The 70534-nt window shown below is 52.3% G+C and overlaps 2 protein-coding genes across 2 annotated transcripts in view; both read right to left on the bottom strand.

Moving 5' to 3' along the window:
- Window positions 1-25901: 25901 nt before the first annotated feature.
- Window positions 25902-53804, bottom strand: LOC145713838 (acetylserotonin O-methyltransferase-like). The gene is made up of 9 exons (XM_081792629.1): window positions 53736-53804; window positions 34355-34504; window positions 31735-31909; window positions 30916-31045; window positions 29052-29120; window positions 28051-28169; window positions 27277-27417; window positions 26720-26842; window positions 25902-26286 (listed from the first exon to the last, which is right to left on the bottom strand). The coding sequence occupies exons 1-9, from the start codon at window positions 53802-53804 to the stop codon at window positions 26054-26056; spliced, it is 1209 nt and encodes a 402-aa protein (XP_081648755.1). The 3' UTR covers window positions 25902-26053.
- A 10037-nt stretch (window positions 53805-63841) lies between these two features.
- The window catches only part of LOC145714358 (A-kinase anchor protein 17A-like), a 13123-nt gene continuing 6430 nt past the window's right edge, over window positions 63842-70534 (bottom strand). Inside the window, exons 4-5 of the mRNA XM_081793842.1 lie at window positions 67062-67302; window positions 63842-65138 (exon numbers count right to left, since the gene is read on the bottom strand). Of these exons, the coding sequence (XP_081649968.1) occupies window positions 64179-65138; window positions 67062-67302 (1201 nt within the window). The 3' untranslated portion in view covers window positions 63842-64178. The remainder of the gene's footprint in view (window positions 65139-67061; window positions 67303-70534) is intronic.

The following is a 70534-nucleotide window of genomic DNA, read 5'->3' on the forward strand; positions in this document are numbered from 1 at the left end:
AGGCGGGTTCTTTCTCCTCCTTCAACGTCAGACACCCTCGTGTGTTAAGTCTTGCCCTACACGGACTGACACAGAGCCGGTGGGTTCCTCAGGTGGTCGGCAGGAGGGGGCCCCAGGCCAGCAGACAAATCAGGAACCGTCAACAGAACAGGCAGGCGGCCATCTCCAGACATGCAGGGTCCCCTTTCTGCCCACCCTCCTCCTCCCGGCAAGACCTAAGGTGGGGACAGGGGCCCTCGTGATGGGGCCCATGTTGTAGGGAAGGACAACCCCTCTGTCACATTTCCTCGTGTGGCCATAGGCACCTCAGGGGTCCAGCTAAGGGAACATTTCATCTGCGAAAGACATTCAGAAGCACATCGGTAGATAAAACCAGAGACAAATGACATATGTCCCTCGAGCATCGGGGACATGCTTTCTTTCAACAAGTTGAGATTTATTAACCAAAGAGCCGACGGTAAATTCAGTGCATAAAAACAAAAGATGTGGGGACGCCTTGGTGGCTCAGTCGGTTAAGCCTCTGACTTTGGCTCACGTCGTGATCTCAGGGTTCATGGGTTCGAGCCCCACGTCGGGCTCTGTGCTGACAGCTCGGAACCTGGAACCTGCTTCGGATTCTGTGTCTCCCTCTCTCTCTGCCCCTCCCCTGCTTGCGCTCTGTCTCTCTCAAAAATAAATAAACATTGCTGGGTCGTAGGGTAGATCTATTTTTAATGATTTGAGGAACCTCCACACTGTTTTCCAGAGCGGCTGCACCAGGTTGCATGCCCACCAACAGTGCAAGAGGGTTCCTGTTCCTCCACATCCTCATCAGCATCTAGAGTCTCCTGATTTGCTCATTTTGGCCACTCTGACCAGCGTGAGGTGATATCTCAGTGTGGTTTTGCTTTGTATTTCCCTGGTGAGGACTGACATTGAGCATCTTTTCATAAAATCTGGCCATTTGTAGCAACGTGGCTGGAAGCAGAGGGTATTATGCTGAGTGAAATAAGTCAGGCAGAGAAAAACACATACCATATGTTTTCACTCTTATGTGGATCCTGAAAAACTTAACAGAAGACCATGGGGGAGGGGAAGGAAAAAAAAAGCTAGAGAGGGAAGGAGGCAAACCATAAGAGACTCTTCAAAACTGAGAACAAACTGAGGGTTGATGTGGGGTGGGAAGGAGAAGAGAGTGGGGGATGGGCAAGGAGGAGGGCACCTGTTGGGACGAGCACTGGGTGTTGTATGGAAACCAATTTGACAATAAATTTCATATTAAAAAAATAAATAAAAATAAATAAATAATCAATCAATCAATCAATAAACTCCTCCGATATCAATTAGCAAATGGTATTAGAACTGCTCCCGTCATCCCAGAAGGAATAATTCACTCAGGCGAGGGATCCTGTTTCAAACAAGTCATTAGTAGGTCCTTGGATTGTCTGAGAATCTCGTAAATGAAAAATGAGTCGTAGGACCGCACAGGGGAAAGGCTGTCATTTCTCGCCCGTGTCACACAGACCAGCGCCGTCCGTGCAGATAACGCGAGATGTATGAGCTCCTGTCACACAGAGAATGTCGGGAACACGCCCGTTAATGGTGCCGTCAGCTCCAAGTGGATTGCGGTGAGTTAGCGCATGAAGACCAACGCCCGCAAAATACTCCGAAATCTTGTGGTTCTTGTGTAAGAGAAAGAGGACGGAGATTTTCCCAACACTGAAAACAACCCTGGGACAGGTGTGTGACATTACGAAGAAGGCATTAGGACCCTCGAGGAAACACGCCCAAGCCTCAATAAAAAACAAGTGATCACCTGGGAGACAGGAAAGACGGCATCGCCTTCCTAGCACCTGTGTAGACGAGATACCTGTGTAGATCAGACGCCTGTATAGATGGGACACTTGTGTAGATGAGACACCTGGGTAGATAAGAAACCTGTATACATGAGACACGTAAGACACTCGAGTAGATCAGACACCCGTGTAGATGAGACCCCTGTAGAGATCAGACGCCTGTATAGATGGGACACTTGTGTAGACGAGACACCTGGGTAGATAAGAAACCTATATACATGAGACACATAAGACACTCGAGTAGATCAGACACCCGTGTAGATGAGACCCCTGTAGAGATCAGACGCCTGTATAGATGGGACACTTGTGTAGACGAGACACCTGGGTAGATAAGAAACCTGTATACATGAGACACGTAAGACATTCGAGTAGATCAGACGCCCGTGTAGATGAGACACTTGTGTAGATGAGACAAATACATGTTCACACGAAGACAAAATCAAAAAGCATAGATCATACAAATTCGCTTTCACGTCAAGGTCAGATCCAAGGGAAAATACAACAGCATCAGGCAGTTAATTAATAAACACGGCATCTTGCTGGATTCTGGGATGCAGGGCGTATTTGTCAGCTTTTGAAATTTGAACTTGGCCGTGCAACTATTCTAAAGAGAAGAAGACGACTTTCGTAAATGCGGATGCATAATTTCTGACTCTTTTTCTAAAAAGGTCCCCGAATGATAGAAGGACCTCACCCCTGAGACTGTTGAACGTGGCGTGAGTCCCGTGATGCCAGTCACAGTGAAAGGTAGGACATTGTTTTTCAACCTTTCCCGGTTCTTGGCTCTGCACCAAGAATCCCCTTTCCCAAGTGACTCAGGTAGAGTTCGGGGATCGCTCAACTGTTTAGGACGAGGTGGGACCCCCGCCCCCGACCGTCCAGATTCCCATTTTTGGGTCTCATGGACGATGAACTGTATCGTGTTAGCTCGATTCTATTTCTGTTACTTGCCACAAAGAACCAGACCATTAATCGCCACACTATAAACGCGACTGTGACGTGTTTCCCGTGACCTGCAAATAAATACTTTTTTCAGTCGATTCCCCTGACGCATCTTTGTGTGGGTCCGCGTTGAACTACAGGCTAGGGTCCTAGAAAAGGATGTGTGCATGTTGCGTTTCATCGACACAGCATGGGCTGGGTTTCTGCCGCTTAGTCCCTCTCACGGCACTGTCCCCAGAGCCCAACCCAGGTGCCGTCCCGAAACCTGTCACTGACTGTCCCCCGAGTCCACAACCCCATGAGCAGCTCGGGAGGGATACTGAGGCAGGACCAGTACCCTGGGAGCAGCGGGACCTGTGACCTTTGGCCCTGGGACCCCCTGGCACGTTGGCCGCTTGTTCTCAGGACAGCAAACAGAGCCGACCTCCCTGCCTTGGCTCCAAGGTCACGATTTCTCATCCGGCCTTTTCTCTCTCAGTGAGACTCCCCGGGGCCAGCGCAGACCCGCATTTCGATGGCACGGCTCCCCCGGGCTCCCCGCTGGCCACTCACTGTCCCCGGAGATGCCCCCTCCCCCAGCACACCTGTGACAACGTTCATCCCAGCTCAGCGCCCGCTTCTAGGGGGGACCCAGACGAACACACTGATTTCTGAAAACGCCCTGGGGCCGATCGGTGCCGTAAACACGAGGTGTGCCAGCGGAACCCGGCCCCAAACCACCACTGTGCGTCCTGGTCCCAGACGCGGCAGCCGCAGCTCCTCGTCCAGCTCACGCTGCTCCGGGAGCGTCAGGGTCTGCAGGGCGTTGCTGACGGGACCCCCACCGAGGACGTGAGGCCCACGGTGTGCTGGAGACTTCTGTATGTTTTCCAGGCTATTTCCACAAATAAGCTTCTGTGCTTTCAGGGCCGCAGAACTCTTCCTGCAGGTGTGGCCTCTGACAAATGGCGAAGGAGCTCTCCGTGCATCACCACCGACGGGTTACCACGGGTTCGCACGAAAGGAGACACAATGCCTCCAGCTGTGCCTTCTGTATCCGCACCCCCAGAAAGAGGACCTCTAACATCCGTGTTCTCCCGAGAAGAAGGGCCCCCAACCACCACCCTGAGACAGAGCCACTCGAGAGGACTCAGGGAAAAAACCAGATGAGCTGGTCCCACTGGCGGCAGATAAAAACAACAAAGGACCGAAGTTCATTCTCCGCCCCCCACACCCAACCCACTCCATGCACGGTGTCTGCCTTCTGAGATTCTATCTCCTCTCTTCGCACAATAGCATGGATCCCCAGGGCAGATACACACACACACACACACACACACACACACACGCACGCACACACACATGCACCTGGTTCTCGGGGTGGTACATTCTATATTCTTTTTTTAAGGTTTATTTCTAAAAGAGAGAGAGCATGAGCACAGGAGGGGCAGAGAGACGGGGAGAGAGAGAATCCCCAGCAGGCCCTGCCCTGTCAGCACGGAGCCTGACGCGGGGCTCAAACTCATGAACCAGATTGTTGTTTTTCTTTTTTAATTTTTTTTAAGTTTATTTACTTATTTTGAGAGAGACAGAGACAGCACACGTGGGGGAGGGGCAGAGAGAGAGGGGGAGGGAAACCCAAGCAGGCTCCCTTCTGTCAGCTGAGAGCCCGAAGCAGGGCTCAAACTCACCAAACGTGAGATCCTGACCTGAGCTGAAACCGAGAGTCGGACGCTCAACCGACTGGGCCCCCCCAGGTGCCCCCATTCTATATTCTCATGTACAATATGTTGATACAAGTTGGGGGATTGCCCCTCAAGAGACTGGTGCGGGAGAAGTCGCCCAGTATGGATGGAGTGGCTACACTTACACCTGTCACACGCTTGGACGTGTCGCTTCTTGCCCGGAAGTCGTAATTAAACCATGATCTAGGAGGAAACTGGAGATGTCCATATGTCGTGACCTGAAAATGTGGCCAAGCCCAAATGCTTCCTTCGCCGTGGTGAATTCACACGCGTCTGAAAGCCGGGTCCGTCCCTGACACGGGAAGGCAGCCCGTGTGCGGAAAGTAAGGGGGGCCGATTGCGCAGGGCCTGGCTCTCTGAGGCTTTCGGGAAGGGAGGCGAGGACGGGGCTCTGCCGGCATGACACGCAGCTTCCCCTGCCAGATGCGCTGAACCTCCCAATCTGACATTTGCAGGAGGCAAATAAACCCTCCCGAGCTGCGTGCGCTCCCCAGAGCAGCTCTGAAGGTCTGCGCTGCCTGCCCCGGAGCTGGTGGCTCAGGGCTCCCTCCCACACAACGCATTGCAAGGGCTGCAGAGACACAGCTAAGACGCTGACCCTTTAATGGGTGTTAAAGCCTTGGCCACACGCTGCCTTCATTGCCCCTGAAGACACGGGATCCGGATTCCCATGAAGCCCGGTTTAGGCTCTTCCTGTGGTCCCCGGGACGGCCCTGTGTTTCCTCTGGACGGACAGAGCCCCAGGTGGTGACAGCTCTCAGCCAGACAGACCAAAGGCAATTTGCAGCTGCGTTGTTAACTTCTTCAGGGGCGCACGGCGAGCGATGAGGCTCTCCAGGCCTGTTTGCGAGCTTGCGACGTCGGATCATAATGGCGTTACCGTTATGGGGAGGCTGTAAAATTAAACGAGGCGGTGCACCTAAATTAGACTCGGGAATGGCCCCTTGGGCACTGCAAGCGCTCGGTAAATGGCAACCACCGGGGTTACTGTTTTAGTTATTTATGAGGACCGGTGCTGCCTCCGGGTCCCCCTGCATCTGAGCTGAGCTCACCAGAAAGGCAACTGGCCCCTGACACTGATGCTTCACAGAACCGTGGGGGTGGACACCATCTGGGACTGTCCTTGCCTCACCCTGGTCTGTATGCCATGGCCTCCCTTTCCTCTGGTTCTAAAAACGTCAGTCCCTACCACCAGACCGGTCGCCATGGCGCCCGCCGACGCCTGCCCCCTGGTGGCCGTCGCTGGGAACTTCTCCCATTTGACCATCCTATCCACTCAGCCTTGCGTCAGAAAGTCTCCCCTACAGGGGCGCCTGGGTGGCTCAGTCGGTTACACCTCCGACTTGGGTTCAGCTCATGATCTCGTGGTCTGTGAGTTCGAGCCCTGTGTTGGACTCTTTGTTGAAGCTTGGAGCCTGGAGCCTGCTTTGGATCCTGTCTCCCTCTCTCTCTGCCCCTCCCCTGCTTGCTCTCTATCTCTCTCTCTCAAATATAAATAAATATTAAAAATTTAAGAAACAGAAAGTCTTGCCTACAAACAGGAGGCACAGAAGCATCTTAGAACGAACTGCTTAATCCACTCCCTCCAGAGGAGACGCATTTTAGCTCGTGGGGCAGGACCCTGGCTCCCTTTGTGGCATGTTTTCAAGCTGGAATCACTTGGGGGGGGGGGACCCTCAAGTCCTGGCGGTTTTTGGCTCTGATTTCCCTCCCTCTTTGCTAGACTTAAAGGTGGTCACCTGCCTGCCGCACACCCAGGAAACACATCTTTGAGAACCGTCTCACTGGGACGTGGGCTTCGTTGCGTCCTTTCTGCTTGTAGGCGCCCTGAGCAGAATGCTTGAGAAGCAGAGGGATGGGGAACTGTTGCATCGTTTGGTGAATTCCTCGCACGAATACCCTTGAGGCAAAGCAGCAAATGACTCAGCAAATGGAAGCATCCAAGGACCAACTGTACAAAGAACAATGAACCCTAAGGGTCCATCTCCTGGGCTAGTATTTCTGCACAAAGGGGACGTTTCCATCCTGTAAAGAGACCGCTCAGCAAGGCGTCACGGGGCAGTGGGAAAGTGGAACCTTCCCCCGTCAGGACAGCAATACTTGTAAACGATTAAAGAAGGAAAAAGCCGAAAAAGGGGAGGGATACTCCACTACCCGCTGAATCCTACCAGCAGAAATAAAAGGGGGGGGGGGTTCCTGGGGAGAATCCGGTAATACAAGAAAAATGCCACCCGAAAATAATGGGCTTTTGATCCACAACTTTCAAGGGCAGCTCTGTGCCAGCAGAGGACTATGAAAATTCAATCTCTAGCTTTTATGGGGTTTGGGGGAATAAAAACATTCCAGTCTCCATATGACACAAAATCATAGTCCCGTGGTAAAAACAACAACAAAAACCCCAGTAAAAGCTGAACTGAACAGATGTCAACAGTATAACGAAACACCCTTCCTCAAAATGCCAGGCCATTAAAAATTTTAATGCCCCATATTTTATTGTTCTTATACCAAAAATGTCAAGGGGATGTGAATTTTTAATTACAGCAGCCTCATAAAAATGCCTAGCACTATATATATATATATATATATATATATATATATCCCCAGTGGTGAAACGGATCCCAGAGCAGACACGTGCGGAAGAATGATGGCATTCGTTTAAAGGACAGCAGGTTCCCTGCAAATTAGCACAGCCCTTGTCTTCCTTGAAATAGAAATAGATAAGATTTGGGGTCCTGATTTCCACCTGCACCCCCAAAATCTCCAAGTGAGAAGGAGCACAGGGCTGTCAAAAGCTGTATTACTTCAACACATTGGCCATAATAAGGCACCACAGATGGGGCGGTGTAAGCAGACGTTTATTCCCTGCTGACCCTGGAGGATGGAAGTCTGAGATCCAGGCAGGGCTGAGGCCAGGAGGCTGAGATCCAGGCAGGGCTGAGGCTGGGGGTCTGAGATCCAGGAGGGGCTGAGGCTGGGGGTCTGAGATCCAGGCAGGGCTGTGGCTGGGAGTCTGAGATTCAAGCAGGGCTGAGGATGGGAGTCTGACAACCAGGCAGGGCTGAGGCTGGGAGTCTGAGATCCAGACAGGGCGGGGACTGGGAAGTCTGAGATCCAGGCAGGGCTGAGGCTGGGGGTCTGAGATCCAGGAGGGGCTGAGGCTGGGGGGTCTGAGATCCAGGCAGGGCTGTAGCTGGGAGTCTGAGATTCAGGCAGGGCTGAGGCTGGGAGTCTGACAACCAGGCAGGGCGGGGACTGGGAGTCTGAGATCCAGGCAGGTCTGAGCCTGGGGGTCTGAGATGCAGGCAGGGCCGAGGGTGGGAGTCTGAGATCCAGGCAGGGCTGAGGTTGGGGTCTGAGATCCTGGAGGCGCCAAGGCTGGGTGTCTCAGATCCAGGCAGGGCCGAGGCTGGGGTTCTGAGATCCATGCAGGACTGAGGCTGAGAGTTGAGATCCAGGCAGGGCAGAGGCTGGGACTCTGAGGTCCAGGCAGGGCCTAGGCTAAGGGTCTGAGGTCCAGGCAGGGCGGAAGCTGGGAGTCTGAGGTCCAGGAGGGGCTGCAGCTGGGGGTCTGAGATCCAGGTAGGACTCTGGTTGCGAGTCTGAGGTCCAGGAAGAACCAAGGCTGGGAGTCTCAGATCCAGACGGGGCTGGAGGCTAAGATCTGAGATCCAGGCAGGACCAGGGTTGGGAGTCTGAGTTCCAGACAGGGCCGAGGCTGGGAGTCTGAGATCCAGGCAGGGCCGAGTCTGGGAGGCTGAGGTCCAGGCAGGGCGGAGCCTGGGGGTCTGAGATCCAGGCAGGGCCGAGGCTGGGGGTCTGAGATCCAGGCAGGGCCGAGGCTGGGGGTCTGCGATCCAGGCATGGCTGAGGTTGGAGGTCTGAGATTCAGACAGGGCTGGAGGCTAAGAGTCTGAGATCCAGGCAGGGCCAAGGCTGGGGGTCTGAGGTCCAGGCAGGGCCGAGGCTGGGGGTCTGAGGTCCAGACAGGGCTGAGGCTGGGAGGTGAGTTCCAGGCAGGGCTGTGTCTGGAGGTCTGAAGTCCAGGCAGGGCTGAGGCTGGGGGTCTGAGGTTCAGACAGGGCTGAGGCTGGGGGTCTGAAATCCAGGCAGGGCTGAGGCTGGGGTCTGAGGTCCATGCAGGGCCGAGGCTGGGTTCAGGTCCATGCAGGGCTAAGGCTGGGGGTCTGAGGTCCAGGCAGGGCTGAGGTGGGGGTCTGAGGTCCAGGCAGTCCTGAAGTTGGGGTCTGAGATCCAGTCAGGGCCAAGGCCGGGAGGCTGGGATCCATACAGGGCTGAGGCTAGGGGTCTGAGATCCTGGAGGGGACAAGGCGGGGAGTCTCAGATCCAGGCAAGGCTGAGGCTGGGGGTTTGAGATCCATGCAGGGATACGACTGGGGGTGTGAGGTCCAGGAGGGGCCCAAGGATGGGAGTCTGCGATCCTCGCAGGGGTGAGACTAGGAGGCTGAGGTACAGGCAGGGCTGAGTCTGGGGGTCTGAGATCTAGGCAGGTTGGACGCTGGGAGTCTGAGGTCCAGGCAGGGCTGGAGGCTGGGAGTCAGAGATCTAGGCAGGGCCAAGGCTGGGAATCTGAGATCCAGGCAGGGTGTAGGCCAGGAGGCTGGGATCTAGGCAGGGTGGAGGCTGTGTGTCTGAGAGTCCAGGCAAGGCTGAGGCTGGGGGTCTGAGATTCAGGCAGGGCTGAGGTTGGGAGTCTGATATCCAGGAGGGGCTGAGGCTGGGGTTCTGAGATCCAGGCAGGGCCGAGGCTGGGAGTCTGAGATCCAGGCAGGGGTGAGGCTAGGAGTCTGAGGTCCAGACAGGGCTGAGGATGGGAGTCTGAGATCCAGGCAGGCTGAGGTGGGGAGGCTGAGATTCAGGCAGGGCTGAGGCTGGGGGTCTGAGATCCAGGCAGGGCTGAGGCTGGGAGTCTGCGGTCCATGCAGGGCATAGGCTGGGGGTCTGAATTCTAAGCAGGGCTGGGGCACGGAGTCTGAGGTCCAGGCAGGCCTGAGGCTCGGGGTCTGAGATCCAGGTGGGGCTGAAGCAGAGACTCTGAGATCCAGGCAGGTGTGAGGCTGGGGGTCTGAGGTCCAGGTGGGTCTGAGTCTGGGGGTCTGAGGCCAGGCAGACCTGAGGCTGGGGGTCTGAGATCCAGGCAAGGCTGAGGCTGAGAGGCTGAGATCCAGGCAGGACCGAGGCTGGGAGGCTGAGGTCCAGGCAGGGCTGAGGCCATGAGGCTTAGATATCACCCTGTGTGACTGTGTTATGTCTGTTCCTCGCGCGTTTCCAGCTCCGGCTGGCGGTGGTCAGTGCCCGTCCCCAGCCCGAGGTGTTTGGAGAGGTCCCGGGGTCCCCCTTGCGGCCGCCTCACCCCTGCCAGGTGACCTGTAGTTAAATAGGTTGCTGACATTCACAGGTGCCTTGCGTCTGATGCACAGACTCAGACCATGGTTCTGGGAAACTGTCCCCATTCCCGAGGGGTAGAGTCACTTCGGAGGACAGGGCAGGGAGGTCAGCCGCCGCGGGTGACCCCTGGGCTTCAGACGCTTTGATTCCTCCCGGTCCCCAGATCTCCGGATCCTGCAGCTGGGGCCCCTGTGCTGCCGCTCCCCTCTTTTCCAGCCCCATCGTCACTTTATGCACCTCCTTGGTCTGAAATAGGCTTCCAAATCCCAAACCCCATGCGAGGCACTCGGCCTCCCTTCACGTTGGGTCATTTACCCAAATGGGCCCCCACACGTCTTAGGAAACTCTGCCAGACCCCTGAGGCCTTTGGGGGGGGGGGGGCGGTGTGTGCTCGGGATCTCCTAAGAAGCAAAACAAACAGAAGGTTTGCAGGGAAAGAGAGGCACTGTGAAGAATCATCCCATGTGATTATGCAGACTGGAAGGCCCAATATTTGCAGGACAGGCTGGTGGAGGCCCGCGGAAAAGCACACGCTGCCATCTGAGTCCGGACCTTCTGCTGCCAGAATTCCCTCTTCATCCGGTGAGACCAGCCTTTTTCCCGTCTGCGACCTTCAACTGATTGGGTGAGGCCCACCCCCACCGATACCTCCTGCATATGCAATACATTGTATATATATAATATATACACATATATACACATATGTATTATATACACATATATGTGTATATATACTATGTATAATAATGCATAATGATATATAGTATATATAATATATAATATACATATAACTATATATAATATATGTAAATATATACAATGTATACATACAATCACATACTGTATATATATAGTATGTATATTGTACATATATATAATAGCACATAATGATATATATATTGTGTGTATATATAATAATAGATAATGATCTATAGTATATATAATATATAATATATACAAATATGTACAGTATATATACAATTATTGTGTATATACTACATATATAGTATATATAATAACATATATATTGTGTATATATATAATAATACATAATGATATATAGTATACATAATACATACTATGTACTAAATATATACAGTATATATACTATATATAATAACACATAATGATATATATTGTGTATATATATATGATAGTAGATAGTGGTACATATAATATATAATATATATACAATTGCATACTGTATATATATGTATATATACTATATGTAATAACAATGATATATATTGTGTGTATATGTATAATACATAATGATATATAGTATATATAATAGATAAATATATACAATGTATATACAATTACACAGTGTATATATGTATGTATACTATACATAATATAATAACATAATGATATATATTGTGTGTGTATATAATACGTGATGATATATAGTATATATAATAGATAAATATATACAATATATACATAATATATATACAGTAACAGTGTGTACATATATATTTATCTTGCACATATACCATATATAATAACACATCATGGTATATGTCGTGTGTATATATAATATGTGTATAACTATATCTTCACTGAACTCAGGGGGGCGACACAGTTCCCATACTGTGACGTAAAGATCCTTCCTTCACTGAGCTGGTTCTGAAACAGCCAGCTTTTAGCTGCCGGTTGACCTGGACAACCGTTAATTAGTGGTAACCTTCATCTACGCACAGCAAACCAAATACTGTGGCAGAAAATACTGTCCCAATGAGTCATTATCTCAAACAATAAAACTCCCGCCGCGTAAGCCGTGCCTGCAAAGAAACCGTCCATCACAGGGATGAAGGGACAGAACCTTCCATGCCCAGCACTTAGGATTCTAGAAACTGTATAGAGACCTGTTTGAAGGTGTTGTTTCTACACATGGTAAAGCATTCAGATTTGCTCTCTATCGTGTCTCAGCCGCCTTGGGGACGTGTGTTGTCCTGCTCTGTGAAATGTGAGGGCCCCGAACAGTGGAAAACGGAGACGGCAGACCTGGGTTCGAGGCGCATCTGTCCCTCAATCAACCTTTATCACACAGACCACCCTGGTCACAGGGGGACGGCCCCTGTGGGCAGCACGGGTGCGTGGGGTGCGGATGAAATGACCTGTGAGGTCACCGGGTCATGCACGGACACACGCAGGCTTCCAGACATATAAACGCCCACGGATATGCCTGCACCTGCTGGGCCACGGAGAGACACACAGACTCCCAGAAATATAAACACACACAGAAGCATGGCACGCACACACACACACACACAAAGATATAAACACATACGGCTGTGTCACAGGAACCCGTCTGTCTTGTTTCCTCGAACGCAGCACACCACTGAAGTCCTACCCTTGTACCTGTAAACAGGGCCTTATTTGGAAATAGGGTCTTTGTAGGATGTTGTTAAACCTAAGATGAGCCCATCCAGGAAAGACAGTTAGCTAACAGACACGTGAATCACTTACCAGCCCTATAAAGTAATTGCAGGGGAAAAACAAAAACAAAAATATTTCTTCTACCCTCTTATGTTCTGCACCCGAGTTGTGTGAATTAAAGTGAGAAAAAGATTACCCACAGAAAAGCTTCATACATCAGTTAATCAAGTGGTGATACATTCGTGGAGGAGTGATGAGACAAAGGAAAAGGGGTTTAGGGGCTTCTAGGAGCATTCAATTATGGAAAGATACGTATTTCACAGAGCAGGACAACACACGTCCGCACGTATATATTACATGATACTATATATTGTATGCTATCTGTTATATATCAAATTGTATCATAATTGTATTATATATGTGGTACAAAATATACCATATTATATATCATATTATGTTGTACAACACAGCGTATAATACAGAAATACCAGAATAGGATATAATGTGTATTTTGTATCTTTACTTTTATATAAATTGCATGCACGTTATATATGATGCCATGCGTTTTATGTATTATGCACCTTATAATTAGCATATCACAAACCATACAAAGCCAGGAGGGGAACCATAATATTATTTGAGGCCTCTGATGCATATTTTAACCACTCTTACGGAGTTTCAGCAAGCCGTGTGACAGGACCCAAAACCCGGGGGCGAGGGAACAGCTGCCAGGTCCCTACAGAGCTTTCTGGTGCCGTGCGTGACGCCTACAGGAAGACGGCCGTGTGTCTGAAGATTCCTGGGCGGGTCCAGGACAGCGGACGCCGGGTGTGACAGTCCAGGTGGCTGTGGATTCCGGGATCTGCGAGCAGACCCTGCAGGTTGGCGTTGGAAGCTGCACTCGCTTCTTCCTGTGCAGGGATCTGCTCCGGGACCCTCCCTTCCCCCTCCTCCTCCATCCTGCCCACGCCCTGACCGCGGCCTCCTTCCTTCCTCCTACCGAGCCCACACCCCCCAGGCCCGAGTTGCCCTTGTCTTCTCATCCAGGAACCAGCTCCACCGAGGACACCAAGGCTGATGCCCAGCCCTCCACACACACCCCTCTGCGTCCATCCCCCAACCGTATCCTCCAGCTGTATCAGTAGGATTCCCAGAGAAACAGAACCAGTGGGATACGTGGATGGGTAGAAGACAGATAGATAGATGACAGATGATAGACAGACACATAGAGACATAGAGACATAGATACGTAGATATGATAAATAGATAGATAGATAGATAGATAGAGATAGATTATGGACAATAGATATATAGATAGATGATAGATATGTAGATAGATAGATATGATGGATAGATAGACAGACATGATGGATGGATGGGTAGAAGGATGGATGGATAGATAGATAGATAGATAGATAGATAATAGGTATATAGATGCACAGATATGATGGATGAATGATAGATAAATCGGTAGGTAGATACAGGGATGGATAGATAGACAAAGGTATATAGATACAGATGATATAGATACACATATGTTCTCCATTCCTCCCCGGTTTTGTTCTATACAGATCTTCAACTGATTAGACAAGACCCACCCACATTGGCAAAGGCCATCTGCTTTACTCAGTGCACTGATTCAAATGCCGGCCTCATCCTACAAAACCCCCCCAAACACACCCAGAAACCGTACTCAACCAGGATATTCAGGCACCACCCCCCCCCCCCACATACATAAAATTAAGTTTCTGTGGAAAATTAACCATCGCAAGGAGTGAGCGACAGGAACAGCTACATGGGCGGGGAAGCACCGAGTGGACACTCCCGTTGTCTCCCCAGGTGCAGCCCCACAGGACAGCTTGTGGCCCTGGTGCCTCGGAGGTTGTCCCCCAGGAATCACCCGCCTCCACGGAGACGTCCACACGTGCCCGCACGCTCCTGTCTCCGTGGGATGCTGTCTGAAAACAGCTGACGCAGATACGCCACCACGGGAGCCCGGACCCACAGACGTCGCTGCCCTCCCTGTCCCGGCCACCTGTTCCCAATCCTCGTGTGGAAGAAATCGGAAGGACGGACGCCATCGCCTCTGAGCCCCTTGGAGAAGGCTGGACACGTCCCCGTGCAAAATTCAAAAGGAAACATTGTCATCTCAATTCCGGACACACAGCCTGTGAAAACCAACACCCGTGCGGTCAAACCTGTGACTTACCCGCTGCACAAAAATCCTGCGAAATCGCTATAAGGCAGCCACGCAGGGTCTCCTTTGGCGGGTGAGTTAGGAATATGTTGTTTAAAACATTTATTTATTTTTGAGAGACAGAGAGAGAGAGAGAGCAAGGGAGGGGCAGAGAGAGAGGGAGACACAGAGTCCAAAGCAGGCTCCGGGCTCCGAGCTGTGAGCGCAGAGCCTGATGCAGGGGTTGAAGTCATGAACCGTGAGATCATGTCCTGAGCCAAAGTCGGACGCTTAACCGACTGAGCCCCCCAGGCGCCCCCACAGGTGTTTCTAACCTGCATCAAAGACTCAGGGACATCGTATCCCAGGTTTCCCGTCCTACGCCCAAGAGACGTGTCTGCTGTTCTGTCTCTTACGAGGACCCCTGTCATTGGATTCAGGGCCACCCCGATCCAGGATGAGCTCACCCTAAGATCCTTCATGCACATCTGCAAAGACCTTTTTTCCAAATAAAGTCCTGTTCCCAGATTCTGCGGGTTAGGATGTGAACACGTCTTTCTTTGGTGGGGGGCCGGGGGGTGTGGGCGGGAGACACCCTTGTACCGAGTAAACCCGCGCGTATGGCCATGTTTTAACCACAGAAGCAGCCGGTGAATCACAGGGTCCTCACACTGTGTGCACAAGAGACGGGAACAGTTTGCCCCCGATGAGTCAGAACACAGACGGATCCCGGTGATGCAAACGCGTGGAAATATTCCTGGAATTCACACGCTCACGATTTCACCACACCTGGGTCTGTGCGCATTTCGGAAACCAGCACAGGTGCAGGAAGAGGCAGTGACCGCAGAATTAGAAGCCGGGGACCCCCCTCCTGCACCCCTCAGAGCCTCCCTGACCTGGGGCCCGTCGTCTCGACTATCTGTGGTCCCCACGCCCCCCTCTACGCAAAGTGGGAATCGGGTGGGGGGCTTGGATCCCGCACCCCGAGTCCCCAAACCACCCCCAAGTGTGAAATGCATGTTCCCACACGCCAGCCTTGGGCCAACCTGATCTCACTGTTCCCAAGTTCGAGCCCCGCGCGGGGCTCCCTCTCTCTCTGCCCCTCCCCCGCTCGTCCTCTGTTTCTCTCTCTGTCTTTCTCTGAGCTTTCTCTGTCTGTGCATTGCACGATTCATCGTTCGAAACTCTGCCAACCGGTTTCCTTTTTTAAAAACACTTTTTTTTAAGTTTATTTATTTATTTTGAGAGAGACCACGACCTGAGCCGAAGGCAGACGCCCAACCCACTGAGCCACCCAGGTGCCCTTAGCCAACCTGTTTTCTGAAACCGCTTACGTTAACTCTGTCCTGCATGTGTCTGGTCTATGTGAGAATGAATTCTCCACCCCCACCCGTCCGCACGTTGATTTTCAGGCACAGAAGCAGGGCTCAGAGGCAAGACGGTGTCTGTGGGTTAAACACCTCCCTCCCCGAGGGGCGGGCACTGATTCTGCCTCCTTCTGTTTGGGAATTCACAGGAAACCGCTGGCAAAGTGACTGCACGCAGCCGGCCCTTGTGCTGCGTCCCCTGGGAAGCCAGTGGCCACATCCAGGACTACACTAATTTCCTGGGTCTCCCGTGACAAATGCATGGCACGGGGTGCCTTGGGCAACAGACATTCCTTCTCTTTGTCCTGGAGGCCGTGAGTCTGAGGTCCAGGCAGGGTGGAGGCTGGGGGTCTGAGAGGGGTGAGGCTGGGAGGCTGAGATCCAGGCAGGGCTGAGGCTGGGGGTCTGAGATCCAGGCAGGGTCGAGGCTGGGGGTGTGAGGTCCAGGCAGGGCTGAGGCGGGGAGGCTGAAGAGGGAGCCTGAGATCCAGGCAGGGCTGAGGTTGGGGGTCTGAGGTCCAGGCAGGGTGGAGGCTGGGGGTGTGAGTTCCAGGCAGGGCTGAGGCTGAGAGGCTGAGAGGCTGAGATCCAGGCAGGGTTGAGGCTGGGGGTGTGAGGTCCAGGCAGGGCTGAGGCGGGGAGACTGAAGAGTGAGCCTGAGATCCAGGCAGGGCTGAGGCTGGGGGTCTGAGGTCCAGGCAGGGTGGAGGCTGGGGGTGTGAGTTCCAGGCAGGGCTGAGGCTGAGAGGCTGAGAGGCTGAGATCCAGGCAGGGCCGAGGCTGGGGGTCTGAGGTCCAGGCGGGCTGAGGCTGGTTCCTCCTAAGGCCTCTCTTTGAGTGTAGACACCGTCTTCTCCGTTTGTCCTCACCTGGTCGTCCCCCTGTGTCTGTGTCCCGACCTTGTCTTCTTATCGGGACCCCAGTCCCATGGGATCAGGGCCACCCTCGTGACCTCATGTTACCTTAAAAGACCCCTGCTCCAAATATCGCCCCGCGGTGACATCGTTTTCTTAGGACGTGTGCGTATGGTCTTTGGTGGGGACACATCTCAGCCCACGATCTAGTCCCCAACGTCCACAGCCCAGATTCCCGTCAACGTTCCCGCCTCAGACCTTCCAGTGCTGGGTCTTGGCCGGCCCAGCGACCACGCTCATGCCCCCGGGGGGCTGCCCGTGAACTGTCAGGGAGACCTTGCAAGGGACACGTGTGCACAGGTGGGAACGTGAGGCGGTGAGAGCCTGGGGACCTGACGGGAGCCAAGATGTGGAAGAACCGAGTGTCCACAGATAGTTGGAAGGAGGAGCAGACTGGTCCATGCCCACAGCGGACTATTAGGCAGCCTTGAAAATTAATAGATCAACATTTAAAAAAAAAGAAAAGACAACTCTGCTTCCGGTCAAGGTGTTGGGCAAGACGTCTCCAAAGCCCTCGACCTCGCACCGTGGGCCGCAAACGCTCAGAGCCAACAGCGGGCAGATGCACAGCTTGGAAGACGGCGTGGCCCAGGGACAGGGTCAGGACACGCGTGGGGTCCCCACGAAGCAAGCGCGTGTTCCCTGCAGGGTCTCTAACGCACGCGTCCCAGAGCCCGGAGCCAGCCGGGCACGGAGGAGCCCGGGTGTCCCCCAGATTGCTCCGTAGCTCCCGCCTTCCCGCCCTGGGGATGTTACCCCTGCAAACCCTTCCGGCTGCCCAGCCGCTGTATCAGCCCGGTCAGCCTGATCCTGTGTCCCAACACCAGGCCCGAGGGCTCCGGGCACGTCTGTCCTGGGCTCAGATAGAGCGTAAAGGGAAGCATTTCCCAGCCGAGGACAGACGGGAAATTATTGGTTGTTTTTTTTCTTTTATAAAAAGAAAGAAACACAGCGTGGAAGCATAAAATAGTGATTTAAATACATCAAACGGGCAAATCCAGAGGGGGCACCGCCCCCCGCCATCAATTGCACACCTCACCCCGGCACACTGAGGGCTGAAAAAAAGAAAGAAAGAACGCACCAAAACTTACGTTTCTGATTCAATTCAGGGAACGGCGTTCTCAACCCAAGCGCGAAGGCAGAAAATAAAAGTGTGATGTCGTGTTTGCTCTGCAGGGAGAAGGGGGCCAGTTGCAAAGCAGATCACGTGCTGTGCCCACCTCGGAACCGGGTTTCCCCGGGTCAAACACAGCCTCCCAGACCATAGAGCAAACGTGCAGAACGGCTGATGGGTTTTCTTGTTCTTTACTCGTCTCCATTGATGCGGACGCTGTCCAGCGGGAAGGCTGCTGGCTTCTGCCTTGCGGACCCACCTGTGTTGTGTGACCTCCAGAGTTCTTTGCTTTTTTTATTGTTTTAAGTGTATTTATCTATTTGAGACAGACGGAGACACAGCATGAGCAGGGGAGGGGCAGAGAGAGAGGGACACACAGAATCGGAAGCGGGCTCCAGGCTCCGAGCTGTCAGCACGAGCCCCACGCGGGGCTGGAACTCGCAAACAGTGAGATCATGACCTGAGCCGAAGTCGGACGCTCAACCGACTGAGCCCCCCGGGGCGCCCCAAAACCTACATTGTTCTGATCCGCCTCGGCCCAGATTCTGTTCAGAATTCCTTACCACTGACGGCTCCTAAAACCCGTTTGTTTTTTGTCCTGTCTGTTCTCCACAAACATATTGTCTCTCCTTCTCCAAGATGTATAAAAATGTATGAAAATTGCCTCCGTCGATCATGTCTTTGGGTCTCGATTTCATTATCGGGCTTCTGTGCACACGTAATAAAACTTTGCTTTTTCGGTTGTGTTCATCTCACTCGTATTAATTCCTAAACCAGCCCGGAGATCCCACCGGGGAAGGGGCAGGGCAGCGCATGGGGGAAGAAAATCTCTCTCTCTCCCCGCAACAACGGTCCCCGTGGGAGGGGCCACGGAAAGCCCCAACCCAGACGTGGACATGAGCAAGCCACACACGGGTCACAGAAGAGTCGCAGGAACCAGGCGCGTAAAAGCGTGAGAGGTGAGCGACCGTGCAAATTCTATTATCTGCAACAACACTTTCCAGTCTCCCAAATATATTCGAATGAAGACTTGCCGTCCCTTGTGGACAGAAAAGTGACGTCGGCTTTTATTTCCAAAAGCATAAACCAACGTCGAGCAGCAAAAGCCACAAGGCGTTGAACGCTGGGGGCCACGTGGGTCATTCGATGACACAGATTCACCGTGGGAAGCCAGAGCCAAGAGCATGAGCTGGACGCTCGCCCGAAGACACTGATCACAGGACACAAACCACGGAATGGAGGGATGCAGGTGGACATCAGCGGGTCGTTTACATCAGCAAAGCGTCAGAAACCAGGCGAAGCCCCTACAAACGCAGAAACGACATATCTCTCCGCAGACACGAAATGTCACACGCGTAGGGCAATATTCACACAGCGGCGACAGCCTCATGGGAAACAGCAGGTCAAGCGGGGGGCACGGGCGAGCCCGTCTACACCCGGAATCCCTGGAGAAGCCAGCGTGTCCCCAGGTCCTTCCACGACCGTCTTTGTCCCATGACCGTGACAGGCTGACATTTTATTGCACCTGCTGGGGTGCTGGGGACACCCAGGTGATGAATGTCCCTCCTCACGGCTGTAGGTCCAGGATTGCGGTTCTGTCCTGGGTATGGGTTGCTCTGTGGCCCAAACGGCCCTGTCCCCACACCAGCTCTGCCAGCGGGGTCCTGGGTTTCGTGAAGCCCCACCTGCACGGTGAGTCCCGCCTCGAAGCCCCTGCCAGCACGTTGTGAACTCACCCCGTGTCCCCTGGTCACCCTGTGCCGACGGCCTGCACCTCACCCATCAACAGGCAATGTCGCCTTCTCAGGACCCCACGGGACATTGGGACCTAGACCTCCGGCAAACTCCCTAAAGTGAGCCAAGGACTCCCATTCCCGTCCTCCATGGGACCTCCCGTGTGGCGGCCCCGTGGGCCGCGACTCCACTCTGCCGCACGGATTTCTCTGGAAACCGTCAGGCTTGGAAATGCAGCACAAAAAGGAAGGTCTGTGATAAGGAGACAAAAGGCAGGGAGAGAAATACAGGTGTCCTCTGGGCTAATTGGGGCTGTGAATTCTTAGCACAGACACCTTACAGGGCGGGGAGGGAGGCGGGGAGGCCGCCATGGAGACAGGTCTCATTAAGGCAACATCTGTTTACAGACAGATAATGTACCATTGACTCCCCGGGATGAATTTCTACAGAGCCATCTGGTCGACCACCAGATGGAAAACCAATGAGGCGAGGGCGCCCCCTGCTGTGCACGGTGACACCTGGTCTTTCGCACCTGGTCCCCTGCCATGGACTTGACTTCCTGGAAATGTCCCCCAGCCCCGCCATCCCGCCTGCTGGGGTCTGAGGGGGGTTGGGGACCGGGTATCTGGCAAACGACTTTACTATAAATGACACATTTTTAAAAAGCAATTGGAGGGACGCCTGGGTGGCTCAGTCGGTTAAGTATCCAACCTGATCTCGGCTCAGGTCATCATCTCACAGTTCGCGGGTTCGAGTCCTGTGCTGGGCTCTGTGCTGACAGCCTGGATCCCAGTTGGGATCCTCTCTCTCTCTGCCCCTCCCCTGCTTGCTCTCTCTCACTCCCTCAAAATAAAATTAAAATCAACTTAAAAAAAATAATAAAAAGCAATTCAAGTTTCTACTTTTCCAAACCTGGCTATTTTTGTAGGCATTTCAACCTACTAACATCTCTTGTTACTAAAAAAACAAAACGAAACAAACACACAAAAACCGAAAAACCTACCGTATGACTTCACGTTTGTTAAGCAATCACACCAGGAAATAAAAAAGAAACCACTTGGGGCTGGCTCCGTCTGTGGAGTGTGCCTCTCTTGATCTCTGGGTTGTGAGTTTGAGTGCCACGGTGGGTGTACGGACTGCTTAAAACCTCTAAAATTACATTACATTACATTACATTACATTACACTAAATTAAATTAAAAATAAAATAAAAACACATGACATTAAATTAAACGAAATTAAATTGAATTAAAAATAAAATAAAAACACATGGCATTAAATTAAACTAAATTAAATTTAATTAAAAATAAAAATAAAATGTCTAAAATAAAATGTCTAAAAATTAAAAAAAAAAAAAAAAAAGAAGGAAAAGAAAAAGAAACTGCCAAGCTACGGTCCCGCTGCTGAAGCCAAGTTGTGCTAAGGAGAAAGTAATACCCGTTTGCACAGCTTTGCACTCAGACACCTATGGGATTCTGTTCCACGTGGGTCAATGTCTCAGAAATCTCAGATGGGACAGTCCAGCAAGGTGGGTTCTGTGAAAGGGGATCCCCGAGGGAGGGTGTTGCACCCCGAGGCCTCACGCAGCAAAGGAGGGAGCAGGTCTACGAGGGTCCCGTCGGGGACAAGAACCCAGACACCTGTGAATCCTGAGGAGCCAGCAGCAGGGAGGGGACGAGGAAGAAATCCTCCGGCTCCTCTCTCTGGTCCCGCCCCCTTCCCCTCCTGCCGCTGCCTCCCATTGGCTGAGTCCACCCGGAAGTCATTGTGATGCCGGCTGTCAATCATCCAGGGCACACAGCCGTGCAGCGATGGCTCAGGCAGAATCTGGAAGAAACCGAAGGCATCTCCGCACACGCGCGACCAGTATGTGCGTGAGATCCAGCGCGGGAAGGCTCTGCAAACACAGCAGTGTGGCTGGCGCCGTCTACCGCTGCTTCCTTCAATAATGTACTTGTTTCTTCGTGGTGTTTCGTGCAGATTGACGGTTTTCCAGGAGGGGGGAGAGAAAAACAAGAAATGCAATTCATAGCAGAAATGAGCGTCAAGACACCATCGGTGTCCTGATGGGAGCTGGGGGCTGCACGCAACTGTCCCCTGCACGCGAAAGGGTTCTACTGTGTGTGGCACAGGGCCCCAAGGAGAGGCTCTCCAAGGAACGTAAACACTTCCTCTGGAAAGTGTTCAGTTCAGCTGACCTTGTCCCAGCGTGGAAGCTTCTACTGTCCCAGAATCACAGGGCACGGGGTTCCCGTTTTCTGGGGCAACCTTTTGAAACTCAGTGTTTTTCTTTTAACCCCAAAGCGGCCATGCCCGGCTGTGTTTTTGTGTGACCTTTCTTCTGAACAAGTCTGCTCCAAACAGTACAATCGATCCTTAAGAAATCTATCCTCCGTGAAGTAGCCTAAGGAATACAACCCATCGGGCATTTTTAACAATGTTTTAATTTTTTTTCTTTTAATGTTTTTTCAGGGGCACCTGCGTGGCTCAGTCGGTTAAGCGTCTGACTTTGGCTCAGGTCATGATCTCACAGTTTGTGGGTTCGAACCCCAGGTCGGACTCTGCTGACGGCTTGGAGCCTGGAGCCTGCTTCGGATTCTGTGTCTCCCTCTCTCTCTGCCCCTCCCCTGATCCACTCTGTCTCTCTCTCTCTCAATTTCAAAAATAAATAAAGATAAAAATTTTTTAATTAAAAAAATGTTTTTTCAGGCGTTTGGCATTACTATCTTTATATATTTTATTTCCATCATCCTCTCGTCTTAGGTTGGGTTTAAGACGTATGGCTTCTGTAGCTAGAATTTCTTTTTTTAAGTTTATTTATTTATTTTGTGTGTGAGAGAGAGAGGATCCCAAGCAGGCTCCAAGCTGTCAGCACAGAGCCTGACACGGGGCTCGAACCCACAAACCGGGAGATCGTGACCTCTGCCGAAATCAAGAGGCAGACACTTAACCAACTGAGCCACTGGGGAGCTCCCTTCTCTGACTAGAATGTAAATAAAAATGTGGAAGGAGGGAAAAAAACGACATGGCTTCGCTAAAATCATGATTTCCGGAAACTCCTGGTAAAACCCAAATTGCTTTGAAGCGAATCTGGCTCGCGTTAAACCTGGCGTCCGTGCGAATGAAAAGCAAACGACCTCTCACAACATGAGGTCATGTTTGGAAGGAACGAAGAAGGGAAGGAAGGAACGAAGAAGGGAAGGAAGGAAGGAAGGGAGAGTAAGACCTGGAAGAAATGATGGAAATGGGTTTATTATTCTTGTAGTTAAAGAAACTGACAAATATTTTTTTTATTTTTTTCACATGTATTTATTATTTCTGAGAGACAGAGCGTGAGCAGGGGAGGGGCAGAGAGAGAGGGAGACACAGAATCCGAAGCAGGCTCCAGGCTCTGAGCTGTCAGCGCAGAGCCTGATGCAGGGGTTCAAGTCACGAACCGTGAGATCATGACTGGAGCCGAAGTCGGACGCTCAACCGACTGAGCCCCCCAGGTGCCCTGCATCATTTTTTATTTCCTTATGAAGTGTCTCCGAGCGTCCAATTGTCTCGCACAAACCGGGGGGAAGCTCTCAGTTTGCAAGCACAGCATGAAGGGGTTCTGTGTGGCTGACCAGCTCCCCCTGCCACCCGATGTCACGTTGGCTGTGCCTTGTTCTGTGTCTCCAGCTCCCACATCCCAGCATCAGGGACGCTGCTCGGGAACACGTATGTGCAAAAAGAAACATAGTGAGGGGAGCCCGGGTGGCTCAGTTGGTTGAGCGTCCGACTTTGGCTCAGGTCATGATCTCACAGTCCGTGAGTTCAACCCCTGCATCAGGCTCTGTGCTGATGGCTCAGAGCCTGGAGCCTGCTTGGATTCTGTGTCTCCCTCTCTCTCTGCCCCTCCCCTGCTCACGCTCTGTCTCTTTATGGGTCAAAAATAAACAAACACTTAAAAACATTAAAAAAAAAAATAAAAGAAACACAGTGAGAAAGTCTCGTTCTGCTGTCGTTGCCCCGGTGGCTCTTTGAAACCCAGATGGGGTCCGAGGGGCGCATCCCAGCCTCTGGTCAAGTGTGCTGGGCATGAGGCAGGGAAGCTGGGCTCAGACACAGCACGCACAGGACGCAGAAAAGGAGATGCGACCCCTGAGCCGCGCGCGTCCCCGCGGGGACTGAGCCGGTCGGCAGCCTCTGGGGCTCAGGTCCCCTGACGAGGACCTGGGAGAAAAGTGTAAGGGAGTAAAGGGGTCACCGCCGCCTTATTTGGGACCTTTGCAGGATGCGCGAACCGGGCCCATCAGCTGCCCCGCAGCGCCACCTGCTGCCGGACGGGCAGGTGGGTCCCGAGAGGTCCGCGCGTCGCCGTGGCAACAGGAGAATGTCCCCCACACGCGCCCCCTCCCTCCCGCGCAGGCTGTCCTGACATGAAACAGGAAAAAGCCAGGGCAAGTGCTTCCTGGCGCCCTGGAGGGTCCCTCCGGCCAAGCCCACCCCCAACCTCCTGCTGGGAGGTCTGCCTGACCCTAAAAGCCAACCTTGTCGCCGTAGCCACGAGCACCGATGAAGCTCCCATGCGCCCTGTTAACCGAGCATCTCGCGGCCTCAGGGCTGTGGACGTGTGGGGCTGAGGCCCCGTGTGCCGGGGAGTCCCGGGCACGGAGCCGTGTCTGTGGTCTCCACCCACCGTCGACCCCGTCCTCACAGTGACAGCCCAAGATGCCATTGCCTTGTGTCCCCCCGGGAGGACACAATCACCCCCGTCAAGAACCACCGCTTTGGGAGGTGTAAGATACTCCGGGCATCACGGGTTGTGCAGTCTCTGTCTTCGGTGTGCAGGCTGTGGTCCATCAAGGCAGCTGTCCTGCCCGAGTGCTGAGTGGCCGTGGATGCTGGGATCGGGGGCCCCAGCGCCAGGCTGTCCCCCCACAGCTCACGTCCCCAGGTATGGCCTCCCCCAGGAACAATGTTGGCTTTAACCAGACCGGCTGGACCACCCCACCCCCCAGCATGGTGCACTTTAATGGGCCACCTTGAAGTCACGGGTCCCCAGGCTTAATTCCCTAAGTCCCAGAGCACTTGCCAGTTTGTGGGCTGGGAATTACTTTGTCTGGGCCACTCAATGCGTAGATTCAGGGCAGGAAACCCTGCACCTGGTCCTGAAGAGGTTACGATTTTGGGGAAACACACACAGAGATACATGCCCATTATTAAAGTGGTGCAGTTTAATCTAGATCAGCCAACTTCATAGATACAGAACGTAAGGTGGGGGGTGGGGGCTGGAGGGACCAGGGACTGGGGACGTGGACGGAGAGTTGGTGTTTCACGGGGACAGAGCTTCAACCTGACGATGAGAAAGTTCTGGACACAAATGGTGGGTCTGCCTGCACGACCAGGCGAATGTCCTCAATGCCAGCTTGCCGTGCACCACAGGAGGCTTAAAACGGCGAATTTCGTGCTCTAGCTTGCCACACGGAGAGAAAAGTTAACATAAATTGCCATGAGGACGCTGAGGGAAGTAACTCCGACAGAGGAAGGCAAACACCATATGGCCTCACTTGTCGGTGGAATTCAGAAGAAAACACAGCAACGACCAAGGTCATGGATGCAGAGGACAGAGCTGTGGTGTGCAGGCGTGGGGGTGGGGTGGGGGAGATGGTGGTCAACAGGCCACAAACTTCCAGGCGTGAGTGGACTGAGTCCTGGGGCTTCGTGTTCAGCGTGGCGATTATGGCGAACGGCACTGTGTCGTATAGTTGAAAGTGGCTAAGACATCAGATCTGAAATGTTCCCAACGACACCAACAAAAAGTAACCGGGGCGAGGCCGGGATGGGTGTGTGTGTGTGTGTGTGTGAATTAGCTCAGTTCGGTTGTCACTGCACAATGTGTGTGTACATCAAATTAGCACGTTGTACAGCTTCAACGTGTATAATTTTGTCAATTATAGTGTCAGAAAGCTGGAAATGAAATAGAATAGAATAGAATAGAACAGAGTAGAATAGAGTAGAATAGAATAGAAGAGTAGAATTGGATATAACAGAATAGAGAATAGAACAGAACAGAATAGAACAGAATACAGGATATGATAGGATCGAATAGAAAGAAGAGAAGAGAAGAGAAGAGAAGAGAAGAGAAGAGAAGAGAATAGACTTGTATATAACAGAATAGAGACTAGAATAGAACAGAATAGAATAGAACAGAACAGAATACAGGATAGGATAGGATAGGATAGGATAGGACAGAATAGAATTGTATGTAACAGAATAGAGACTAGACTAGACTAGACTAGACTAGAATAAAACAGAATCGAACAGAATACAGGATAGGATAGGACAGAATAGAACAAAACACAACAAGGCAAAATCCACAGGGCGACGCATATCCCACAACCGTGAGCAGAGACCCCCAGTCCCTTGTCAAGCCCCCCAAACGAGGAAGCCCACGGAGGTCGCCCTTTCTGGGGGTGCTCGGGTCGGGCTGCTAGCTGCAGCCGGCAGGGAGCCCCGTCCTGCCTAGAACGGCATCGTACAGGCCCCCGGTCCTCCTGTACTGCACGTCCCGGAAGCCGGCAGGGCCCAGGAGCGCGAGGTACTGGGCAGGGGTCCTCTCCCGGCCCTCTGTCTGCACGAGCATGTTCAGCGAGTACAGCTGTGTGGTCAGAGGGCCCCGGCCGTCCGCATCCAGGAGGCTTTCAATCACCAGGACAGCGCCCCCTGTCACGGGGACAGGCGGCCGTGAGCAAGGGACAGGGACGGGCCGGCCTGAGGACCGCCCCCCTCCTCCCCGGCTCCTGTCCAAGCCCCCAGCCCCTCTGAGTCCCCTGCCGCCCTGGGTGCCTTATGTCCTCATCGGGGCCCGCACCCGACGCCCCCCGACCGACCCCCCCGGGCACCAGCCAGGTCTCCACCAGGCAGGAGAAGAGCATGTGCACAAAGTGACCCCCGCCCGGCCACACGGGGGTCCAACCAGGAGAGAGCTGTGCACCACGAGAGCCTTCGACTTCCCGCGGGTTGAGGTGCGATGCGTTACAGGACGGGTATGCACGCCACGGGGGTTCAATGAGTGGCCTGACCCAAACCAGACCGCGGCAACACGGCCCCTGAACGGGGTCCCCACTCTGTGCGGACACGTGGCCCCACGAGCTACCTGGTTTGCAGGCCCGACGGATCCTCGCCAGCAAACGGGCACATCGCCCGTCACTCCAGTCGTGCAGGACCCTCGCCAGGATGTAGAGCTCTGCCTCCGGAAGGGGGTCTTCGAAGAAATCTCCTGCGGCACGGGCAGGTGGCCTGGGGTCAGCGCACGACAGCCCCGCCGGACGAAAACAACACCCAGCATGGCAAGGTCACCTGGGCCGTGGCACACGGTCCCCAGGGGTTCCCAGCTGCGACCCCAAAACCCAGCCCTGGTGCAGAAAAGTCGGCAGGGTGTTTGGGGCCCCTCTCTGTCCCTTCGTCCTTCGGACGCGGGACACGGTTTTCATTTCCATCTTCTTTGCGAAGGTCACGAGCACACAGGTCCCTAAGCACGGATTTCAGGACGCCCTAGCCAACCGGTCGGAGACTCCCATCGCGGATGCCCTGGGCCGTAGAGGGTCGACCGCACGGCCGGATCGCGTCCCAAGCCTAAGATTCACAGGTCCCGGGCGGCCTGGGGGCGCGTCTCCGGGTCCCCGTGCACACGCACAGCACAGGCGAACCCACCTTCCCAGAAGCGGATGCGGTCGTCCTCCAGGAATGAGAAGTGCTCCTTGGCCGCGCGCACGACATCGGGGGTGTCGAAGACGGTGACCCGACACCCAGGGTACAGGGCCGTGCACTCCTTGGCCAGAGCCCCGGAGCAGCCTGCAGGTGACCGGGAACAGACGACGGGCCCCTCGATGCATCCGGGACCACACCCCAGGCAGCTCGGCCCAAACCGGCGAGCCTCCAACCTGCCCCCAGAACCTGCGTCTCCCGGGGGGCTGGTGCGCAGTGACGCGGGCTCGGACGCGAACGCAGCGCGCCACGGTGAGGGCAAGAGCGTTTGCTCAAAAGGCACAGAGGGTCGGCAGACCCTCGCTGCTAACGCCTGGACCTCACCTGAGCCTCACGTCCGCACCCTGTGTGGACAGGACAGCCCCCCGGCCAGGCCCCGGACCGTGTTCTGCGTGCACCTGCAGGCACCTGGGAAGCTCGCCCCCTCCACTTTCCGGCAGCCGAGCGCCGGCCGCACCCGCGCCCCGCTGAGCCAGGCAGCGTCTGCACCTGCGTGGCCCGTGCACGGGCGGGATCGGCGTCCCTGGGAGCACAGATTGTGGGTCCCGCCCGCAGGCCCCGGGTCAGAGCCACAGAGGGCAGGTTGTGCTCGGGGAGGAGCTGACGTCCCCACAGGTGCACGTGAACGGGACGCTTCCGCCCCGACCCTCAGTGGGACTCCCACCGTATTGCTTCGTGGGCTCGCAGGGCCCCAGTCCCGCGCGTGGCGCCCCCGCTCACCGCCGACGTCGCAGATGAGCCGGAACGGAGACAGGTCGAAGGCCTGCAGCACCGCTCTCCCGCTGACGCTCCAGACGTCCTGCAGACCGCGCATGAACTGCACACGCTCGCCCTCCGACCTGCACGCAAAACCGGCTGCTCAAGGCCACGCCACAGCCCGTGCGCCCATCGCGGACAAGGCAGGGCTCCGAGCAACCAGCCGTGTGCCACAGGCGGGTCGGGAAGGCGCGCGTGCGGGCATCGACGTGTGCGCGTCCCGGACAGCGCGTGCTGTCGGGAGCCTCTGCTCGGCCGCCCAGCAAACCCACCTGAGGTCACCTGCTGTGGGGCTGAATGTCATGGTCCTTGGTCTCTGGAAGCCACTATGGGGACCCATTGCCACCAGAATCGGGGTTCTGCTGGTTTGAATTCAGGGAGCTCAGGAAGGTGTCCCACACCCCATGTGAGAGGTCATCGGGTCCACACACCCTCGGGCAGTGGCCCAAACAGTGAGAGTCGAGGGACATGGGGACAAGGGTGGCCAAAGAAGCAGGGGTCTTGGAAGGACAGGAGGGGAGCGGAGGCACAGCCCAGAGGACTTCCCAGCCCCTGCCTGTCCTTCTTTCCCGGCCGTTAGCCACCCGGGAACCCTGGAAACAGCCACTGGGGCATCAGCAGCTCAGAACTTCAACACCAGACCCCACGTCCACACCACACCCGTGTCCAGACTGGAGCGAACCCACTACCTGCGTAAGTCTGCCCCAAGTAAAAAGTGTGCCTCATTTTTGCACATCACTGATGCTGGGCATCAAGCCCTGTGAAGGGACGGACAGATTCCCACCTGCTCAGGAAACTCACCAGCACAGACATCACAGCAGCAAAGTCGGCTGCTTTTTTTTGCTTTGTTTTGTTTTGTTTTAAGTATCAACTTGCTTCTGTTTGGCTCTGTTGGAACATGGATTCAACCCCGTGAGGATGTGTGACGTAAACGTCATCCTGTAAGCGGCCACGTGGGGCCTTACCTGTAGATGGCCGTGAAGAGCTCATCGGAGGGAACCCCAAACGCCTCCTGGTACCGGTTCTTGCCATCCCTGCAAACAGGCAGGACGCGGTCACCCAGGGCCTGACACAGTCGGGGAAACCAGCAGGCACACACAAGGGGTCGAACTTCCCACCTCCCGTCACAGACAGAACGCACAGGGGACAGAACTCAGTGACCAAACGTGGGCACGGACCCCCTTCGGGTGCAGAACACACATATGTCCAGGGCCACAGGCCACACGTGTAGCCTGGCTTTGCCGTGTGAGCGAGGAAGGACAGGATCTAACGACCGCGTAAAGGGAGCAGGAAGTGATGTGCGATTGGGCGATGCTGAGGCCAGAGGACTTGTCGGCCGCCATCTGGGGACAAAGGGCCAATGCTATGCTATTACCAATGCCTATCAGTATCTGTCACATACCTATACCTATTCATCAATATCTGTCTATTAATATCTATCAGTATCTATCTACTATTGATCTACCTCCCTATCCATGCATCCATCCATCATATGTATGTATCTATGTATGTATGTATGTGTCTATCATCTATCCATCCATCCATCTACCCATCCATCCATCATGTCTGTCTATCTATCTATCTATCTATCTATCTATCATCTATCTATCTATCAATCTATCCATCCATCCATCTACCCATACATCATATCTATCTATCTATCTATCTATCTATCTATCCATCCATCCATGTATCCATCCATCCATCATGTCTGTCTGTCTATTTATCTACCCATCTATCCATGATGTCTGTCTATCTATCTATCCATCCATCCATCCACCCATATATCATATCTATGTATCTATGTATCTATCTATCTATCCATCCATCCATCCTTCTACCCATCCATCCATCATGTCTATCTATCTATCTATCTATCTATCTATCTATCTATCATCTGTCTATCTATCTATCTATCTATCTATCCATCCATCCATCCACCTATCCATCCATCCATTCACCCATCCATTATATCTATCTATCTATCTATCTATCTATCTATCTATCTATCATCTATCCATCCATCCATCTACCCATCCATCCATCACATCTATCTATCTATCTATCTATCTATCTATCTATCTATCTATCCATCCATCCTTCTACCCATCCATCCATCATGTCTGTCTATCTATCTATCTATCTATCTATCTATCTATCTATCCATCCATCCACCCATACATCATATCTATCTATCTATCTATCTATCTATCTATCTATCTATCTATCCATCCCTATATCTATCCATGATCCATCATATCGATGTATCTAGCTATCCATCCACCCATCTATGTATCTATTATCTACCCACCTACCCACCCATCTGTCTATTTCAGCAGTTTCCACTTGCAGGTGATTCTGTCCCCAAGAGGCACTTGAAATGTCGGGACATTTTTTTTATTATCATAATTGGAATGATTGTACCAACACATGGTGGGAGAAGACCAGGGACACTGCTCAACTCCCTGCACAGCCCAGGACGCCCCACCTCAGACTCTGGTCCAGCCACAGACGCCCCCAGTGCCAATCCCAAGAATAGTTGTGGGAGCAGTATCTTATTGTACACCCCCTTCCCCACTTTGCTTCCTCAGCCCAAGGCCCTTTCCCTGGGCACCACTGAAGATCAAGGACTTGTCATCAGGACAGATTAGCACTACGTGAATTACGTCGGTTAGGACCAGGGGGTTTCTCACACCTGCTCTGGACCCCAGACCCAGCAGGGTTGCATTTGATTCTAAGGGAAACCTGGCAGTTCAACTGCACAGATGCCCTGAAACCAGCCTGCAGGGAACCCTGGGGCCCCGTCCACGTCGCCGACCCCTCGCCCACCTCACGGCCTGGGCCAGGTGGCCCCAGCACAGGTACGTCGTCCTGGCCAGGTACAGAAGCATGTTGCCCTGGTACTTGGGACTGGCCCTGACCAGGTAGGTGCTGGAGAGCTCTGTGTTTTGATATAAAGCTGCAAAGAAACACAAAGAATAGGTTGGATTCTAAGTCAATGTCATGTGCCCAGAGGCCACCGTGCAGCCTTGAGACAAGTCCCGGCTGCGAGCTACCCCCTCCCTGCACGTCTGTAAAGTGCCAATCCCTGAGCGTGCGTCCTTCTCTCCTGTCCTGGGAACCAGGGTTCACGAATCTAGCATCCTAAAAATGGACAGAACGAGCAACATACAGCTAAAATCTTGAATTTTGCCAAGTAAGGACATTAAAAGCAAAACAGAACCCACCATCACCACATTTCATAAGAGAGAAGCCATCTCAACACCAAAATAAGGATATAATGTCATATCGAATGGCAACTCTTTAACGGGATAGATATAGTTCGATTGAGAATTACTCCCTTGTGGGCGATTTCCCCCCATTTTTCACTTGCTCACTGGATAACTCGTGAGGGTAGCAATGCATGCACCAGCCCTTGGAGACCCCTAGAATGCGGTCAGCAAAGTACAGCCTGGGCAGTAAATGTGGCCCACTGCTTGTGTGTGTAAATAAAGTTTTATTGAAACCCAGGCACGCCCACTCATTTACATAAAGCCTCCTTGAGCCCAAAGCTGCTTCAACATGTCCTACACGGCTGGAAATACTTATTCTCTGGTTCCTCATGGGAAAACTGTGCCACGTACGTATTGAAATGCCAAGCCGGCTTACCTTTTCCTCTGCTCGTCTCCACCTGAAGCAGCTTCAGGGACACACAGGTGTCCAGCAGGAGCTGTGTCCCATGGGAGCTGGTGCCCAGACGCACAGCCACTGCCGCTGAGCCCAGGGGCTCCGGGGCCTCGGAGAGGAGGTCAAACACACCCAGCTCACAGGCGGCAAACAGAACCTCGGAAACAAGGGGCCAGCGGTGAGCGAGCGTCCTGGGGACCACACTCACAGAAGCGCGGGGAGGCAGGGATGTGATTTCAGAGGACACAGTGCTGCCATGGAGAACGCTATGGCCGTTCCTTAAAAACTCAGACACAATGGTTGTGGAAACCAGGAGTTCTGCTTCTGCGTGTGGACTCCAAGGAATTGTAAGTGGACCTTGGAAAAGACACTTGTGGATCTGTGCTCACCGGAGCGTTATCCACGGGAGCCAAGATGTGGAAGAACCAAGTGTCCACGGATGGATGGAAGGATGAGCAGACTGTGGTCCATGCACACAGTGGACTGTTAGGCAGGCTTGAAAAGGAAGGACGTTCTGCAACAACGTGCATGGACCTTGGGGACGTGATGCTCAGTGACACAAGCCAGACACAGAAGGACAGATCCTGTGTGATCCCACGTATATGGCGTCTCTAAACAAGACACATCCGCAGAGACAGAGAGTAGATGGTGGAGACAGGGGCTGGGATGGGGACGGGGAGTCAGTGGTTCATGGGGACACAGCTTCAGTTTGGGAAGATGGAAAGTTCTGGAGATGATGGTGATGATAAGTGCAAAACAGTGAATGGGCTCAGAGCCACTGATCTGTGCATGCAAAACAATTAAAACAGTGAACTTTGTGGTATTTCTATTTTAAAACAATAACATTTTCAAAAAAACTAAAAATTAAAAAAAATTTTAAAAATAAAAACAATAACATTGTCAAATTAAATTTTAAATCGAAACCTCCAGTTAATTTTTTAAATTGAAAACAAAAAAGTGTTTAAACAGAACTTAAACAAATGTTTGAATATGTTAAATTAATATTTTAAATACTAAGGTATTTAAATATTTGAGTAGAGTACATAAAACAAATAAAATAAATAAAATTTGAATAAATAAGTATTTTAAACAGAACACAATCTAGTACGTGAAACAAATAAATAAAATAAAAAATTACACTCAGGCTTTGTCTCCCTCTGTCTCAAAAATAAATAAACATTAAAAATTTTTTTAGGGGCGCCTGGGTGGCTTGGTCGGTTAAGCATCCGACTTCGGCTCAGGTCATGATCTCACGGTCCATGAGTTTGAGCCCCCCGTCGGGCTCTGTGCTGACAGCTCAGAGCCTGGAGCCTGTTTCAGATTCTGTGTCTCCCTCTCTCTCTGCTCCTCCCCTGTTCATGCTCTCTCTCTCTCTGTGTCAAAAATAAATAAAACGTTAAAAAAAAAATTAAAAAAAAAATTGTTTTAATTAAAAAAAAAGGGGCGCCTGGGTGGCTCAGTCGGTTAAGCGTCCAACTTTGGCTCAGGTCACAATCTCACGGTTCGTGAGTTCAAGCCCCGCGTCGGGCTCTGTGCTGACAGCTCAGAGCTTGGAACCTGCTTCAGATTCTGCGTCTCCCTGTCTCTCTGCCCCTCCCTGACTCACACTCTGTCTCAAAAATAAATAAACATTAAAAAAAATTAAAAATAAATAAATAAAACTCATTAAAATATAAAATAAAGTAAGATGAAATAAGGAAAAGAAAAAATTAAGTTAAATTTAAATACAAAATAAGGAACAGGAAAAATAAATTAGAATAAAATAAAATAAATAAATAAAATAAAATAAAATGAACTAAAGTGTAATAAAATAAAATAAATAAAATAAAACATAAGAAAACAAAATAAAATAAAATGGAACGAAATAAAACAAAACAAAACAAAATAAAGTAAAATAGAATAGAATAAAATGAAATAAAATAAAATGAAATGTAATGAAATAAAATAAAACAAAGCAAAACAAAACAAAATAAAATATAATGAAAGGAAATATAATAAAATAAATAAAATAAAATAAAACATAACAAAACAAAACAACATAAAATATAATGAAATGAAATATAATAAAATAATATAAATGAAATAAAATAAAACAAAACAAAATACAAGGAAATGAAATAAAGTAAAATGAAATGAAATGAAATAAACAAAACAAAATGAAACAAAATAACATAAACTAAAATGTAATGAAATGAAATGAAATAAAATAAAATAAATAAAACAAAATAAAACATCGCAAAACGAAACAAAATAAAATAAAACAAAATAAAATAAAACAAAACAAAATAAAATAAAACAAAAAATAAAATAAAACAAAAGAAAATAAAACAAAAAATAAAACAAAAGAAAATAAAACAAAACAAAACGAAATAAAACAAAAAATAAAATAAAACAAAAGGAAATAAAACAATATAAAACAAAAGATAAAATAAAATAAAACAAAACATAAAATAAAACAAAACCAAACAAAATAAAATAAAACAAAAAATAAAATAAAATAAAATAAAAAAGTAAAATAAAATAGAATAAAACAAGATAAAACAGAAAACGAAACAAAACCAAACCAAATACGAATACGCTTCCACTGTGCACTGGGGAGCACCTGTTCGTGCCGCTGGGGGGCGCTGTGGGGTCGACCAGCTGTCCAGGGTGTCGCGATCCAGCGGACGGGCTGGTCCTCAGGGCGGGTGAGGGCCAGGGCTGGGCGGAGGGCGGCCCGGAGCAAGCAGGGCGCGACGAGCCCCTCCAGCGGCTGGGCAGCCCGCAAGGGGGCGCCCGAGCGGCTCTGGGGTACCGCCTCCCGCCGTCCCCCCCCCCCCCCCAACCCTGTCTGGCTCCACAAGATGCTCAATAAACCGCCCCCCGCCTGCCCCGCCGTCGGGCCCGGAACAGCATCGCCCCGCAAAGAAACAGCCTGGGACCCGTCCTGGCAAAGACACAGCGTCAGAAGGAAGCTTCACCCTTTGCGTCCCGACTCTCAGCAGCGACTTTCTCTGCAAGGGGGCCTCAGGGCCGCGACGCCTGTCGCTTGTGTTGTGCCCACGGCTCCGTCTGGGGACCTTCACAGCTCGTGCCTGCAAGTGCTGCGCAAAGTCTTCCAGGAACCGTCAAATCATCGCCGCGTTGTGCTTTCCCTCTTGCACAGTGTTTCGCATGGGTGCAGGGCCGGGGCGACCTCGCTGACAGTGGCCACTCATGTCCCACGTGGGCACATGGCCCTTGGAGACAGGCGGGACCCACAGCATGGTCACCGCACACGGATGACGAGCGCCGGCTCCACACGTGCCAGGACGCGAATAGCGGTAGGTCCGCCTGCGTCCAAGTCGAGCGTCGAGGCTACAGGTTCCTCCCGCACTGAGCTCACTGCACAGCCCCAAAGAGGCCCGCGGCCGAGGGGACCGGGGGCCTGTCGTCATGCTGTGTTACCTCGTACCCTGTGATGAGGGTCCTACCAAGTGTTGTGCGTGAAGCCAGGGCTTCCGGGCCTCAGCACGGCGGACATCGGGGGCCGAAGACCCTCTGGGACCGGGCGTGCTGTGCACCGTAGGGCGATGAGCAACGTCTCTGGTCTCCACCTGCCACAGGCCAGGGGCGCCCCCATCCCGGCTGTGACAATCAAAAACGTGCCCAGACACTGCCAAGACTCTCCTGGGGGTAAAGTTCTATCCATTTATCGACAAGCTCTTTCTATAAAATCCCGTTAAAATCATACTAAATCTGCGCGAGTTTGTACGGTTAGTGCTCTGTTATAGTCACACCGCCTCTTATTTAAGATTGTATCACCTGTTGTCACCCTTTCATTACTTGGTATTCTACTAAGGTTGTGTTAACTAGTCCTGTACGAAGGTTGTCTTAACTCCCCCTGTACTAAGGTTGTTGTGGTAACTCTCCCTGTACGAAGGTTGTGCGAACTCTCTGTACTAAGGTTGTGTTAACTCTCCCGGTACAAAGGTTGTGTTAACACTCCCTGTATGAAAATTTGTGTTAACTCTCCCTATACTAAGGTTATCTTAACTCTCCTTGTACTAAAATTGTGTTAACTCTCCCTATACTAAGGTTATGTTAACTCTCCTTGTACTAAGGTTGTTGTGTTAACTCTCCCTGTATGAAGGTTGTGTTAACACTCCATGTACTAAGGTTGTGTTAATTCTCCCTGTACTAAAATTGTGTACTAAAATTGTACAAAGGTTGTGGTAACTCTCCCTGTACAAAGGTTGTTGTGTTAACTCTCTGTACTAAGGTTGTGTTAACTCTCCCCCTACAAAGATTGTGTTAACTCTCCCTGCACTAACATTGTGTTAACTCTCCCTGTACTAAGATTATGTTAACTCTCCCTGTACAAAGGATGTATTAACACTCCCTGTACTAAAATTGTGTTAACTCTCCCTATACTAAGGTTATGTTAACTCTCCTTCTACTAAGGTTGTTGTGTTAACTCTCCCTGTATGAACCTTACTGTCTTAACTCTCCCTGTACGAAGGCTGTGTTAGCTCTTGCTGTACTAAGGTTGTTGTGTTAGCTCTCCATGTACAAAGGTTGTGTTGAATCACCCTGTATGAAGCTTGTTGTCTTACCTCTCCCTGTACAAAGGTTGTGTTAACTCTCCCTGTACGAAGGTTGCCGTGTTAAGTCTCCACATACAAAGCTTGTCTTAACTCTCTCTGAGCTGAAGTTGTGTTAATTCTCTTTGTGCTAAGGTTGTGTTAACTCTCCCTGAACTAATGTTGTCGTGTTAACTCTCCCTGTACTAAAGTGATGTTAACTCTTCCTGTTTGAAGGTTGTTGTGTTAAGTCTCCCTCTACGAAGGTTGCTGTGTTAACTCTCCCTGTAAAATGGTTGTGTTAACTCTCCCTGTAAAATGGTTGTGTTAACTCTCCCTGTAAAAAGGTTGTTGTGTTAACTCTCCCTGTATGAGATTGTGTTAACTCTCCCTTTACTAAGATTGCTGTGTTAACTCTCACTGTACTAAGGTGCTGTTAACTCTCCCTGGACTAACGTTGTGTTAACTCTCCCTATATGAATCTTGTTGTCTTAACTCTCCCTATAAAAAGGATGTGTTAAGTCTCCCTGTACGAATGTTGTTGTGTTAACTCCCCCTGTACTAAGATTTTGTTAACTCTCCCTGTACAAAGATTGTTGTGCTAACTCTCCCTGTACAAAGGTGGTTGTATTAATTCTCCCTGTATGAAGGTTGTTGTGCTAACTCTCCCTGTACTAAGGTTGTGTTAACTCTCCCTGTACGAAGGTTGTTGTGTTAAGTCTCCCTGTACAAATGTGTTAACTCTCTCATTGCTTAGGTTGTGTTAACTCCCTCTGTGCTAGGTTTGTTTTAACTCTCCCTGTGCTAGGGTTGTGTTAACTCTCCCCGTACTACAGTTGTTGTGTTAACTCTCCCTGTACTAAGGTTGTGTAAAATCTCCCTGTACTAATCTTGTGTTAATACTCCCTATGTGAAGGATGTTGTGTTAAGTCTCCCTGTACTAAGGTTGTGTTATTTCCCCCTGTACTAAGGTGGCCTTAACTCTCCCTGTACTAAGGTTGTTGTGTTAACTCTCCCTGTACTAAGATTTTGTTAACTCTCCTTCTACTAAGGTTGTGTTAACTATCCCTGTGCTAAGGTTGTTGCGTTAAATCTCGCTGTACTAAGGTTGTGTTAACTCTCCCTGTACTAAGGTTGTTGTGTTAACTCTCCCTGTACTAGATTGTGTTAACTATCCCTGTACAAATGTTGTGTTAACTCTCCCTGTGCTAAGGTTGTGTTAACTCTCCCTGTACTAAGATTGTTGTGTTAAGTCTACCTATACAAATGTTGTGTTAACTCTCTCATTGCTTAGGTTGTATTAAATCTCTCTGTGCTAAGTTTGTGTTAAATCTCCGTGTGCTAAGGTTGTGTTAACTCTCTCTGTGCTAAGATTGTGTGAATTCTCCCTGAAATAAGGTTGTTGTGTTAACTCTCCCTGTACTAAGGTTCTATTAACTCTCCCGGTACTAAGGTGCTGTTAACTCTCCCTGTATTAAGGTTGTGTTAACTCTCCCCATCTAATGTTCTATTAACTCTCCCTGTATGAAGCTTGATGCCTTAACTCTCCCTATACGAAGGTTGTTGTGTAAAGTCTCCAGATACAAAGGTTGTGTTAACTATCCCTGTACTAAGATTGTTGTGTTAATTCTCCCTTTACTAAGGTTGGTGTGTTAACTCGCCCTGTACTAAGTTTGTTGTGTTAACTCACACTGTACTAAGGTGGTGTTAATGCTCCCTGTATGAAGGTTGTGTTAACTCTCCCTGTACTAAGATTGTGTTAATTCTCCCTGTATTTATGTTAACTTATGTTAACAATTAAGGTTGTTTTATTAAGTCTCCCTGTAAGAGTGTTGCTGTGTTAACTCTCCCTGTAAAAAGGTTGTGTTAACTCTCCCCATAAAATGGTTGTTTTTTTAACTCCACCTGTACTAAGGTTGTGTTAAATCTCCCTGTACTAAGGTTGCGTTAACTCTCCCTATACTAAGGTTGCTGTGTTAACTCTCCCCATACTAAGGTTCGGTTAACTCTCCCGGTACTAATTTTCTGTTAACTCTCCCTGTACTAATGTTGTATTAACTCTCCCCATCTAATGTTCTGTTAACTCTTCCTGTATGAAGCTTGATCCCTTAACTGTCCCTGTATGAAGGTTGTGCTAACACTCCATGTACTAAAGTTGTGTTAATTCTCCCTGTACTAAAATTGTGTACTAAAATTGTACAAAGGTTGGGTAATTGTCCCTGTACAAAGGTTGTTGTATTAACTCTCCCTGTACTCAGGTTGTGTGAACTCTCTGTACTAAGGTTGTGTTAACTCTCCTGGTACAAAGGTTGTGTTAACACTCCCTGTACTAAAATTGTGTTAACTCTCCCTATACTAAGGTTATGTTAACTCTCCTTGTACTAAGGTTGTTGTGTTAACTCTCCCTGTATGAACCTTATTGTCTTTAACTCTCCCTGTACGAAGGTTGTGCTAGCTCTTTCTGTACTAAAGTTGTTGTGTTAGCTCTCCGTGTACTAGATTGTGTTAACTATCCCTGTACAAATGTGTTAACTCTCCCTGTGCTAAGGTTGTGTTAACTCTCCCTGTACTAAGATTGTTGTGTGAAGTCTACCTATACAAATGTTTTGTTAACTCTCTCATTGCTTAGGTTGTATTAAATCTCTCTGTGCTAAGTTTGTGTTAAATCTCTGTGTGCTAAGGTTGTCTTAACTCTCCCTGTACTAAGTTTGTTGTGTTAACTCACACTGTACTAAGGTGGTGTTAACGCTCCCTGTAAGAAGGTTGTTGTGTTAACTCTCCCTGTACTAAGATTGTGTTAATTATCCCTGTACTTATGTTAAATCTCCCTGTACTAAGGTTGTTGTGTTAACTCCCTGTATGAAAGTTGTGTTAACTCTCCCTGTATGAAGGCTGTTGTGTTAAGTCTACCTGTACAAAGGTTATGTTAACTCTTCCTGTACCAAGGTTGTGTTAACTCTGGTCTAGGGTTGTGTTAAATCACCCTGTACGAAGGTGTTGTGTTAACTCTCACTGTACTAAGCTTGTTGTGTTAATTCTCCCTGTATGAAGAATGTTAAGTCTCCCTGTACAAAGATTGTGTTTACTCTCCCTGTACTAAGGTTGTGTTAACTCTCCCTGTACTAAGGTTGTGTTAAATCACCCTGTATGAAGCTTGTTGTCTTAACTCTCCCTGTCTGAAGGTTGTGTTAACTCTCCCTGTATGAAGGTTGTTGTGTTAAGTCCCAGTACAAAGGTTGTGTTAACTCTCTCTGTGCTAAGGTTGTGTTAACTCTCCCTGTATTAAGTTGTTTTGTTAAGTCTCCCTGTAAAAAGGTTGTGTTAACTCTCCCTGTACTAAGGTTATGTTAACTCTCTCCATAAAATTGTTGTTTTTTAACTCCACCAGTACTAAGTTTGTGTTAAATCTCCCTGTACTAAGGTTGCGTTAACTCTCCCTATAGTAAGGTTGTTGTGTTAATTCTCCCTGTACTAAGGTTCTATTAACTCTCCCAGTACTAAGGTGCTGTTAACTCTCCCTGTACTAAGGTTGTGTTAACTCTCCCTGTCTTAAGTTGTTTTGTTAAGTCTCCCTGTAAAAAGGTTGTGTTAACTCTCCCTGTACTAAGGTTATGTTAACTCTCCCCATAAAATTGTTTTTTTTAACTCCACCTGTACTAAGGTTGTGCTAACTCCACCAGTACTAAGTTTGTGTTAAATCTCCCTGTACTAAGGTTGCGTTAACTCTCCCTATAGTAAGGTTGTGTTAATTCTCCCTGTGCTAAGGTTCTATTAACTCTCCCAGTACTAAGGTGTTGTTAACTCTCCCTGTACTAAGGTTGTGTTACCTCTCCCTGTCTAATGTTCTGTTAACTCTCCCTGTATGAGGCTTGATGCCTTAACTCTCCCTGTACGAAGGTTGTTGTGTAAAGTCTCCGGGTACAAAGGTTGTGTTAACTATCCCTGTACTAAGGTTGTTGTGTTTGTTTCCCTGTACTAACCATGTGTTAACTCCGCCAGGACTCAGGTTGTGTTAAGTCTCCCTTTATGAAGGTTGTTGTGTTATATCTTCCTGTACAAAGGTTGTGGTAAGTCTCCCTGTACGAAGGTTGTTGCGTTAACTCTACCTGTACAAATGTTGTGTTAACTCTTTCATTGCATAGGTTGTGTTAACACTCTCTGTGCTAAGTTTGTGTTAACTTTCCCTGTGCTAAAGTTGTTGTGTACTAAGGTTGTGTTAACTCTCCATCTATGAAGCTTCTTGTCTTAACCCTCCCTGTATGGAGGTTGTGTTAAGTTTCCCTGTTAGAAGGTTGTTGTGTTAATTCTCCCTGTACAAAGGTTGTGTTAACACTCTCTGTGCTAAGGTTGTGTTAATTCTATCTGTGCTAAGGATGTGTTAACTCTCCCTGAACTAAAGTTGTTGTGTTAACTCTCCCTGTACTAAGGTAGTGTTAACTCTCCCTGTATGAAGGTTGTTGTGCTAAGTCTCCCTATACAAAGGTTGTTGTGTTAAGTCTCCCAGAACAAGGGTTGTGTTAACTCTCCATGTACTAAAGTTGTATTAACACTCCCTGTACTAAGGTTATGTTAACTCTCCCTGTACGAAGTTTGTTGTGTTGACTCTCCCTGTACTAAGGTTGTGTTAACCCTCCTGGTACTAAGGTTGTGTTAACTCTCCCTATACTAAGGTTGTGTTAACTCTCCCTGTACTAAGGTTGTGTTAGCTCTCCCTGTGTTAAGGTTATGTGTTAACTCTCCCTGTACTAGATTGTGTTAACTATCCCTGTACAAATGTTGTGTTAACTCTCCCTGGAATAAGGTTTTTGTGTTAACTCTCCCTGTACTAAGGTTGTTGTGTTAACTCTCCCTGTACTAAGATTGTGTTAACTCTCCTTGTATGAAGCTTGATGTCTTAACTCTCCCTGTACGAAGGTTGTTGTGTAAAGTATCCCTGCACAAAGGTTGTGTTAACTCTCCCTGTATTAGGTTGTGTTAACTCTCCCTGTACTAAGGTTGTTGTGTTAAGTCTCCCTGTACTAACCATGTGTTAACTCTCCCTGTACTAAGGTTGTGTTAACTCATTCCTGTATGAAGCTTGTTGTCTTAACTCTCCCTGTATGAAAGTTATGTTACCTCTCCCTATGCAAAGCATGTTGTGTTAGATCTCCATGTACAAATGTTGTCTTCACTCCCTCATTGTTTAGTTTTGTTAACTCCCTCTGTGCTAAGTTTCTTTTAACTCTCCTTGTGCTAAGGTGTTTTAACTCTCCCTGTACTAAGGTTGTTGTGTTAACTCTCCCTGTACTAAGGTTGTGTTAACTCTCCCTGGACTGAGGTTGTTGTGTTAACTCTCCCTGTACTAAGGTTGTGTTAATTCTCCCTGTACTCAGGTTGTGTTAACTCTCCCTTTACAAAAGTTGTTCTGTTAACTCTCCCTGTACTAAGGTTGTGTTAACTCTCCCTGGACTAAGGTTGTTGTCTTAACTCTCCCTGTACTAAAGTTGTGTTAACTCACCCTGTACTTAGGTTGTTGTGTTAACTCCCTGTACTAAGGTTGTGTTGACTCTCCTTGAACTAAGATTCTGTTAACTCTCCGTCTGAAGTTGTTGCATTAACTCTCCCTGTACGAAGGTTGTTGTGTTAAGTCTTCTTGCACAAATGTTGTGCTAACTCTCTTTGCTAACGTTGTGTTAAGTCTCTTTGTGCTAACTTTGTGTTAACCCTCACTGCAAAGGATGTGTTAACTCTCCCTGTGCTAGGTTGTTGTGTTAACTCTCCCTGTACTAAGGTTCTGTTAACTCTCCCTGTACCCAGGTTGTGTTAACCACCCCTGTACTAGGTTGTTGTACTAAGTTTGTATTAACTCTCCCTATACTAAGGCGGTGTTAACTCTTCCTGTACTAAGGTTATTGTGTCAACTCTCCCTGTGCTCAGACTGTGATAAATCTCCCTGTATTAATATTGTGTTAACTCTCCCTGTACTAAGGTTGTGTTAACTCTTCCTGTACGAAGGTTGTGTTAACTCCCTCTGTGTTAAGGGTGTGTTAACTCTCCCTGTACTAAGGTTGTTGTGTTTACTTTCCTTGTACTAAGATAGTTCTGTTTGCTCCCCCGTACTAAGGTTGTGTTAACTCTCCCTCTACTAAGTTTGTGTTACCCCTGCCTGTACTAAGACTGTGTTAAATCTCCCTGTACTAATGTTGTGTTAACTCTCCCTGTATGAAGGTTTTTGTGTTAACTCTCCCTGTACGAAGGTTGTTGTGTTAACTCTCCCTGTACGAAGGTTGTTGTGTTAACTCTCCCTGGACAAACGTTGTGTTAACTCTCTCTGCACGAAGGCTGTGTTAACTCTCCCTGTTCTAAGGTTTGTTAACTCTCCTGTACTAAGGTTGTTGTGTTAACTGTCCCTGTACTAAGATTGTGTTAACTCTCCTGTACTAAGGCTGTTGTGATACCTCTTCCTATACTCAGTTTGTGTTAACTCTCCCTGTACTAAGGTTGTTGTCTTAGCTATCCCTGTACTAAGGTTGTGTTTACTCTCTCTGTATGAAGCTTATTGTCTTAACTCTCCCTATACGAATGATCTGTTAACTCTCCTGTACGAAGGTTGTTAAGTCTACTTGTACAAAGGTTGTGCTAACTCTCTCTGTGCTAAAGTTGTGTTAACTCTCTCTGTGCTAAGGTTGTGTTAACTCTCCCTGTACTAAAGTTGTGTTAACTCTCCCCGTACTAAGGTTGTGTTAACTCTCCTTGTACTAAGGTTGTGTTTACTCTCCCTTTACTAAGATTGTTGTATTAGCTATCCCTGTACTAATGTTTTTGTGTTAAGTCTCCCTGTACATAGGTTGTGTTACATCTCTGTATACTAGGTTGTTGTGTTACTCTCCCTGTATGAACGTTGTTGCGTTAAGTCTCCTTGCACAAATTTTGTGCTGACTCTCTCTTTGCTAAGGTTGTGTTAACTCTCTGTGTGCTAACCCTGTGTTAACCGTCACTGGGCTAAGGATGTGTTAACTATCCCTGTCCTAAGATGTTATGTTAACACGCCCTGTATTAAGGTTGTGTTAACTCTCCCTGTACTCAGGTTGTGTTAACTACCCCTGTATTAAGGTTGTTGTTTTAACTCTCCCAGTACTAAGGTTGTGTTAACTCTCCCAGTACTAAGGTTGTTGTGTTCACTCTGCATGTATTATAGTTGTGTTAACTCTCCCTGTGCTATGGTTGTGTTAACTCTCCCTGTACTAAGGTTGTTGTGTTAACTCTCCCTGTACTAAGACTGTGTTAAATCCCCGTGTACTGATATTGTGTTAACTCTCCCTGTACCAAGGTGGTGTTAACTCACCCTGTACTAAGGTGGTGTTAACCCTCCCAGTGCAAAAGGTGTGTTAACTCTCCTTGTACTAAGGTTGCTGTGCTAACTCTCCCTGTACTAAGGTTGTGTTAACTCTCCCCATACTACGGTTGTTGTGTTAACTCTACCTATACGACAGATGTGTTAACTCTCCCTGTACTACGGTTGTGGTAATTCTCTCTCTACTACGGCTGTGTTAAATCTCCCTGTACTAATGTTGTATTAACTCTCCCTGTGCTATGGTTGTGTTAACTCTCCCTGTACTAAGGTTGTTGTGTTAACTCTCCCTGTACTAAGACTGTATTAAATCCCATGTACTGATATTGTGTTAACTCTCCCTGTACCAAGGTGGTGTTAAGTCTCCCTGTACTAAGGTGGTGTTAACTCTCCCAGTGCAAAAGGTGTGTTAACTCTCCTTGTACTAAGGTTGTTGTGCTAACTCTCCCTGTACTAAGGTTGTGTTAACTCTCCCCGTACTATGGTTTTTGTGTTAACTCTCCCTATACTATAGATGTGTTAACTCTCCCCGTACTATGGCTGTGGTAATTCTCTCTCTACTACGACTGTGTTAAATCTCCCTGTACTAATGTTGTATTAACTCTCCCTGTGCTGAGGTAGGGTTAACTCTCCCTGTACTAAGGTTGTTGTGTTAGCTCTCCCTGTACTAAGGTGGTGTTAACTCTCTCTATATGAAGCTTTTTGTCTTAATGCTCCCTGTACTAAACTTGTTGTGTTAACTCTCCCTGTACTAAGGTTTTGTTAACTCTCCCTGTTGTAACGTTGTTGTGTTAACTCTTCCTGTTGTAAGGTTGTGTTCACTCTCCCTGTTGTAAACTTGTGTTCACTCTCCCTGTTGTAAACTTGTGTTCACTCTCCCTGAACGAAGGTTGTTGTGTTAACTCTCCCTGTATGAAGGTTTTGTTAACTCTCCCTGTACTAAGGTTGTTGTGTTAACTCTTCCTGTTGTAAGGTTGTGTTCACTCTCCCTGTATGAAGGTTGTTGTGTTCACTCTCCCTGTATGAAGGTTGTTGTGTTAACTCTCCCTGTACTAAGGTTGTGTTTACTCACCCCATACTACAGTTGTTGTATGAATTCTCCCTATACTAAGGTTGTGTTAACTCTACCTGTACTAAGACTGTGTTAAATCTCCCTGTACTAATGTTGTGTTAAGTCTCCCAGTACTAAGGTTGTGTTGCCTCTCCTTGTGCTAAGGTTGTGTTAACTCTCCTTGTACTAACATTGTGCTTACTCTCCCTGTAATAGGTTATGTTAACTATCCCTGTACTAAGGTGGTTGTGTTAAGTCTCCGTGTACTAAGAATGTGTTAACTCTCCCTGTATTAAGGTTGTATTTACTCTCCCAGTACTCAGGTTGTGTTAACTCTCCCTTTACTACAGTAGTTGTGGTAGCTCTCCCTGCACTAAAGTTTTTGTATTAACTGTCCCTGTCCTAAGGTTGTGTTAACTCTCCCTGTACTAAGGTTGTGTTAACTCTCTCTGTATGAAGCTTTTTGTCTTAATGCTCCCTGTAGAAATGTTGTGTTAACTCTCCCTGTACAAAGGTTGTTGTGTTAAACCTCCCTGTAAAAATGATGTGCTAACTCTCTCATTGCTTAGGTTGTGTTAACTCTCTGTGCTAAATTTGTGTTAACTCTCCCTGTGCTAAGACTGTTTAAATTCTCCTTGTACTAAGGTTGTTATATTAACTCTCCCTGTGCTAAGGTTGTTGTGTTAACTCTCCCTGTACTAATATTGTGTTAACTCTCCCTGTGCTAATGTTGTGTTAACTCTCCCTGTACGCAGGTTGTGTTAACTCTCCCTGTACTAAGGTTGTGTTAACTCACCACGTACTAAGGTTGTGTTAACTCTCCCTGTACTAAGGTTGTGGTAACTCTCCCAGTACTCAGGTAGTGTTAACTCTCCCTTTACTAAAGTTGTTGTGTTAGCTATCCCTGTACTAAGGTTTTGTGTTAAGTCTCCCTGTATGAAGGTTGTGGTGTTAAGTCTCCCTCTACATAGTTTGTGTTACGTCTCCCTGTACTAAGGTTGTTGTGTTAACTCTCCCTGTACTAAGGTTGTCTTACCTCTCCCTGTACGAAGGTTGTGTTAAGTCTCCTTGCACAAATTTTGTGCTAACTCTGTCTTTGCTAACGTTGGGTTAACTCTCTGTGTGCTAACTTTGTGTTAAACCTCACTGTGCTAAGGATGTATTAACTCTCCCTGTCCTAAGGGTGTTGTGTTACCACTCCCTGTACTAAGGTTGTGTTAACTCACCCCGTACTATGGTTTTTGTGTAAACTCTCCCTGTACTAAGGTTGTGTTAACTCTCCCTGTACTAAGGTTGTTTGGTAACTCTCGCTGTACTAAGGTTGTGTTAACTCACCCTGTACTAAGGTTGTGTTAACTCTCCCTGTACTAAGACTTTGTTAAATCTCCCTTTACTAATTATGTGTTAACTCTCCCTGTACTAAGGTTGTTGTGTTAACTCTCCACATACTAAGGTTGTGTTAACTCTCCCTGTACTAAGTCTTTGTTAATCTCCCTTTACTAATTATGTGTTAACTCTCCCTGTACTAAGGTTGTTGTGTTAACTCTCCACGTACTAAGGTTGTTGTGTTAACTCTCCCTGTACTAAGACTTTGTTAAATCTCCCTTTACTAATTATGTGTTAACTCTCACTGTACTAAGGTTGTTGTGTTAACTCTCCATGTACTAAGGTTGTGTTAACTCTCCCCATACAAATGTTGTTGTGTTAACTCTCTCTGTATTACGGTTGTGTTAACTCTTCCTGTACTAAATTTGTGTTAACTCTACCTGTACTAAGAATGTGTTAAATCCCCCTGTACTAATGTTGTGTTACTGTCCCTATACTAAGGTTGTGCTAACTCTCCCTGTAGAAAGGTTGTGTTAACTCTCCCTGTATGAAGGTTGTTGTGTTAAGTCTCCCTGTACGAAGGTTGTTGTGTTATGTCTCACTGTTCAAAGGTTGTGTTAAGCCTCCCTGTACTAAGGTTGTGTTACCTCTCCCTGTGGTAACGTTGTGTTAACTCTCCATGTACTAAGGTTGTTGTGTTAACTCTCCCTGTACTAAGGTTGTGTTAACTCTCCCTGTATGAAGCTTTTTGTCTTAACGCTCCCTGTACAAAGGTTGTTGTGTTAAGTCTCCCTGTAAAAATGTTGTGTTAACTCTCTCATTGCTTAGGCTGTGTCAACTCTCTCTGTTCTAAATTTGTGTTAACTCTTCATGTGCTAAGGTTATTATTACTCTCTCTGTACTAAGGTGGTTGTGATAACTCTCCCTGTACAAAGGTTGTGTTAACTCTCCCAGTACTAACGTTGTTGTGTTAAGTCTCCCTGTACTAAGGTTGTGTTAACCCTCCCTGTACTAAGAGTGTTGTGTTAACTCTCCCGGTACTAAGGTTGTCTTAACTCTCCTTGTACTAACATTGTTGTGTTAACTGTCCCCGTACTAAGGTTGTGTTAACATTGTTGTGTTAACTGTCCCTGTACTAAGGTTGTGTTAACTCTCTCTTTGCTAAGGTTATATTAACTCTCCCTGTACTAAGGTTGTGTTTACTCTCCCTGTACTACGGATGTGTTAACTCTCTTTGCTAAGGTTGTCTTAACTCTCCCTGTAGTAAGAATGTTAACTCCCCCTGCACTAAGGTTGTGTTAACTGTCCCGGTACTAAGGTTGTTTTACCTCTCCCTATACTAAGATTGTGTTAAGTCTCGCTGTACTAAGGTTGTGTTAACTCTCCCTGTGTTACAGTTGCTTTACCTCTCCCTATACTAAGATTGTGTTAAGTATCCCTGTACTTGGGTTGTGTTAACTCTCCGTGTACTAAGGTTGTGTTAACCCTCCCTGTACTAAGGTTGTGTTATCTCTCCCTGTAATAAGGTTGTTTTGGTAACTCTCCCTGTACTAAGTTTGTGTTAACTCACCCTGTACTAAGGTTGTGTTAACTCTCCCTGTACTAAGTTTTTGTTAACTCTCCCTGTACTAAGGCTGCATTAACTCTCCCTATACTAAGGTTGTTGTGTTAAGTCTCCCTGTACTAAGGTTATGTTAACTCTCCCTGTACTAATGTTGTGTTAACTCTCCCTACACTAAGGTTGTGCTAACTCTCCCTGTAGAAAGGTTGTGTTAACTCTCCCTGTATGAAGGTTGTTGTGTTAAGTCTCCCTGTAGTAAGGTTGTGTTAACTCTTCCTATACTAAGGTTGTTGTGTTAACTCTCCGTGTATGAACGTTGTTGTGTTAACTCTCCCTGTACTAATGTTGTGTTGCTCTCCCTGTACTAAGGTTGTGTTAACTCTCCCTGTGCTAAGGTTGTTTTAATTTTCCTTGTACGAAGGTTGTTGTTTTAACTCTCCCTGTACTAAGATAGTTTGTTATCTCTCCCTGTAGTAAGATTGTGTTAACTCTCCCTGTACCAAGACTGTGTTAACTCTCCCTGTACTAAGGTTGTGTTACCCCTCCCTGTTCCAAGACTGTGTTAAGTCTCCCTGTACTAATGTTGTGTTAACTCTCCCTGTACAAAGGTTGTTGTGTTAAGTCTCCTGGGACAAATGTTGTGTTAACTCTCTCTGTATATAGGTTGTGTTAACTCTCTCTTTGTACTAGGGTTGTGTTAACTCTCCCTGTACTATGGTTGTGTTAACTTTCCCTGTACTAAAGTTGTTGTATTAAGTCTCCCTGTACTAAGGTTGTTGTGTTAGCCATCTCTGTACTAAGGTTGTGTTAACTTTCCCTGTACTAAGGTTTTGTTATCTCTCCATGTACTAAGTTTGTGTTAACTCTCACTATACTCAGGTTGTGTTAGCTCGGTCTTTACTAACATTGTTGTGTTGTTGTGTCAATTCTCCCTGTATGAAGATTGTTGTGTTATGTCTCCCTGTACAAACGTTGTGTTAGGTCTCCCTGTACTAAGGTGTGTTTACTTTCCCTCTACTAAGGTTGTATTCATTCTCCATGTACTACGATTGTGTTAAGTCTCCCTGTACTAAGGTTGTTGTGTTAACTCTCCCCTTACTAAGGTTATGTTAACTCTCCCTGTACGAAGGTTGTTGTGTTAAGTCTCCCTGTACTAATGTTGTGTTACCTCTCCCTGTGCTAAGCTTGTGTTAACCCTCTCTTTGCTAAAGCTGTGTTAACTCTCCCTGTAACAAGGTTGTGTTAACTCTCCCTGTACTAACGTTGTTGTGTTAACTGTCCCTGTACTAAGGTTGTGTAAACTCTCCCTGTACTAACGTTGTTGTGTTAACTGTCCCTGTACTAAGGTTGTGTAAACTTTCCCTGTACTAAGGTTGTTGTGTTAACTCTCTCTGTGCTAAATTTGTGTTAACTCTCCCTGTGCTAAGGTCTCCCTGTGTTTAAAGTCTCCTTGTTCTGGGGCGCCTGGGTGGCTCAGCCGGTTAAGTGTCTGACCAGCTCAGGTCATGATCTCGCAGTTCATGAGTTCAAGCCCCACGTCAGGCTCTGTGCTGATGGCTCAGAGCCTGGAGCCTGTTTCAGATTCTGTGTCTCCCTCTCTCTCTGACCCTCCCCCGTTCATGCTCTGTCTCTCTCTGTCTCAAAAATAAATAAATGTTAAAAAAAATTTAAAAATAAATTAAAAAAAAAATAAAGTCTCCTTGTTCTAAAGTTGTTGTGTTAACTCTCCATGTATGAAGGTTGTTGTTTTATCTCTCCTTGGACTAAGGTTGTATTAACTCTTCTTGTATTAAGGTTGTGTAAACTCTCCGTGTACTAAGGTTGTGTTAATTCTCCCTGTACTAAGATTGTGTTAAGTCTCCCTGTACTAAAGTTGTGTCAACTTGTGTTAACTTGTGTGTACTAAAGTTGTGTTAACCCTCCCTGTACTAAGGGTGTTATGTTAACTCTCCCTGTACTAAGGTTGTCTTAACTCTCCCTGTACTAATATTGTATTAACTGTCCCTGTGCTAACGTTGTGTTAACTCTGTCTTTCCTAAGGTTGTGTTAATGTCCCTGTACTAAGGTTGTGTTAACTGTCCCTGTACTAAGGTTGTGTTAACCCTCCCTGTACTAAGGGTGTTGTGTTTACTCTCCCTGTACTAAGGTTGTCTTAACTCTCCCTGTACTAATATTGTGTTAACTGTCCCTGTGCTAAGGTTGTGTTAACTCTTTCTTTGATGAGGTTGTGTTAACTCTCCCTGTACTAAGGTTGTGTTATCTCTCCCTGTAATAAGGTTGTTTTGGTACCTCTCCCTGTACTAAGATTGTGTTAGCTCACCCTGTACTAAGGTTGTGGTAAGTCTCCCTGTACTGAGGTTGCGGTAAGTCTCCCTATACTAAGGTTGTTGCGTTAACTCCCCCTGTACTAAGGTTGTGGTAACTCTCTGTGTACTAAGGTTGTTGTGTTAACTCTCCGTGTACTAAGGTTGTCTTAACTCTCTCTGCACAAATGTTGTTGTGTTAACTCTCTCTGTATTACGGTTGTGTTAACTCTTCCTGTACTAAATTTGTGTTAACTCTACCTGTACCCAGAATTTGTTAAATATCTCTGTACTAATGTTGTGTTAACTCTCCCTACACTAAGGTTGTGCTAACTCTCCTTGTAGAAAGGTTGTGTTAACTCTCCCTGTATGAAGGTTGTTGTGTTAAGTCTCCCTGTACGAAGGTTGTTGTGCTATGTCTCACTGTTCAAAGGTTGTGTTAAGCCTCCCTGTACTAAGGTTGTGTTACCTCTCTCTGTGGTAACATTGTGTTAACTCTCCATGTACTAAAGTTGTTGTGTTAACTCTCTCTGTAGTAAGGTTGTGTATACTCTCCCTGTACTAAAGTTGTGTTAACTCTCCCTGTATGAAGCTCTTTGCCTTAATGCTCCCTGTATGAAGGTTGTTGTGTTAAGTCTCCCTGTAAAAATGTTGTGTTAACTCTCTCATTGCTTAGGCTGTGTTAACTCTGTCTGTGCTAAATTTGTGTTAACTCTTCATGTGCTAAGGTTATTATCCCTCTCTCTGTACTATGGTTGTTGTGTTAACTCTCCCTGTACAAAGGTTGTGTTAACTCTCCTGGTACTAATGTTGTTGTGTTACCTCTCCCTGTACTAAGGTTGTGTTAAGTTTCCCTGTACTAACATTGTTGTGTTATCTGTCCCTGTGGTAAGGTTATGTTAAGTCTCTCTGTACTAAGGTTGTGTTAACTCTCTCTTTGCTAAGGTTGTCTTAACTCTCCCTGTAGTAAGATTGTGTTAAGTCTCCCTGTACTAAGGTTGTGTTAACTGTCCGTGTACTAAGGTTGTATTAACCCTCCCTGCACTAAGGGTGTTGTGTTAACTCTCCCTATACTAAGGTTGTGTTAACTATCCCTGTAGTAAGGTTGTCTTAACTCTCCCTGTACTAATATTGTGTTAACTCTCCCTGTACTAAGGTTGTGTTAACTCTCCCTGTACTAATATTGTGTTAACTCTCCCTATACTAAGGTTGTGTTAACTCTCCCTGTACTAAGGTTGTGTTAACTCTCCGTGTCCTAAGGTTGTCTTAACTCTCCCTGTACTAATATTGTGTTAACTCTCCCTATACTAAGGTTGTGTTAACTCTCCCTGTACTAAGGTTGTGTTAACTCTCCGTGTCCTAAGGTTGTGTTAACTCTCCCTGTACTAATATTGTGTTAGCTCTCCCTATACTAAGGTTGTGTTAACTCTCCCTGTACTAAGGCTGTGTTAACTCTCCGTGTCCTAAGGTTGTCTTAACTCTCCCTGTACTAATATTGTGTTAACTCTCTCTATACTAAGGTTGTGTTAACTCTCCCTGTACTAAGGTTGTCTTAACTCTCCCTGTACTAATATTGTGTTAATTCTCTGTATACTAAGGTTGTGTTAACTCTCCCTGTACTAAGGTTGTCTTAACTCTCCCTGTACTAATATTGTGTTAACTCTCCCTATACTAAGGTTGTGTTAACTCTCCCTGTACTAAGGTTGTGTTAACTCTCCCTGTACTAATATTGTGTTAACTCTCCCTGTACTAAGGTTGTGTTAACTCTCCCTGTACTAATATTGTGTTAACTCTCCCTATACTAAGGTTGTGTTAACTCTCCCTGTGCTAAGGTGTTTGTGTTAAGTCTCCCTGTATGAAGTTTGTGGGAACTCATCCTATGCGGCTTGGATTAGTTCTTCTTCCGTTAACGGTGCACCAACTCCTTCCCTGTGGCTGCGTCCAGCTTTACTCCATCCACACGGTATTAGCTCCTCTTTGGTGAAAGGTGTATTGACCGGTATTCTGATCATGTGGCACTAAGTCCTATTAGGACTCTGTTAGATCGTGTACTGAGCCTGTGTGACCTAGCCTATTTAGGTTTTATGAAGTCATTTGGTCGAGGTCGCGGTGAGTGCTAGTCTTTCAGGGTCATGGGAAGCACCGCTCCATCACGGTCTTTGGGGGTCGTGTTACGTATGATCGCATCACGGCCGCGTTCAGGGTCCGTCCACCGGGTCGTGTGGGGAACAGACGCCGGTCCCCAGACGTGGGACGCGCCCGCCACCCCTGGGACCACGAGTCACACGTTCAAGCCCCAGGAAACCAGCCCCTCGTTGCGGCTGTTTTCCGGCAGGATGCGCCTTCTCACTACCCGCGGGGCTCTCCCCGAGGCGTCCTTAACCCTTGGGGGCCGAAGACCGACTCCGGGGGGCCCTCGAGCCCACTCGGGGTGCAGGGGACGGCGTTCCGCTTCAACTCGCGGTGCCCAGCAGGCGCGTCAGGCATCCAGCACGTGCAACGACGACCGCGTTACGATCCCCGCGAGTCTGTGACCCGGGAGGGCCATGAACACATCCCCGTGTCTCAGGGACCCCCCCCCCCCCGCAGGGCCCTCCAAGTCACGCACACGGTACCCCTGGCTTGGACCCCACTGGGTGCACACACACCTGCCCAGTCGTGCTCCCCCCGACCCTGCATCCCTGGCCATCTGTCTGCAAAAACCCTGGGACAAGCGCATCGTCTCCGGAGACGCGCCCACATGGGGGGAGGGCGTTCCTACCTTCTGCACCCACCCCCCCCCCCCCTGCACGCGCACGTGCTCAGCGCCCGGACCCCAAGAGGTTTCCAGCAAAGCCTGTGGGCGTCCTGCCAGAGACCCCTCCCCTCGGCCCAGGTCCTCCTCTGGGCACAGGCTTGAGGCCGCTGGGGCTTGGAAATACCGCACCGAGGGGGCCCCTGGGGCGCTCAGTCGGTTGAGCGTGGGACTTGGGCTCAGCTCATGGTCTCACGATTCGCGGGTTCGAGCCTCGCGACCGGGTCTGTATTCTGTGTCTCCCTCTCTCTCTGTCTCTGTCTATCTCTCTCTCAAGAATAAACATTAAAATAAATAAGTAAATAAATAAATAAATAAATAAAACACAAAAAAATAAACCAAGAAAACACAAAACCCGAGTGTAACCGGCCTCTACTCTCCTACGGAAGGAAAATGCACGCAGCACAAGGCTCAGGCCTCACCGTCTTAAATGAAACGACTCAGGGGCGACCGGTACGTTCGCGGTGCTGTCCCATCCCACGCCACCCACCTCTGTCCGGGTCCAGAACATTCTCCCCCACCCCCGGGAAGGACAGCCCGTCCCCCTGAGCGGTCGCTGCCCAGCCCCCGCCCCAGGGCCTGGCAAAGCGCAGCCTGGTTCCCGTTTCTACGCATGTGCTCCTTCTGGATGTTTCGCAGAAATGCCACCATTTCTGCGAATGGGGGGGGGGGGGGGGGGCGGGGTGTCTGTGTGTCCTGATCTCCCACGGGATCGTCCGAGCTCAGCCCCCAGCGGGGACGAGAGTGACGCGCGCTGCGCTGTGCACGGACCCCCAGACTCGCGTGTTCCAGCCGCGTCCCCCGCGTCCCGAGCGTGTTAACGGGGAGCCCTCTATGACCCCAATCACAGCCTGTCTCAACTATTTCCATCACCGCCCTTCAGGGAAGGCTCCCAGGCGCCCCGCCGGCCTCGCCTGTGTCCAGACACCCGCCGGTACCTCCGCGACCTCCCCGCCTCCCCCAGGAAGTCCCCCTTCCCATCCCATCAAGCTCTCAGTCCCCGCTGCCCACACGCAGCTCCCGCCCCCCGGGAGGCCAGGCAGGCGAGCTGGAATGTTCTCCGCACCCCATTCCTACCTGGGACAGCATGAAACCATTCGTGTACTCGGTCAGGAGCCGGAAGCCCTGTTCCTGCGGGGAGCTCATTTTGGGCCTCCGTCCAAACCCGGGTCCCCGGCCGTCCCAGCTGTGCGGAGTGTGGGTCTGTCAGCACGCTGGGGGCGGCCAGCCGCTCACTGCCGCTCCCAGGAGCTCCTTGCGGGAGGCCCCGGGTGAGCCCAGGCCGATCACCGCACAAAATCCCATTAGCCTTATTAAGGGGACGACCAGGCTTCAGGGTACTCGCGGCACTCGTGCTCAGTCCTTCTGTCCCTGCTGTGCACACAGCCCTAAACCAGCCTGCCCCCCTCACCTCCCTCCCCCACACCACCAGCTGTGGAAGTGACCCAAAACCAGTATGCTGCATAATCAGTAGCCTTGATGACGCATGTTACGCATTGACGAGGCTGCACGGTCCTTCACACGGGGAGGCAAGGGCTCTACTCAACCTTCTACGGCCGCCTGAACAAATGACCCCAAGATCATCAGCCTAAAACCAAAGAAGCTGTCCTTCCCCAGCTCTGCACACAAGAAGTCAGATCCAGGAGGGGCAGGACCCCTGAGATCCAGGCAGGGCCACTGAGATCCAGGAGGAACAGGACCACTGAGATCCAGGAGGGGCAGGGCCACTGAGATTCAGGAGAGGCAGGACCACGGAGATCCAGGCAGGGCAGGGCCACTGAGATCCAGGGGGGGCAGGGCCACTGAGATCCAGGCAGGGCAGGACCAGTGAGATCCAGGCAGGACAGGACCACTGAGACCCAGGCAGGGCAGGGCCACTGACATCCAGGAGGGGCAGGACCACTGAGATCCAGGCAGGGCCAGGCCTCTGAGATCCAGATGGGACAGAGCTGTGCTCCCTCCCGAGGCTCCAGAGGAGGGTCCTTCCGCCGCCTTCCAGCTTCTGGGGCTCCAGGCGCCCCTGGGCTCGTGGCCGCGTCCCTCCCGTCTCTGCCTCGGCGTCACGGGGCTTCTCCTCTGCGTGTGTGTCCCTCTTCTGTCTCTTACAAGGACACCTGCCGTCGGATTCAGGGCCCCCCTCATCCAGGATGAGCCCACCTCAGATGCTTCACCTGCTCACATCTGCAAACACCCTGTTTCCAAACGAGCCCCCATCCTGCGATTCCAGGTGTTAGGGCGTATCTTCGGGGGGGGGGGGGTGGGGGGTGGGCACCATGTAATGCACCGAGGACAGAGGATGGGCTCAGTTCCTTTAAGACAGGTGACACGGGGAGGGCGCTTCCAAGGCGGGGGTGGGGGGGGGGGGGTGGCGCACGCTGGGGCCTGGCTGTGGGGATCCCTCTCGCTCTCTCCCCCTCCCCCCGCCCTTGGGAGCTGGGTCCTCCTGGGACAAGTTAACGCCGGGGCAGGTCGGGCCCCGGTGCCCAGCACTGCGGTCGTCAGCACCTACCAGGCCGGCGGGCGGGAGGCGGGGTCCAGGCTGCGCGCAAGACGGTTGTGCGCAAAGTTCACGTGAGCAAGGACGGGGGCAGGGAATGTGCACTGGGCTGAGGGCCGAGGAACAGAGAGGGCGCAGACACACAGCAGCCAGACCACACCGTGGTAGTGCTAGTTTGTTTTAATTATTGTATTTCATTTTATTTCATTTTGTTTTGTTTTATTTTATTTTATTTTATTTTATTTTGCTTTATTTTATTTTATTTTGTTTTATTTCATTTTATTTTATTTTGTTTTATTTTATTTTATTTTGCTTTATTTTATTTTATTTTATGTCTTATTTTATTTTATTTTATTTTGCTTTATTTTATTTTATTTTGTCTTATTTTATTTTACTTTATTTTGCTTTATTTTATTTTATGTCTTATTTTATTTTATTTTATTTTATTTTGCTTTATTTTATTTTATTTTATGTCTTATTTTATTTTATTTTGCTTTATTTTATTTTATTTTATGTCTTATTTTATTTTATTTTATTTTGCTTTATTTTATTTTATTTTGTTTTATTTTATTTTGTTTTATTTTGCTTTATTTTATTTTATTTTATGTCTTATTTTATTTTGTTTTATTTTGCTTTATTTTATTTTATTTTATGTCTTATTTTATTTTATTTTATTTTGCTTTATTTTATTTTATTTTGTTTTATTTTATTTTGTTTTATTTTGCTTTATTTTATTTTATTTTATGTCTTATTTTATTTTATTTTATTTTGCTTTATTTTATTTTATTTTATGTCTTATTTTATTTTATTTTATTTTGCTTTATTTTATTTTATTTTATGTCTTATTTTATTTTATTTTATTTTGCTTTATTTTATTTTATTTTATGTCTTATTTTATTTTATTTTATTTTATTTTATTTTGCTTTATTTTATTTTATTTTGTTTTGTTTGTATCTTCCTTGACGTCCTCGCAGCGCATTTTATTCTGTTGCTTTCACTGAACGCAATCTCCGCGGGACGCGATGCCAGTGTTCCCAGCGTCCGGACGCCGCCCCCCGTTCCCCGTGTGACCTGAGTGTCCACCGTGTGTCCCCACGTCCCCCGGGGGCCGAACTGCATCCGTGCGCTGGCGCCCGGCAGGTGCAGGGGCCCATGAGCATCATCCTGTCTCCTGCGTCCACACCGCATCCTGGGAGATGACGTGGTGTCGTCTCTACTGCTCTGCGCACAGCCGCCCTGCTGCGCCCCCGTCCGGTGGGGTCCCCGCTGCTGGGCTTCTCCTCCTCGCAGGCTGTGAGTCAGGCCTTCAAGGTCTCCGAAGAAACGCCCCGCTTTTCCGATGCAGACGACGCGGAGCAGACCGACCTGCCATCACACGTTCTGATTCATGGGTCGCTTCAGTGTCCAACTTCGGCTCAGGTCATGATCTCACGGTTTGTGGGTTCGAGCCCCGCGTCGGGCTCTGTGCTGACGGCTCAGACCCTGGAGCCTGCTTGGGATTCTTTGTGTCTCTCTCTCTCTCTCTCTCTGCCCCTCCCCTGCTCATGCTCTGTCTCTCTCGGTCTCAAAAATAAATAAACGTTAAAAAAAATTAAAATAAAAAAAGATCACATATCTAGGGGCGCCTGGGGGGCTCAGTCGCTTAAGCCCCAACTTCAGCTCAGGTCATGATCTCATGGTTCGTGAGTTCAAGCCCCGCATTGGGCTCTGTGCTGATGGCTCAGACTGTGGAGCCTGCTTGGGATTCTTTGTGTGTGTGTCTCTCTCTCTCTGCCCCTCCCCTGCTCATGCTCTGTCTCTCTCGGTCTCAAAAATAAATAAACGTTAAAAAAAATTAACATAAAAAAAGATCACATATCTAGGGGCGCCTGGGGGGCTCAGTCGCTTAAGCCCCAACTTCAGCTCAGGTCATGATCTCATGGTTCGTGAGTTCAAGCCCCGCATTGGGCTCTGTGCTGATGGCCCAGACTGTGGAGCCCGCTTCGGATTCTGTGTCTCCCCCTTTCTCTGCCCCTCCCCCGCCCTCGCTCTGTCTCTCTCTCTCAAAAACGAATACACATTAAAAAGAGAAGTTAAAAAAGATCACGTATGTACATTCATTCTCATGAACTCATTTTTAGCTTGTGTCTGTCCCGCCTCTTTGTGCACAGAACCAGCAGGTGCGACAGTGAAGGGCCCTCTGCAGGGTGGGGGCCACTCAGGACCGACACAAGGAGCAGCCACGGCTCACATTTGCTTGATTGAAGTGCAGGCTCAGCCCCTCGGAGGGGACGCCCCATCCCCAGCAGGTACAATCCCCCTGGATCTCCCGTTAAGACGATTACTTTACTAATGAGATTGAGGGCTGAGAAGGCACCAGATCCTAAGGAGAAAAGCTCAAGGTCGGTGCTCAAAGTCGGCCCCTTCGGAAGCAGAGTCTCGGACACGACTAAGCAAAGGACTCGAACCACAGAGCTGCTGGAAACGCCGTTCGCACGTGGCCGGTCATCGGGACAACGTCCATGCTGGGCAACTAACACCAACGGTCCGTGCTTCTGGCCAGAAAGACACGCCATACGGACGAGAGAATTCCCACCGCGCAAGCTGGAGACAGAACGGCATGTGCATGGACAGGAGTTCTTTAAAATGGACCGAGGTTTGAGCCCCGCGTCGGGCTCTGTGCTGACGGCTCAGAACCTGGAGCCTGTTTCGGATTCTGTGTCTCCCTCTCTCTCTGCCCCTCCCCTATTCGCGCTCTGTCTCTTTCTCTCTCAAAAATAAATGAACGTTTAAAAAAAAAAAAAAAAACAGACCCAGGTAATGGGTTTCTTTTGGGGGAGGGACAAAAATGTTCTCAAGTTCACTGGGGGTGACACTCACACACGACTATACCCCAAGATGCTGGATTGTACAATTCAAAGAGGCAGGTACGGGTGCCAAGGCCCTGGGGCAGAGCATGTGTGACCTGTTCAGAGAAGAGCTAAACAACAGAGGTAGGTGCAAAGGCCCTGGGGTCGCAGCGTGTAACCTGTTCAGAGAAGAACGGAGGCAGGTACAAAGGTCCTGGGGCAGTGCATGTGTGACCTGTTCAGAGAAGAGCTAAAGAACAGAGGTAGGTGCAAAGGCCCTGGGGTCGCATTGTGTGTGACCCATTCAGAGAAGAGCAAAGGGGCAGGGGCAGGTGCAAAGGCCCTGGGACAAGAACATGTGCAACTTGGTCAGAGAACAGCAAAGAGGAAGGGGCAGGTGCTAAGGCCCCGGAGCAGCAGCATGTGTGAGCTGTTCAGAGAAAGGAAAAGAACAGAGGCAGTTGCAAAGCCACTGGGGGCAGCCGTATGTGTGACCTGTTCAGAGACAGCAAAGAACACAGACAGGTGCAAAGGTCCTGGGGCAGTGCATGTGTGACCGACCCATTCAGAGAAGAGCCAAGGGACAGGGGCAGGTGCAAAGGCCCTGGGACAGAAGCGTGTGTGACATGCTCAGAGAACAACAAAGGAGCATGAACAGGTGCAAAGGTCCTGGGGCAGTGCATGTGTGACCGACCCATTCAGAGAAGAGCCAAGGGACAGGGGCAGGTGCAAAGGCCCTGGGACAGAAGCGTGTGTGACATGCTCAGAGAACAACAAAGGAGCATGAGCAGGTGCAAAGGCCCTGGGGCAGTGCCGTGTGTGACCTCCTCAGAGAAGAGCAAAAGAACATGGGTAGGTGCAAAGGCCCTGGGGCCGCAGCGAGTGTGTGAGCTGTTCGGGCAAGACCAAAACAGCATGGACAGGCGCCAAAGCCCTGTGGCAGCAGCGTGTGTGGTCTGTTGAGAGAAGGGCAAGGAACCAGCAGGAGTGCAGGGGGGAGTGAGCAGAGTAGGGAGAGGGGGTGGCGGGTGGAGAGGCCCCAGGCCTGCGGGGCTGAGACGCCAGGTGTACTGTTGCCAGCGGAGACCTCCTTGCCACGCCCCCTCCCGGGATGGTGCTCTCGGCCCCCTCCTCGCCCGCCCGCCGCCCCCCCCCCCCCGGCCCCCCGACGGGATGCGACCGCACAGGTGCTGAGCAGGTGCCAGCCGGCGTGGACCACGTGTGGAGCGCCGCGCGCGCACGTTCGCGCGCACACCCGGGTCCGGAAGGGTCCGCGTCTTCAAGGGTCCGCGTGGCGCACACGGAGCCTGGCTGCGGGCGTCACGGGCGGGGCTCCTGCGGGGAAAGACGGCGCCCGCGGCCCTGCCTTGTGCGGAGCGAGGGGCCGAGCGTGGGCCAAGGGGCGAGGCCAGGCGCGCGGGGCGCGGAGAGGTCACCCCAGGCGTGCGCCCGCCTCAACAACTCGGCGTCAGCCGGTGTCTGGGCTGCGGCGGCGGGAACAGTAATGGCCCAGGCGAGGCCGGGCGCTTGCGAACGACGGACGCGTGCTTGTCGTGGTCCTGGGGCCTGCGCGTCCCACATCCAGAGGCGCGCGGACCCCGGGGTCTGGTGAGGACCTGCTTCCTGATTCGCGAATGACCGCCCAACCCGCTCCCTGGCGCCGTGGAGGGGCCAGGGGGCTGTCTGGCGTCTCCCAGGGACGCCAATCCTGTTCACGGGGGCTGCGCCCTCGTGCGCTAACCCCCTACCCAAGGCCCCACCTCCTAACACCACCAGCTTCAGGGTCAGGATCCACATACGAATCTCGGGGGCGACAGAGACACACAGCCGGGCACCGGCGCCCTGGTGGGGGGAGCGGAGGGGTGATGCGAGCCTGGGGGGCCGTGCCAGCCCGTGCTGCAGGGAGGGGGTGCGCAGGAGCGAAGATGCTCCAGCTGGACAGGGAGGCGGCTGCGGGGAGGCGTCTACACTGCGCAGGATGCGGGTGGCCGCCTGCTTGCACCGCAAGCCGGGGGGAGGGGCTGCTGGCACGGGTCCTGGAGCAGGAAGTGTACGCATGCGCAGTGGGGGAGGGGGGGCACCCTGGCATCCACCGTACTTCCCCAGCCCCGTGGGGAGCAAGGAGAGGTGAGCGAGGGGGCGGAGGGGCGGGCGGTGAAGCCGCACACCTGGGGCGGGAACACGGTGCACCCTGGGGCGCCGGCATCCGGGCCTCCAGGGACCCTCCTGACCGAGGGCCTCTCTGCGCCCCCAGACCCGCCGGCGGGAGCCGGCCCCGTGACCTCACCCCGACGCTGTCCCCGTGCACCTGCAGGGCTGAAACCAGACCCCCGTCCTGGACACCGTTGCACACGTTCCCTCCCCCCCCCCCCCCCCGAAGTTCATTTATTTTCAGAGTGTGAGCAGGGGAGGAGGAGAAAGAGAACCCCAAGCAGGCCTCCGTGCGGTCAGCGCACGGCCTGATGTGGGTCTGGATCCTGGACAGATCATGACCTGAGCCCACAGCAAGAGTCTGACGCCCAAGCCACTGAGACACGCAGGCGCCCCCACCTTCCCACACTTATGTTCTCTAACGTGTTCCCCAAAATGCAGACGGTGCGTTTCTGGGCAGACACTGGACATTTCTAACAAACTTTGCCTGCGGTGTTCAGGATGGGCCCCAGACGCCCCTGTGACCCAGTGCCCTTGGGTCTAGAGAACATGTCTGCTCTGTTCCTCCATCAGGGTGCAGCCAAGGAGAAACAGGGCCCCCAACAGTCACCTCAGAGTATAAATCCGGGGGGGGGCAGGGGGGGAGAGTTGTTCCAACGGCTTTAGATCGGGTGACACAGGGCACGTGAGGTACAGGGGACTTTCTCGGCAAAAGGGTGGACACATGCCGAGGTCCCAATTGCAGACGTGGGGACATCGGCGGCCCAGTGCTCGGGGAGAACCTCAGCGTCAGAAACCGGGACGAACTAGTATCTCCCTTTGTCGCCCCCGCCCCCCCGGGGTGGAGAGTCGGCCAATTCACTTGTGTCAAAGTTCAGCCAGGTAGAACCACAACAGATCAGGGGGCGGTTTTGAGTTCCCCACAATGAGATCATGATGCCGCTCACTTAGAAAAAGGCTTGGGGCAAAATGCTATAAAGGACAGACAGACACAGAGACAGAGAGAGGGACAAGCGGACCCCCAACCTCGCCTCCCAAGTGTGTGGGAAAATGCTTGCGGGGTTGAAATATCCCGGTGATTCAGGACACATTGTCTATTCACAGCCCCCACTGTCTGCAAAACAGTCGCCTCGGCACGAAGGGAGAAACCCAGGTTCCGGCGCAAGGATAAAACCTCATCAGTGACAAGCATGTTTCAACCGATCTGCACTCCCGCCGATGACCCCTTGTCGGCTGCTAAAATACCCGCAGGAAACAGTTCTTAGGATGTAACTGCAGTACGTGAGAAAATCCCACCCTCACTCCTGAAGAGAACACGAGCGCCAAGTCCAAAGTGAACCGAGACGGTGTCCTTCACATCATCCCCACTTATCACTGGCCACCCCACTCTCCCCGTGGAATACACGTTAGGGAAAGCGGTTCAAAGCCAGGCACTCTGGTTCCGGATCCACATTCATCATCGTGTTGCTCTGGGGTCTCCAGAAGAATCTGCTGCATGACAACAAAACTCCCCTGGCCTTCATCCCTGTCGAGTGCACAACGTGGCCGAAAGGACGCACTCGTGTGTCGAGCCACAACCCTTTTTCTAACACCCTTTGATATTGTGTGTGTGTGTGTGTGTGTGTGTGTGTGTGTGGCTAAGACTCCATCGTAAACCATAATGGACACCTCTTCCTGACAGATTTGTTTCTTCCCCGTTTCGCACCAGATATTTCTGAACAAGAAAAATTACCAGAAGACTAAAGAAGGGTATGCCCCATGACCGAGGAGTCAGTCCTCCCCAGAAAGGCCCATCCTTAACACATACGCAACCAATAACACAGAGTCAAAACACAAAAGGCAAAAACTAACAGGACACCAAGGAGAAACTGCTGCGTATACTATTATGGCTGGAGACGTCAACACTGCCGCTTTCAGGAACAGATGGATCCAGCAGGCACAGGAACAGTGAGGCTGGCCTGGACCGCACTGTGAGCGCTCCACCTTCCTCGTAGCTCGGGATAGCATCAGTGGGTGGGGTATTCAAAACCCAGATTCCTCAGTGGCTTCCCCAGCGATACGCCCTTTGCTGTAGGTCTGGTGCTGGCATTCTCCAGCTTCCTAGGGCCCTCCCCGCACCCCATCCACATACATAGCCCACGCTCTGTGATGGCCACACACACCCGTTGCACCTACCCTGGCCTCTCCCCTGAACCCCTTGCCCACGCGACGTTGACACCTGTTGCCACAAGTCCCCTCCTCACCCCTGCTCTCTGCACCACTGTGTCACCGTACCCCCAAATTAAAGCCCGCCTCCCTCTCCTTTTCTGCCTCCACTTCCCGTTGCTGAACACACCGCCTCTGTTCCCATCACACAGACCTCTGCCCGGAGCACATCGCTCAGGGAGACCCACCTCACTGAAATCACGCAGAGACCTCCCCATGACCTCAGAGACTTCCCCACACCCGGTCCCAGGACATTGCCAAGAGCACAGACCGGACACACGCTCGGTGCTGGGCTACAGGGACCCCGACAGGACTCTTGAGGGGAATTTCCAATCACTGGGCATCTGGGCACATCTCGCACCCCTCGCCCCAGCAGGTGAGGGACGAAAAGCCCTGCAGACGAGGAGATGTGCGGGTCGACTGTGTCCCTCGGGGTCAGGGAAGGTGCAGCGAGCTGGGGCGGAAGAGGAACGCCCCCAGCCACACACGTGCTGACAAGCGCTGCCTGTGAATTAAAGACGGACGGATGGTGGGACGAACGGGTGGAGGGCCTTTTGGGGTCTGGAGTCCCAGCAGGGCCACGGACGCCTTCCCACCTGTTACAACTGGAGGTGAGGAAAGAACCACCTTTACTTTGCGTCATTTGTAAAACGGGCTGGTAGCTGTGACCCGAGGGCTTGAGCGGATTTGCTAAGCTTGTACCCCGTGAAAAGATCGAATGCTGCCTAGGACTCCGGATTCTCCGTCCACACGGTTATTTTACGATAACAGCCCCCCGGCGAGATGCGTGGTTGACCTCGGCCAGAGTGATTTCTATCCTTTACGAATCTGCTCCACTGGGCTCCCCGTTCGGTACCGCAGACCAAAAGGCTCAAACGGAACAAAACAAGGATGCAAAACACGAGTTCATTGGAAAAAAATTTTATTTCACAAAAAATGCAAACTGGAATAAACACCATCTTCCCTCACGCAAACATTACAGCTGCTTTTAAGTATCTCTCGCGCTTCACCTGGGGAAGCAAATGATTATAAAATTTAACAAGTGTGTAGCCTTAAATCTGTTTGAAACGTTCCAAGTAAAAATAATTTAGCAAAACAGCTTCTTAAAAAAACCACACACGCTAATTCTTGAGGAGGAACCAAAGCTTTTGACCCATCTTCTTTTTTTTCCTTCCGGCTTCGTCACCAGTTTGCGACGCGAAAGTGTGTGAGGCGAGGAAGAGCGCGGGACGGCACGTGGCGACTTGCCCCCCCTTCAGGACCCGCCCGCCTGCACGCGGCCGCCAGGCACCGGCCGGACCCCCGGGTTCTGCCGGCGCACCCCCCAAGCGCGCCTCCCGAGCAGCTGAAATTGCGAAGGAAAACCCGCGAAACCACCACCGGGGCAAGGCGCTCTCCAGTTCTCGGGGCCCTGGGGGGGCGGGGGGGGGGGGGGGGCCTGGCCGTGCATCCTCCGCAGTTTGTCCCCAGCGACGGGCCACGGGCCTCGCGTGCAGTCGCTGCCCGCGCGGGAGTCACCGAGCGGGACAGAAAAGGCGCGGCGGCTGCGCACTGGTCGCCGCCGCCGCCGCCGGCCGGCGCGCTCTCCCTGATTGCGAGGGACGTGGTGAAGTTAAAGCTATCAGATGAACAGTTTCCGGGGAAAACTAAAGCTGGCGAGCGAGGCCCAGGCCGCCGCCGCCGCCGCCGCCGCCCGCGGGACACCGGAAGCGCGGGGTCCAGCCGCCCGGGAGGCCCCCGGGGCCGTGCGCTCCGCGGCGGCTCCCCGGTCCCGGTCTTCGCGGGATGGGGGTGGGGGGGGAGTGGGGCGAGGAGGGGGGGGGGGCGGGACGGCCTGCATTACCTGTTCCAGGTGCTGCGGTGCCGGCCGGGCGACCCTGAGCGCGAGCGGTCGCGGTCCCCGCGGCGGTGGCGGCTGCGCTTGCGCCCCGAGCCGCCCCTGCGGTCCCGGCTGCGCTCCCGGCGGCTGGAGCGCTCTCTGCTGTGGGACCGGCGCGCGCGGGCGCGCTCGGGGCTGGCGCTGCGCCGCGGGGGGCTGTCGTCCGGGCGCGCGTGCTTGCGGTGGCGCCGCCGCTCCTTCCGCGGGGTCCGCGCGTCGTCGCGGCTGCCCGCCCGCCGCGGCCGGCTGCGCTCCCGCTGGTGCCTGTCGTCGTCCCCGCGGCCCCCGCTGGCCCGGCCGCGGCCCCCGCTCGGCTCGCGGTTGCACTTGTCTTGCTCGGAGCGCGCGTCCTTCCTGGGCGCGCTCTGCTCACAGGCGGCGGCGGCGGCGGCGGCGGCGGCGGCGGCGGGCACGGCCTTGGGCTGCTGGTTGTTGTCGGGGATGCAGGCGAGGACGCCGGGGCAGCGCTTGTCCGGGGAGCCGTCGTCCGCCGCGCCGCGCCGCGCGCCCGGGCCTTCGCGGCAGGGCGCGCCCTCGGCCAGGCTGCCGTTGACGCCGCGGGGCGCGCCGTCGGCGTCCGGGCGCGGCGGCGTCTGCCTCGGGGCCCCCGGGGGGTGCAGGGCGGCGGCGGCGCCCGCGCAGCCGGCCGACACCGTGTGCAGGATGTCCAGCACGGGCTGCAGCAGGTCCGCGTGCGCCACGCCCAGCTCGTCGCGCGCCGGCGGCTCGTCCGGCTTCCTGCTCAGCAGGATGGTGAGCAGCCGCTCGCGCAGCTCCCTCTCGCGGCGCTGCAGCCCCAGCGCGCGCTCCTTCTCCTCCTCCACGCGCCGCAGCTCGGCCTCCTGCAGCCGCCGCCGCTCCTCCAGCCGCTGCAGCCGCAGCGCCTCCTCGCGGTGCTCCTGCTCCTGCAGCTTCACGGCCTGCGGCACAAAGGGGAAGGCGCGCGTGGGGGCTCCGCACCCGCCTGCTGGCACCGAGGCCCGGGGTGGGGGGGGGGGGTACCGGGCGCGCGGTCCGGCCGCGGTGCACCCCCCCGCGCCCCCCACCCCGGGCGACAAGCACGCGGCCCGGGGCGGGGCGGGGCGGGCGGGGCGTGGCCCCGGCCCGCCGGGAGGTCGCCCGCGGTCACCCGCGACGGGGAGCGGAGATGACGGGGCGCACATCCGCCATCCGCCGCCGCGGCCGCTTGGGCGAGCGTCTTCAATATTCACCATGAACCAAGAGCGGAGCTGGCCCGTCTCAGCGCGCCTGCCAGTCTCCTTCCCGGGGACTTATCCCAACTGTAATTAGACAACAGGTTACGGGGTCGCCCCGCGCCCGACTCCACGGGGACACGCAGCCTGGCCGAGCACAAGGAGGGCCCGCCGAGGTCCGCACGTGTCCCCCGCCCCCGCCTCTCGCGGGGGCTTCTGGCCCGGCCTCTGGGAGGAGCGGGAGGAACGAGGCGGCGCGAAGGCGCTCCTCTTGCGCTGCGCTGGCTGTCAGATCCGCGGCTGCGAGGACGGACGTGGCCCAGCCCGGCTCTGCGGTCCGCCCTGAGCTCCCCGGGGACGCCATGGCGCTGCTCTCCATCGCCAAGATCAGCCCGCACCGCCCCGTCCTGTCGCCCTGCCCACTGGCCTTTGGGGTCACAGCAGAGCGCCTCCTGTCCCAAGGGCCCTGGCCGCTGGCCCGTGGGGTCAAGGCAAGGCCCCTTGTCCCATCGCCCTGGCCGCTGGCCCGTGGGATCACAGCAGAGCGCCCCCTGTCCCGTCTCCGTCACCACTGCCTGTGGGGTCACAGCAAGGCCCCTTGTCCCGGCGCCCTGGTCGCTGGCCTGTGGGGTCACAGCAAGGCCACTTGTCCCGTCACCCTAGCCATTGCCTATGGGGTCACAGCAAGGTCCCTTGTCCCCTCACCCCGGCCGCTGGCCTGTGGGTATCACAGCAGACCCCATCCTGTCGCCCTGGCCACTGGCCTGTGGGGTCACAGCAGAGCCCCCTGTCCCGTCACCCTGGCCGCTGGCCTGTGGGGTCACAGCAGAGCCCCCTGTCCCCAAGGTCCCGGCTGCTGGCCCGTGGGGTCACAGCAGAGCCGCCTGTCCCATCGACCTGGCCGCTGGCCCGTGGGGTCACAGCAGAGCCCCCTGTCCTGTTGCCCTGGACGTTGCCTGTGGGGTCACAGCAGAGACCCATCCTGTTGCCCCACCCACTGGCCCGTGGGGTCACAGCAGAGCCGCCTGTCCCATCGACCTGGCCGCTGGCCCGTGGGGTCACAGCAGAGCCCCCTGGCCTGTTGCCCTGGACGTTGCCTGTGGGGTCACAGCAGAGACCCATCCTGTTGCCCCACCCACTGGCCCGTGGGGTCACAGCAGAGCCGCCTGTCCCATCGACCTGGCCACTGGCCCGTGGGGTCACAGCAAGGACCCTTGACCCGTCGCCCCAGCTGCTGGCCCATGGGGTCACAGCAGAGCCGGCTGTTCCGTCGCCCGGGACGTTGCCTGTGGGGTCACAGCAGCGCCCCCTGTCCCGAGGGGCCCCGGGGGCTGGGAGACCCTCCTCGAGCTCGGTCGCGCCCTCCCTCTGGGGGACCCGGCGAGCCTGTGCCCCAGCGCCCGGGCGGTGTGCCCGCGGTTGCGCCCGAAGTGCTCCGCGCCCCGTGAGCCTGGAGCGCGCGTTCTGGCGCCCGCGACGAGGCCGGGAGGCCGGCAAGTAGCAGCCGGCGGCGCGGCCGGCGTATTGAGACCCGCGGGGAGGCGCCCTGGCGCGGCCCCCCCCCCCCCCCCGCCGCCACCCCCGCCCCCGGGCTGCAGGCCCAGGACGCGCGCGCGCCCGCCCCCGCGCGCCCCCGCGCGCCCCGCCTACCTTGGCCCTGCTCAGCAGCTCGGCCACCAGGCGGATGGACTGCAGGTTCCGCTGCGCCAGCAGCAGCTTCCGCTCCTCCAGCCGGATCTTCTCGTGCAGCTTCCGCTGCTCCTCCGCCTGCTGCTTCTCCAGCTTCTTCTGCTGGCGGCGCAGCTCGCGGTCCCGCTGCTTCTGCTCCCGGCGCCGCACCTTCTCCTCCCGCTTCCGCTCCCGCTCCAGCTCCTCCAGCTCCTTCTGCTTCCTGCACGACAAGCGCGCGGCACCGCTCAGCACGACGGACCGCGCGCCCCGGCTCTGCGCGCGGGGGCGCCGGCGGGGAGGCGGCGGGGAGGCGGCGGGGGGGCGCGACACCCGCTGTTCCAACGCGCGTCCGCACGCGGGCCGCGGCGGGACCCGAGGATCCGCGCAGGAGGCCCCCGGAGCCTCCGGAGGGCAGGTCTCGCTGGGGAACCGGACGCCGTGAAGGACGCGACCGATGGGCGGGCCTCGCGACACGGAACCTGCTTCTCAACGACACACGGCAGCTGGGGGAGAGGCCGGCGCGCCGAGGACCCCCCCCCCCCCCCCCCCCCCCCCCCGCCGCAGAGGCAGGCAGGACCACCCCCGGGACCCCTGGCACGCGGCAGTGCTCACACACAGAAACGGGCACGTACCGCAGGGAGAACGGCCGCCCACGCCACGGACGAATAGAGGCCAGACGGGAGCCTCGTGTGCGCCCGCGTGCTGCCCGGAGGGCCCGCCGCGCGCACACCCCCGTGCTGATGAGTGGGACCCGCCGCGCGCGACACCCGCGTCCTGGCCCAGAGGACACCGCGGCGCACAGACAACATGCTCGCTCACTGCACACAGCCTTCCACCCAGAAACAACTGCTCAGCGCACGACTGATACTCAGAGGTGCTGGCAGGGTGCACAAAGCCCCATCACCGGGGCTCCAGAGAGGCTGTGGGAGTCCCTACACTGAACGGAGGACCCGTGAGCAAAGCCACGCGGAAGGTTCTGGAAGCACCAAGCTACGGGAAAGACCACACACAACAGACGATGCACCTACGAACCCCTTTGCTCCAGAGTCTGGAAAAGGCAAACTTGCTATGACAAAAAACCCAGCACGGGGAATACCAGGCTGTGACCCCCAGGATCCCGTGAGTCCTGGGCTGTGACCCCCGCTGGGGATCCGGTGAGCCCTGGGCTGTGACCCCCCCTTGGGGATCCGGTGAGCCCTGGGCTGTGACCCGCGGGGATCAGGTGAGCCCTGGGCTGTGACCCCCCCCCTGGGGATCCGGTGAGCCCTGGGCTGTGACCCCCCCTTGGGGATCCGGTGAGCCCTGGGCTGTGACCCGCGGGGATCAGGTGAGCCCTGGGCTGTGACCCCCCCCCTGGGGATCCGGTGAGCCCTGGGCTGTGACCCCCCCCTGGGGATCCGGTGAGCCCTGGGCTATGACCCCCAGAATCAGGGGGTCCCTGAGGGAGCGGACCTGCTGACGGAGTATAAGGAACTCCTGTGACGTCACCAGAGAAAAAGCACCTGGAGACGACTGCTTCCCTTTCCAGCAAGCCCACGGGCCGCCCAGCAGCTTAGGTCATCTGTGCTCGGCCAGGGGCGGGGGGGTCCCCACCAAGAGACCCCAAAGGTAAGCAGGAGACCCCGGGCCAGGTCGGAAAGAGCCCCGGGTGAACCACCCTCACGTGCACCTTGATGGTAGCGTGAGTCCAACCCAAGGAACACGGTAGGAAAAGTCCCAGCTGCCCTGGGCAGGACGAGACGCAGAGCGCGAGACCGCCAGGAGCCCAGGGGGACACGCCCAGGCCGCGGAAGGGCAAGGCCAGTCCTGGGCACTCCAGACGTGCAGACGTGCAACCCAGCGAACAGGGCCCGGGGATCAGGGCGCACGTAGGTCCCCAGCCCCCTCACGACCCAGAAGGAAGCTGGGGCCTCACACTGGGACGTGGGAACAGACCCAGGGCCACAGCTCCCACAGAGGGAGGTGTACCAGGGCTCCCTAGCACCCGTGTCCAGGCCCCACAGGTCGGGGCCCAGCTCAGCTTCCGTCCAGGCCACACAGGTCAGGCCCCAGCTCACCAACTGTCCAGGCCCCACAGGTCAGGATGCACAACACCGGCCGTCCAGGCCCCACAGCTCGGGGCCCAGCTCACCATCCGTGCACGCCCCACAGGTCAGGAAACACAACACCAGCCGTCCAGGCCCCACAGGTCAGGATCCACAACACGGGCTGTCCAGGCCCCACAGGTCGGGGCCCAGCTCAGCATCCGTCCAGGCCCCACGGGTCAGAACCCACCACATCGCCGGTCTTAACCCCCGGCACAAAGAGTGAACCAAACCACGTGTCTGGGCCCCACGAGGTCCGAGGCCCCGTGCTCCCCACCTCCCAAGACAGGACGCAGCATCCAAGCTCCAGTCCTGCGTGGAAGCCAACCGGCCACGTGCACGCGCACCCGGGACCGAGAACAGCGGCCGGGCTCCCCCGGGGGCAGCCTGCACACGCAGGCCGGGGAAGCACCCTCTGTGGGAACCGCGCGGCCCCCTCCCCAGCTAGCACCTCGCGTCCAAGCGTCAGCGACCACAGAGGAGGCACCGCCCACTGTCCGGGATCCCTCGGTCCTCCCCGCCTCTGGCCCAGCACACGGGGCAGCTCGTGCTGAGGGCCACGTGCCCACTTCCTCCCACGGACATGGTCCAAGACCGGCCTCTTGAAACTTCCCAGTATTTCGTGGGACGCGACAGGCGAGCGTGTGCGAGGGCAGGTGTGCAAAGGAGGCACGCTGGCCAGGGTAGGCGTGTGTGCGAGGAGAGGCACACGAGGGCAGGTGAGGGCAGCGCCTGTGCGACAAGTGTGTACGTGAGGGCAGGCGGGGGCGCGAGGGGAGGCACACGAGGGGGCAGGTGAGGGCACGCTGGAGGGGACGCGTGGGCACAAAGGCAGGCGCGTGCGAGTGACGGCCCGGGGGCTCGGGGAGCAGCGGTCGCAGGCTCGCGCGTAGTGACAGGGCCCGAGCGCACCCGGCCCCGCTGCCCCGCACGCCGCGCAGCGCCTGACGAAGCCTCCCGCCTCTGCCGCCCCAGAGCCGCTGCCTGGGGAGCCTGTTTCTCTGGGAGCCCCCCCCCCCCCCCCCCCCCGCCCACATCCCGCAGGTGGGGCCCTGCAGCACCGCGAGGCGGCCGGCACGCACCCCCCCCCCCCCCTCGGCGGCCCCAGACCCCAGCCCCGCCCGCCGCGTCTCCCGGTGCGCGTCAGGCCGTCCCCGGGCCAGCAGGCCGACTGTCCTCGGGGCGGGCGCGGAGCTGGGCCAGGACTCTCGCGCCCGGTCGGGGCTTGAGTCCGCTGCCGAAAGGAGGTGCGGACACGCCTTCCTCCGCGTCAGGAGGAAGGTCAGAACACGGCCCGCACGCGGCCGCAGGGGAGACGCCGAGCGCTCGCGACGCAGAGACGATCTCCGCTGGTAACGGGCGAACCCA

The sequence above is a fragment of the Panthera onca genome, chromosome X, assembly GCF_046562875.1.
Source record: "Panthera onca isolate mPanOnc1 chromosome X, mPanOnc1 haplotype 2, whole genome shotgun sequence".
NCBI classification, from domain to species: domain Eukaryota; kingdom Metazoa; phylum Chordata; class Mammalia; order Carnivora; family Felidae; genus Panthera; species Panthera onca.

Excerpts from the sequence above, each read along its gene's own strand:
- LOC145713838 (XM_081792629.1), bottom strand. The coding sequence starts at position 53,804 with ATGAGCTCCCCGCAGGAACAGGGCTTCCGGCTCCTGACCGAGTACACG. Across the intron at positions 29,121-30,915 it reads CACCTGGCCCAGGCCGTGAG|GGATGGCAAGAACCGGTACC; the intron begins GTGGGCGAGGGG and ends GCCTGTTTGCAG. Across the intron at positions 26,843-27,276 it reads CCGCATCCGCTTCTGGGAAG|GAGATTTCTTCGAAGACCCC; the intron begins GTGGGTTCGCCT and ends CCCGTGCCGCAG.